Source organism: Lissotriton helveticus, chromosome 1_1 (genome assembly GCF_964261635.1).
Source record: "Lissotriton helveticus chromosome 1_1, aLisHel1.1, whole genome shotgun sequence".
In the NCBI taxonomy this organism is placed as follows: Eukaryota; Metazoa; Chordata; class Amphibia; order Caudata; family Salamandridae; genus Lissotriton; species Lissotriton helveticus.
The window spans coordinates 202,522,402-202,594,490 of record NC_136057.1 but is presented as its reverse complement, the minus strand read 5'-3'; positions in this window follow the sequence as shown (position 1 = coordinate 202,594,490).

The following is a 72,089-nucleotide window of genomic DNA, read 5'->3' as shown; positions in this document are numbered from 1 at the left end:
CTTGGCCGTCAGGTAGGAGAAGGATCTTCCTCCCGTTGTCGCTCTTCGGATGCGGGGGATGGCGGCGAGGGCGTGGCTGGTCGATCGAAGCTGGCGGGTGGGAGTGTAGAAGGTCAGGCGTTCGTTGAGGTATCTTGGGCCTTGGTTGTGGAGAGCTTTGTGTGCGTGGATGAGGAGTCGGAACGTGATTCTCTTGCTGACGGGGAGCCAGTGCAGGTTTCTCAGGTGTGTGGAGATGTGGCTGTGTCGGGGAATGTCCAGGATGAGGCATGCTGAGGCGTTCTGAATGCGCTAGAGTCTTTTCTGGAGCTTAGCTGTGGTTCCGGCGTAGAGGGAGTTGCCGTAGTCCAGTCGGCTGGTGACGAGGGCCTGGGTGACCGTCTTCCTGGTTTCGGTGGGGATCCACCGGAAGATCTTACGTAGCATGCGCAGGATGTTGAAGCATGACGAGGAGACGACGTTGACTTGTCTGGTCATGAAGAGGGAGGAGTCAAGGATGAAGCCCAGGTTGCGTGCGTGGTCTGTTGGTTTGGGTGCGCTGCCCAGGGCAGGGGGCCACCAGGAGTCGTCCCAGGCGGAGGGCGAAGATCCCAGGATGAGGACTTCCATCTTATCTGAGTTCAGTTTCAGGCGGCTGTTCATCATCCACTCGGCTACGTCTTTCATCCCTTCGTGTAGGTTGGTTCTGGCGGTGTGGGGTCGTTGGTGAGGGAGAGGATCAGCTGGGTGTCGTCGGCGTAGGAGATGATGTTGAGGTTGTGTTGGCGTGCGATGGCCGCAAGGGGGCTCATGTAGATGTTGAACAGTGTGGGGCTGAGTGATGATCCTTGTGGTATGCCGCAGATGACTTCGGTGGCCTCTGATCTGAACAGGGGGAGGCGGACTCTCTGTGTTCTTCCGGCGAGGAAGGAGATGATCTATTCCAGTGCCTTCTCCTGGATTCCGATGTTGTTGAGGCGCTGAACTAGGGTGCGGTGGCAGACCGTGTCGAACGCCGCGGAGAGGTCCAGGAAGATGAGGGCCGCTGTTTCTCCGTTGTCGAGCAGGGTTCGGATGTCGTCGCTGGCTGCGATGAGGGCGGTCTCGGTGCTGTGGTTGGCCCGGAAGTCGGACTGCGAATGGTCGAGGGATCCATTCGTCTCGAGGAGGGTGGCCAGCTGTTTGTTGACGGTCTTCTCCATGACTTTGGCAGGAAAAGGAAGAAGCGAGATGGGGCGGTAGTTTTTGAGGTCGGTGGGGTCGGCAGATGGTTTCTTCAGTAGGGCGCTGAGTTCGGCGTGCTTCCAGCTCTCTGGGAAGGTGGCGGTGTCGAAGGAGGCGTTGATGATGTCCCGTAGGTGGGGTGCGATGACGCAGTCTGCCTTGTTGAAGACGTGGTAAGGGCAGGGGTCTGTTGGAGATCCGGAGTGGATGGAGTTCATTGTGCGGATGGTGTCTTCGGTGTTGATCAGGGTCCAGGCGCGGAGGGTGGTGGTGGGGGGCGTTGGTGCGGTCGTAGGGTGCGTCGGCTGTGTGCTGAAGCTGTTGTGTATGTCTGCGATCTTGCTGTGGAAGAACGAGGCGAGCGAGTTGCAGAGGTCTTGCGAGGGAGTGATGTCGTTGTTTCCGGCGCTAGGGTTCGAGAGCTCTTTGACGATGTTGAAGAGTTCCTTGCTGTTGTGGGCGTTGTTGTCCAGTCGGTCCTTGAATGCGGTTTTCTTGGTGGCGTGGATCAGTTGGTGATGTTTTCGAGTGGCGAGCTTGAGGGTGGTCATGTGGTCTGTAGTAGGGTCTCTGCGCCAGGCTTTCTCGAGGGCTCGGCAGTTCTTCTTGGAGCTCTTGAGTTCGTCGGTGAACCAGGATGCTTTCTTGGAGCCGGGTCTGGCGGGGGGGGGTTTCAGCAGAGCGAGGTCGTCTGCGCAGTTGCTGATCCACCTTGTGAGGTTGTTGGCGGCTTGGTTGGGGTTCGCTGAGCTGGCGGGGGGGTTCTGGCTCAGGGATGTGGCGAGCTGGTCGGCTGTGATCTTGTTCCAGCTTCTGCAGGGGGCCTGTTGCGGGTGGTGGTGGAGTGTGGTCCTTCTGAAGCTGAAGTGGACGCAGCTGTGGTCTGTCCAGTGGAGTCCGGTGGAGTGGCTGAAGGAGATGTCCTTGCTGGAGGAGAAGACGGGGTCAAGCGTGTGGCCGGCGTAGTGGGTGGGGTGGTCACCAGTTGCTTGAGTCCGAGGTTGGCGAGGTTGTCCAGCAGGGTGGTGGTGTTGCGGTCGTTGATGTTCTCCAGGTGAAAGTTGAGGTCCCCGAGGAGGATGTAGTCAGCGGAGGGGAGGGCGTGCGGGCTGAGGATGTCGGCGATGTCTTCGCTGAATTGTGTGCGTGGTCCTGAGGGTCTGTAGATGAGGGTACCTCTGAGGGTGGTCTTGGGGTCGGTGTGTATCTGGAAGTGGAGGTGTTCGGCAGCGGTGAAGGTGTCGTCGGAGTTGGTCGTGATGCGGATGGTGTTCTTGTGGACGATGGCGATGCCTCCTCCAGTCTGGTTGACGCGGTCCCTCCGGGTGATCTTGTATCCGTCCGGAAAGGCGATGGCGATGTCGGGCGCTGAGGAGGCGTTCATCCAGGTTTCCGTGAGGAAAGCGACGTCTGGAGCTGTGGTGTCGAGCAGGTTCCAGAGTTCTACGGCATGTCTGTGGACGGAGCAGGGGTTGAGCAGGATGCACTTCAGGTGGTTGCTGCTGGTGTTCGGCTTGGTGGGTGCGGTGCAGGAGAAGTTGCAGGATCGGCAGCAGAAGGGTCGGTGGGTGCGTCGCGGGGTGGCTCGGTAGCATCCGGGGGTTCGTCCGGTGTTGAGTGCGTTGAGTGTGGCGGCGTCGTAGGTCCGGCGGGTCGGCTGGCCTCTTTCGGGACCAGGGGTCCTGGCACTGGGCATGGTCCAGGCGCGGACGGGCGCAGACGAGCTTACCTTTGGCGCGCCTTCGGTGCACAATCGGCGCGACCGCTGCGCGTGAACGCTGCGCGTGCGTGGGGGCAACATAAAAAGGTAGCCGGGAGGGAGGGTCAGCTGGGTGGCGGGAGCGGGTCGCCCAATGGGCTGGCGGGGGGCGGGGTCGCAGGGAGGCAGCGGCGGGAAAGTCTGGTGGGGGCGGGCGGTTCAGCGGCGGCTGGGTCGCCCTAGGCGAGTGCTGGCGAGTGCTGGGGCACAGGAGCAAGGAGGCAGGCAGCAGGAGGAGCGAGGGGGCGACCAGGCCTAAGCAAGGCTCAGTGGTCGCTCCTGAGGATGGGAGAAGATCTCCTTAAAAAGGTAGCCGGGAGGGAGGGTCAGCTGGGTGGCAGGAGCGGGTCACCCAATGGGCTGGCGGGGGGCGGGCCGCAGGGAGGCAGCGGCGGGAAAGTCTGGTGCGGGCGGGCGGCTCAGCGGCGGCTGGGTCGCCCTAGGCGAGTGCTGGCGAGTGCTGGGGTACAGGAGCAAGGAGGCAGGCAGCAGGAGGAGCGAGGGGGCGATCAGGCCTAAGCAAGGCTCAGTGGTCGCTCCTGAGGATGGGAGAAGATCTCCTTAAAAAGGTAGCCGGGAGGGAGGGTCAGCTGGGTGGCAGGAGCGGGTCGCCCAATGGGCTGGCGGGTGGCGGGCCGCAGGGAGGCAGAGGCGGGAAAGTCTGGTGCGGGCGGGCGGCTCAGCGGCGGCTGGGTCGCCCTAGGCGAGTGCTGGCGAGTGCTGGGGTACAGGAGCAAGGAGGCAGGCAGCAGGAGGAGCGAGGGGGTGACCAGGCCTAAGCAAGGCTCAGTGGTCGCAGTACCTATCTTAGCTGTCAGCGGAACAAGATCAGTTGTACTACCGCCCCTTGCTGGTAAAATGGTGAACCGAGTTGTATCCATCGACCTGGTAAAACCACGATCATGTGGCCAATAATAAGTAGTAGGCCCAGTGGACTCCCAAGAAATAGCAGAGTACCAAAATTTGCTACAATACAAGAGGTTCAAACTGAGAGACTAATCACATTAGATAAACCTGCAGTGAATCAAAAAGGACTATGCAACAAAGCCATGGAACTTATGCCTCTTAAAACCCAAATTGCAACAGTTCGTCAAGAAACACCAGTCTACAACGATGTAGCCTCAGACTATGCTAATGAAACAAAAAATGCAAAAGCAAATAAGAATCCGGAAGCAATTCCAACCATTGACAGAACTGCATCTGGCTACTTCATCAATTTCGATAACTTTTCTGAAGATCCAAGCGAACCTGAAGAAGCGCCAGCAACAAAAACTTTTAAAGACAAAGTAACTGAACTCTTTCATCAACTCAAAGAAACCTATCTGATTTCTCCATGGATTGAATTTTGGATTGTGTTAGGTGTACTTTTCCTCCTGCTTTGGCTCATCATGATTCTTTGTTTGGGAAAATTCATTGAGGGAAAATACAGTACAATGGACACAGCAAGTCAGAACATCAACTTGGTCCTAAAGCCACACAAGTCATCTCACATCGAAAAAAGAGAACTATCATCAGTGAATGTCACAGCCAATCCAATACTCGGTGGGGTAGCATGGGACAAAACGGATTACAAAATCTATGGCCCGGTTGAGCTCTTGAGATATCCACACCAGTTCAAGGTTTCATTAAGTGACTTTGTAAAACCGAGTACATTCTCTGATGATTGGGACTTTGAAAGTATTAATGATATGATGTCAGATTTAGTTATGTCAGCAAAATTGACAGAACATGATTACTTACAGGGTTCATCAAATTATGAAGAAATGTATTGTTACAATCACTTTGCACATCACTATTTGCATAAATCTGCTCAGCCTAGAAATGTTTTTAATTATAATCAATGGGAACATTGTGCAACTCCACCAAAAGGTAATTCAAAAACATTTTACGAGAAATTCCCGTACTTCTCAGGGTTTAACACAAGTGAAGCAGAAACGTTTTATTTCAAACTGTTAAATAAGACAGGGGTGAAAACAATGGTGACAAATACTAAATTAATCTATTCGGAAACATTTTATGAAAAAATGATAACGTTTGGTTTTGATTTCTGGAAAAATAACATTGAAACAAAAACCATCTGGGGTACCAAAGATTGGCAGGTCCAAGGTTTAGAAGAGTTATTTAGAGCCTGCATGATCCCAGAACAAATAATATTCTTGAATGACACCATTCAACAGACATCCTGTCTTGGCCTAGCCAAAATTAAAGACTTAAACAAACCGTCTATTCCAAAGCCAACACCTGACAGTAATAGCACTACAGATGTTGAGATAGACGTATCCCATATTTTTAACCAAAACAGAACACATCCTGATTGGAAAAAATGGTTGATCTGGCCCACAGACACAAATAACTGTTAAGATAGATTCCTGAACAAAATACAGGGGTTCAAATTGACCAGGTCAGACCCAAACTACTCCCAGAGACAACATCAAGGGATAGTTACAACATACAGTGTAGGGAAACTATGCCTTGAATGGCTACAAAAATCCACACTGGCAGAAATTAAGCAACACTTGACTTTACTTAAAGACGGTGCTGACTTGCGTGATTTCATAATGGGACCACGCAAACAGCGTCAATAACGTTTCATAGCGGCCGGTATATATACGCTGCATACAACTAAGCTTGGAAAGAAATGCAAATTGAAACAGCAGAGAAAATACGAGAAATTGATTGTATTAATTTGGAAAAATCACTTTCTGTTGTGGACAATGGGTTAATGACTCTGTCCTCCAGAATATATTCACTGGACAGTATTGTATCATCTGCTATTGATATAATAGAGCAGGACTTACTAATGTTACAACACGGTCAGTCCCAATTACGTTCTATTGTACAGCTTGGCTGGACGTTGCAAAATCTGCGTTCAGGCTACGGACCGTGGCGTTTAATCAACACAACGTCATTATTCTCTATCTTTAACCTTACTGATAAATAAATCAGTTTGGCACAAAAAAGGCAGACTATACGATTCTGAGCAATGAAAAACTTGAGAGATTACCATTGACAATGTTAGAAAGACCGGTCATTGATTGGATAATACACAGAATAATTAGAATTCCGAGAACAACTTTCCAATTTAAATACTGCCAAGAGTATATACCAGCGGGCCAGTATGAAAGGTTGGGTAAAGGGTACATTAAGTCATCATGGAAATTGCCTTACACACACACATGTTATAGTGAAAAGAAACAGAATGTATTTCTTAGTGGTAACAATTGTAAACGATCACTAAGCGGTATACTTCTGTGTCAAGGTATTAACTTGCATGGGGCCTGTGAGGGGAGTTCAAATAACCTTTCATGTCACCAGCACGGCACACCTGCAACACAAATAGAGCCATTCTTTCGACGGCTTTCTAACGGGAGCTATATTCTAATAGTGGACCACAGCTGTTGTGGCATGGTGCCAGGGAAAGCCTATCTCGTGAGCGTGAGTTCCATGGTCACTTGCTGTATGCAAGTATTGTATCCAAACAGCACTCCAGATATGGAGGCAACAATTTGGCCTTCTTTGAATATCTCTTCTATTCGAATTGATACTTTAAGCAGAATAAAGTCTGTTCTTTTACAGACAACTGTGCCCTTGACGTCATCAAAAGAAACGTATGATCTGCAAGTTGCAAGGACAACGGCAGAGATACATAGCCTTTTATCAACAAATTGCCCAGTGCATTTCGCAGAAATGCTAAGCCAAATCCTAAATATGTCAGATACCAATGGCATCCCACATGTATTTAAGACAATTTTTTGGGGACTGTTAACACCCTTCAAAACAGTTCTGGGCATTTTTCCTAATTTTGTCCATTCTGTCTTTGGCGGCCTACCACTCCTTTTGGGACTAGTAGCAGGAATTTTATTTTTGATCGTTCTGCTCCGATATGGCAAGCCAAGTCGCAGACAAGACTCCAGCAACAATGGAAGAAACGATCCTAGCTATACGCTATCGGGACCGCATAACTCCTTGGATTAGCCCGGCTAAGAGATCTGAATATGACCTGGTTTGTTACATTCAGACCCATCTGGCAGAATTGCATCTTACCTGTGCTATGCGGAGAAGAATGCGGGTTATACTCTTTTAAAATTGTCTTGCCCAAGTGTACTGTTTGTGTGTCAATTTACTTACTCAGCACTTCTCATCTGTTTCATCTGTGGTCATCAGCGGATGGTGTCTTCGGTGTTGATCAGGGTCCAGGCGCGGAGGGTGGTGGTGGGGGGCGTTGGTGTGGTCGTAGGGTGCGTCGGCTGTGTGCTGAAGCTGTTGTGTATGTCTGCGATCTTGCTGTGGAAGAACGAGGCGAGCGAGTTGCAGAGGTCTTGCGAGGGAGTGATGTCGTTGTTTCCGGCGCTAGGGTTCGAGAGCTCTTTGACGATGTTGAAGAGTTCCTTGCTGTTGTGGGCGTTGTTGTCCAGTCGGTCCTTGAATGCGGTTTTCTTGGTGGCGTGGATCAGTTGGTGATGTTTTCGAGTGGCGAGCTTGAGGGTGGTCATGTGGTCTGTAGTAGGGTCTCTGCGCCAGGCTTTCTCGAGGGCTCGGCAGTTCTTCTTGGAGCTCTTGAGTTCGTCGGTGAACCAGGATGCTTTCTTGGAGCCGGGTCTGGCGGGGGGGGGTTTTCAGCAGAGCGAGGTCGTCTGCGCAGTTGCTGATCCACCTCGTGAGGTTGTTGGCGGCTTGGTTGGGGTTCGCTGAGCTGGCGGGGGGGGTTCTGGCTCAGGGATGTGGCGAGCTGGTCGGCTGTGATCTTGTTCCAGCTTCTGCAGGGGGCCTGTTGCGGGTGGTGGTGGAGCGTGGTCCTTCTGAAGCTGAAGTGGACGCAGCTGTGGTCTGTCCAGTGGAGTCCGGTGGAGTGGCTGAAGGAGATGTCCTTGCTGGAGGAGAAGACGGGGTCAAGCGTGTGGCCGGCGTAGTGGGTGGGGTGGTCACCAGTTGCTTGAGTCCGAGGTTGGCGAGGTTGTCCAGCAGGGTGGTGGTGTTGCGGTCGTTGATGTTCTCCAGGTGAAAGTTGAGGTCCCCGAGGAGGATGTAGTCAGCGGAGGGGAGGGCGTGCGGGCTGAGGAAGTCGGCGATGTCTTCGCTGAATTGTGTGCGTGGTCCTGAGGGTCTGTAGATGAGGGTACCTCTGAGGGTGGTCTTGGGGTCGGTGTGTATCTGGAAGTGGAGGTGTTCGGCGGTGGTGAAGGTGTCGTCGGAGTTGGTCGTGATGCGGATGGTGTTCTTGTGGACGATGGCGATGCCTCCTCCAGTCTGGTTGACGCGGTCCCTCCGGGTGATCTTGTATCCGTCCGGAAAGGCGATGGCGATGTCGGGCGCTGAGGAGGCGTTCATCCAGGTTTCCGTGAGGAAGGCGACGTCTGGAGCTGTGGTGTCGAGCAGGTTCCAGAGTTCTACGGCATGTCTGTGGACGGAGCAGGGGTTGAGCAGGATGCACTTCAGGTGGTTGCTGCTGGTGTTCGGCTTGGTGGGTGCGGTGCAGGAGAAGTTGCAGGATCGGCAGCAGAAGGGTCGGTGGGTGCGTCGCGGGGTGGCTCGGTAGCATCCGGGGGTTCGTCCGGTGTTGAGTGCGTTGAGTGTGGCGGCGTCGTAGGTCCGGCGGGTCGGCTGGCCTCTTTCGGGACCAGGGGTCATGGCACTGGGCATGGTCCAGGCGCGGACGGGCGCAGACGAGCTTACCTTTGGCGCGCCTTCGGTGCACAATCGGCGCGACCGCTGCGCGTGAACGCTGCGCGTGCGTGGGGGCGACATAAAAAGGTAGCCGGGAGGGAGGGTCAGCTGGGTGGCGGGAGCGGGTCGCCCAATGGGCTGGCGGGGGGCGGGGCCGCAGGGAGGCAGCGGCGGGAAAGTCTGGTGGGGGCGGGCGGTTCAGCGGTGGCTGGGTCGCCCTAGGCGAGTGCTGGCGAGTGCTGGGGCACAGGAGCAAGGAGGCAGGCAGCAGGAGGAGCGAGGGGGCGACCAGGCCTAAGCAAGGCTCAGTGGTCGCTCCTGAGGATGGGAGAAGATCTCCTTAAAAAGGTAGCCGGGAGGGAGGGTCAGCTGGGTGGCAGGAGCGGGTCACCCAATGGGCTGGCGGGGGGCGGGCCGCAGGGAGGCAGCGGCGGGAAAGTCTGGTGCGGGCGGGCGGCTCAGCGGCGGCTGGGTCGCCCTAGGCGAGTGCTGGCGAGTGCTGGGGTACAGGAGCAAGGAGGCAGGCAGCAGGAGGAGCGAGGGGGCGACCAGGCCTAAGCAAGGCTCAGTGGTCGCTCCTGAGGATGGGAGAAGATCTCCTTAAAAAGGTAGCCGGGAGGGAGGGTCAGCTGGGTGGCAGGAGCGGGTCGCCCAATGGGCTGGCGGGCCGCAGGGAGGCAGAGGCGGGAAAGTCTGGTGCGGGCGGGCGGCTCAGCGGCGGCTGGGTCGCCCTAGGCGAGTGCTGGCGAGTGCTGGGGTACAGGAGCAAGGAGGCAGGCAGCAGGAGGAGCGAGGGGGTGACCAGGCCTAAGCAAGGCTCAGTGGTCGCAGTACCTGTCTTAGCTGTCAGCGGAACAAGATCAGTTGTACTACCGCCCCTTGCTGGTAAAATGGTGAACCGAGTTGTATCCATCGACCTGGTAAAACCACGATCATGTGGCCAATAATAAGTAGTAGGCCCAGTGGACTCCCAAGAAATAGCAGAGTACCAAAATTTGCTACAATACAAGAGGTTCAAACTGAGACACTAATCACATTAGATAAACCTGCAGTGAATCAAAAAGGACTATGCAACAAAGCCATGGAACTTATGCCTCTTAAAACCCAAATTGCAACAGTTCGTCAAGAAACACCAGTCTACAACGATGTAGCCTCAGACTATGCTAATGAAACAAAAAATGCAAAAGCAAATAAGAATCCGGAAGCAATTCCAACTATTGACAGAACTGCATCTGGCTACTTCATCAATTTCGATAACTTTTCTGAAGATCCAAGCGAACCTGAAGAAGCGCCAGCAACAAAAACTTTTAAAGACAAAGTAACTGAACTCTTTCATCAACTCAAAGAAACCTATCTGATTTCTCCATGGATTGAATTTTGGATTGTGTTAGGTGTACTTTTCCTCCTGCTTTGGCTCATCATGATTCTTTGTTTGGGAAAATTCATTGAGGGAAAATACAGTACAATGGACACAGCAAGTCAGAACATCAACTTGGTCCTAAAGCCACACAAGTCATCTCACATCGAAAAAAGAGAACTATCATCAGTGAATGTCACAGCCAATCCAATACTCGGTGGGGTAGCATGGGACAAAACGGATTACAAAATCTATGGCCCGGTTGAGCTCTTGAGATATCCACACCAGTTCAAGGTTTCATTAAGTGACTTTGTAAAACCGAGTACATTCTCTGATGATTGGGACTTTGAAAGTATTAATGATATGATGTCAGATTTAGTTATGTCTGCAAAATTGACAGAACATGATTACTTACAGGGTTCATCAAATTATGAAGAAATGTATTGTTACAATCACTTTGCACATCACTATTTGCATAAATCTGCTCAGCCTAGAAATGTTTTTAATTATAATCAATGGGAACATTGTGCAACTCCACCAAAAGGTAATTCAAAAACATTTTACGAGAAATTCCCGTACTTCTCAGGGTTTAACACAAGTGAAGCAGAAACGTTTTATTTCAAACTGTTAAATAAGACAGGGGTGAAAACAATGGTGACAAATACTAAATTAATCTATTCGGAAACATTTTATGAAAAAATGATAACGTTTGGTTTTGATTTCTGGAAAAATAACATTGAAACAAAAACCATCTGGGGTACCAAAGATTGGCAGGTCCAAGGTTTAGAAGAGTTATTTAGAGCCTGCATGATCCCAGAACAAATAATATTCTTGAATGACACCATTCAACAGACATCCTGTCTTGGCCTAGCCAAAATTAAAGACTTAAACAAACCGTCTATTCCAAAGCCAACACCTGACAGTAATAGCACTACAGATGTTGAGATAGACGTATCCCATATTTTTAACCAAAGCAGAACACATCCTGATTGGAAAAAATGGTTGATCTGGCCCACAGACACAAATAACTGTTAAGATAGATTCCTGAACAATATACAGGGGTTCAAATTGACCAGGTCAGACCCAAACTACTCCCAGAGACAACATCAAGGGATAGTTACAACATACAGTGTAGGGAAACTATGCCTTGAATGGCTACAAAAATCCACACTGGCAGAAATTAAGCAACACTTGACTTTATTTAAAGACGGTGCTGACTTGCGTGATTTCATAATGGGACCACGCAAACAGCGTCAATAACGTTTCATAGCGGCCGGTATATATACGCTGCATACAACTAAGCTTGGAAAGAAATGCAAATTGAAACAGCAGAGAAAATACGAGAAATTGATTGTATTAATTTGGAAAAATCACTTTCTGTTGTGGACAATTGGTTAATGACTCTGTCCTCCAGAATATATTCACTGGACAGTATTGTATCATCTGCTATTGATATAATAGAGCAGGACTTACTAATGTTACAACACGGTCAGTCCCAATTACGTTCTATTGTACAGCTTGGCTGGACGTTGCAAAATCTGCGTTCAGGCTACGGACCGTGGCGTTTAATCAACACAACGTCATTATTCTCTATCTTTAACCTTACTGATAAATAAATCAGTTTGGCACAAAAAAGGCAGACTATACGATTCTGAGCAATGAAAAACTTGAGAGATTACCATTGACAATGTTAGAAAGACCGGTCATTGATTGGATAATACACAGAATAATTAGAATTCCGAGAACAACTTTCCAATTTAAATACTGCCAAGAGTATATACCAGCGGGCCAGTATGAAAGGTTGGGTAAAGGGTACATTAAGTCATCATGGAAATTGCCTTACACACACACATGTTATAGTGAAAAGAAACAGAATGTATTTCTTAGTGGTAACAATTGTAAACGATCACTAAGCGGTATACTTCTGTGTCAAGGTATGTCAAGGTATTAACTTGCATGGGGCCTGTGAGGGGACTTCAAATAACCTTTCATGTCACCAGCACGGCACACCTGCAACACAAATAGAGCCATTCTTTAGACGGCTTTCTAACGGGAGCTATATTCTAATAGTGGACCACAGCTGTTGTGGCATGGTGCCAGGGAAAGCCTATCTCGTGAGCGTGAGTTCCATGGTCACTTGCTGTATGCAAGTATTGTATCCAAACAGCACTCCAGATACGGAGGCAACAATTTGGCCTTCTTTGAATATCTCTTCTATTCGAATTGATACTTTAAGCAGAATAAAGTCTGTTCTTTTACAGACAACTGTGCCCTTGACGTCATCAAAAGAAACGTATGATCTGCAAGTTGCAAGGACAACGGCAGAGATACATAGCCTTTTATCAACAAATTGCCCGGTGCATTTCGCAGAAATGCTAAGCCAAATCCTAAATATGTCAGATACCAATGGCATCCCACATGTATTTAAGACAATTTTTTGGGGACTGTTAACACCCTTCAAAACAGTTCTGGGCATTTTTCCTAATTTTGTCCATTCTGTCTTTGGTGGCCTACCACTCCTTTTGGGACTAGTAGCAGGAATTTTATTTTTGATCGTTCTGCTCCGATATGGCAAGCCAAGTCGCAGACAAGACTCCAGCAACAATGGAAGAAACGATCCTAGCTATACGCTATCGGGACCACATAACTCCTTGGATTAGCCCGGCTAAGAGATCTGAATATGACCTGGTTTGTTACATTCAGACCCATCTGGCAGAATTGCATCTTACCTGTGCTATGCGGAGAAGAATGCGGGTTGGACGTCTGTCTTACACTGCCATCAGCAGTACCATTGGATACAGATACTTTGCTAAGTCCTGTAACGGCTCATGCATCGTGTTGTCCCCAGCGGCTACCCATTTTGATGACGGCATTCGTTGAAACTTCGCCACTACGATTAGGTGGTAGTGAAGTACGAGATGAGAGCAGCATCACCCAGGTACGACCTTCTGTGAGCATTGCTGATCCTGACATCGATTATAGCAATCATTCTCACAACTGCACTGTTGCGGCATTTTCAAACTTGGTCGAACTTTCACCTGAAGCCGTAGACCATTTTTTTGCGAGTCTATCTGAAATGATGTTCTCCCTTGAACAGAAAGAATAACTTTTAAGCAACAAGGACACAGTGTTCCCTGAACTCTGAATTCGGCCTTCAGCTTTGATGAACAAAAGCTACTGAAAATATTTGGAACTATTTTTTTTCCCCTGAAAGCAAATTTTTGTTTTTTTTTCAAATGTAAAAATATTTACCTTTTTTTCTGGCACATCTACTCTGCTTGAAGTAGAACTATTCTTAGAGAACAGAGCTTCTATTTTAGGAACTCTAGAGACAATATATTACCTCAGCCTCTAGCACATTTACAGTAACTGTATTTATATGTGATGGAATGGCCTCGACCTTCTTTTCTGTATTAAGAGCCATTTCATGTGTAAATTTCACAAATCATTCAGCTGATATATATATGCATCTTTTTTACTGAATGATAACTTGAATAGCGTACAGTACCAATAATCATTTTCGTGTATTTCATATATACCATTTCAGATGCAAGAAATGTATTTTGGGGTGGGTTGGAATACACATGCACTTTTATATGTTTACTATTGCTTAGTTTTAGTAATGATGGACATTAGATCGTGGAGTGGGTATTGTGTTTTTATCTAGGAAACTAATTCGATATTTCTATTTTATGCCCTTGTACGGTTATAATAAATAATACCCCTATAAAGGCATAAGAATCATATCCATATTTAGTCGTAGCCCATGCAGTCACATTAAGCAAAGCACAACGAGTTCTCTAAACAAACCAAACCTCCAGCAACCTGGGAAATCCCCATTGCTTTTGTTTTGATTTCGTCCTAGACCTCCTGTGAAGCACTGTAAGAACGGCCAGTTCTCAGTGACATCTTTTTTTATGTCTTATGTCCAACCTTACGTCAAACCCGGCACCTTTCAGGTATAAATATACCAATGTTGCCTTAAGCAAAGACACGGTGGTGGTTTTGGAGCAGAGCGGCTAACTACTTGCCCGAGAGCCCAGCTGATGCGAAAGCCCACGGACGCCGCCCCTCCCTTTTGACGCACTGAGAGAGACGCTGTCTTTTCTCCTGCCAAGAAATCCAGCTCCGGTGTTTCCAGATACCTTCGCGGGTTACTGGGATATCGAGTCCTGAGAGAGAGATACAAGACCTCCTGCTTTCTATTTACCCAGGTACGGAACTGATTAAACCCTTAAAGAGAATTCTTGAGTCAGATTCTTGGCAAAACAAACTTAACTTAAACTGCTACTTACTTACTCCTTCCAACGTATTAGGCTTAGGTCAGGTACACCAGGGTAGGCGTATTTAGAAGCACCAATTGAGTACGTTAGTCAATGTATATATGTATGTATATATTTTATCTATTTTAAAGTATCATATGGCTAAGAAACAATATCAATGCTTTTACAGTATTATTTTATAATCCTCCTTTTACTGTACGCACTTTACTTTACTATGAGTATTGCAATTGTGGCAATTCATTTCTCTTGCATGAGAAAGAAGACTGCTCAATAAATTACACCTTTTATTGAAAACGCCCGTCTCTCTATTCTCTGCAATCTGGTGAAACAAAGTATGCACACTTGACTGAGTGAAATAGCTGTCTATTGTTTTCACACAACTCTAGAGATACACTCTTATTCTGAGGGAGCAAAGTTGTCATGTGTTATGGTTGTCAGAAGCTAATCCCTTCTTGTCTATCTAGGGAGGTTAAACTCCTCCTCGTTTATTCGAGAAAGTTTCTAGTGACCTCTGAGCTAGCTGGCAAACCTTAAGTCTCATATAGTCAGTAGAGACCTAGAAGACCTCAGTCCTACGTCTACACTGCTGAATATATTATTCCAATGCGCATAGCCTATTGGGAATATAGGAACTACACTACAGGCTAATTTGCTCCATGGTTTTGTATGTATCTTGACAGGAGATAGTGGAGTTTTACGTAAGGCTTTTGACTTATCGCTCTTGGCACACGTTACATGGTCCTTCACCAGTTGCTCTGCCATGGTGTCCATTTTCGGGAACCAAAAATTGGCCCTCACTCTACTTTTGGTTGCACTCCGTCCCAGATGACCTTCATGCGCCAAAGTCTATGATTTTGTTCCTCAGGACCTTAGGAGGTACTACTCTGTTTTGTCGATATACTCTGTTCCCAATGATACTTAGTTTGTTTCTTACTTCCCAAAATACCGTGATTCCTTCTTCAAGATTCTTCTTCTTCCTGGGCCACCCATCTCTCATGATTTTTAAAGGGTTCCATTTCTGTGTCTTCTCTCATACACTTTTCCCATTCCTGTTCAGTGATGGCAGGTTCATCCATCGTCATAATGGAACTGTCTAATGATTCTTCTGTTTCTTCATTCTGTAATCGCATCCTAGATAGGAAGTCAGCAATCTTATTTTCTTTTCCTGGTACATACTCCACTTTGAAATTGTAATGTTCAAGTCCTAGAATCCACCTGCTTATGCGTGGAGTACAATTTTCTAGCCCTTTCACCGTAAAGATCAAGGTAAGGGGCTTGTGGTCCATCCGAATGGTAAAATTCAATCCCCACAAAAAGAATTTGAAGTGCCTCACCGCCCAGAAACAGGCCAGGGTCTCCCTTTCATTTACGGAGTAGTTACGTTCAGAAATCGTAAGACATCTAGAAGCGAAGGCAATAACCTTTTCCTCCTTTCCTTCCTTCTGTACTAGGGTGGCTCCCAGACCCTTGTTTGAAGCATCTGTGGCGAGCATGGTTTTCTTCTTGGGATCAAATACCCGTAAGGCCGGCGAGTTAACCAGTTCTTCCTTGAGAGCATCTGCTTCTCTCTCATGCTCTTCATTCCATGTGAAATCCTTGCTTTTCTTTAGGAGATCACTCATAGGTTCACATTGCGAAGCAAAATTGTCAATGTATGTTAACATATATTTTCATGAGCCCTAAAAAGGACTTTGCGCTTCTTCTCTGGTGAGGCGCTAGCTGCTTTGTCTCCGAGCTCCCTGCTTGTTATTTGCACAGTCTGCTGATATAACTTTTTACTCGATTAGAGTTGCACTTCTGCTAATTTGCTCAATTGCTGACACCTTTTTTAAGCTTACCCGAGTTATACTCTTTTAAAATTGTCTTGCCCAAGTGTACTGTTTGTGTGTCAATTTACTTACTCAGCACTTCTCATCTGTTTCATCTGTGGTCATCAGCCCCGTTCCACCACGGCTTGTGCCGCTTGAGTGGAGGGCTCTTGGACCAATAGCAGGGTCTCCCCTCGGAGTGATGCACTTCCGGGGATGGAGCAGGCGGGCCCTCCCGTGTGACTATTACATTTGGGAATGGCGGCGCCTTGCGCAGCCGACGCGCCCAGCGGGCGCGCCGAAGGCTCGCCAGAGGCGAGCTCGTCTGCGCCCGTCTGCGCCAGGGACGGTCCAGGACTCCTGGTCCCCCTTTGGTACACTCTAAACCGACTCTGTTGTGCTTGAAATCTGTCACTCGTCCGCTACCCGATAGAATGATATCTAAACTCGAGCGGGAGGGGCTGCAATTCCTAAGAATGTAACCCCGGTCCCTTCACCGGCTATTCCTCCATAGCAGGCGAGCGATCAAGGGTGCAGGTTCTCATTACTCAATACCCGCTCATTACAGAAGCATTGCCTTGAGGTCTTCTCACTTCTGTAAGAGGACAACCTGGACCTCCTCTGTGTCACTAAATCCTGGCTTAATGAATCATCTATGCCGGATCTGGTAGCGGCTTTGCCCCCTAATTTTTACTGCTATCTATGCTAACCGACCTGATAACATTAGGGGGGGTGGCGTTGCTTTCCTTTTCAATGACACTCTGAAAACTGAAACACTCTGTTTGGAGTGTATTGAAGGCGCGCATGTACTGGGAGTGAAGTTCTGCTCTCCCACAGACTTCGTGGTATTCCTCTTAGTTTACCGTCCACCTAGTACAACAAATAGGTTTATGGAACCTTTTCTGAAATTGGTTCATGATTTCCGAACCCGCTACGAAGGACTGGTGGTGCTCGGTGATTTTAATTTTCATTGGGAAATAAACCTGAATGACGGCCAGACAAAACATTTAGATGTGGTTTTAACATCTCTGGGACTTAGTCAGATGGTGGAGGAGCCTACACATGAGAGGGGCCATACTTTGGATCTGGTCTGGTTATCTTGCCCATTCACAGCCCCATTAGTGGTCTCCCCATGCTCCTGGTCGGACCACTATCTGATTGAAGACCAATATCCACTCCTTACTAGACGATCAATAGTCAAACCAGAATGGAAAATTCTGCGTAGTTGGAATCAGGTCAAAGCAGCTGACCTGACAGCTATTTTATCACATTCTGAGTACCCTCCGTCCATGAAGGACGATCTGGAGACTGAAAGTGTCTCCCTGCTGTCTACACTTAAGGAGGCCATCGAGGTAGTAGCACCGGCCCATAAAATCAGACTGATAGACAAGGGCAAGGGGACACTATGGTTTAAATTACGCCCTCAGGGAACAAAAACAAGTCCTCCGCCAATGCAAGAGAGCATGGCGTAAGTCTCATATGCCCAGTGCTCTAGCTGCTTATACATTGAAGTTTGCTGCCTATAAAAAAGCCATCCGCTTGAGGAAGGCCGAATTTTATGAGGCAACAATTTCTGAGGCTGCTAATCCGCAGAAAGAAGTGTTTAAAGTCCTAAACGATCTGCGGACGGTTAGGGGACCAAACCCGACCTTTAATCAAAAGGACTGTCAAGATTTTCAAACCTTTTTCATGGATAAGATAAAGGATCTGATGTTAGATATCAGTCATACCCCAAACTTTCCATGCTCAATCGAGCCCCCCCATTCCTCCTAGGCCGACAACGAACCTTCTGACTAGGCTGTCCGCCCTTACCAAGGAGTCTCTGTCTACTATAATGGGCCGGGTGAAATCAGGCTCCCCGGCGGACCCCTGCCCTCCTAAAATCTTTAAGCTGGGATGGCCTGGGACGGAGGATAATGTGCTTACCCTTCTGAACCGTTCCTTGAAGACGGAACTCGTCCCTTCTAATTTTAAGGAAGCACAGGTGGTTCCTCTTTTAAAGAAACCAGGTGCTGATCCAAACAACCTAAAGAACTTTAGGTCAATTTCTCAGCTGCCTTTCTTGGCTAAAATTTTAGAGCAGCATGTTTTACATTCTCTCACCCACTTCCTAGAATGTAATCATCTACTTGAGCCCAATCAGGCTGGTTTCAGAGCTCATCACAGCACGGAATTGGTTATGCTCTCCGTGCTGGATGACCTGAGACTCAGGGCTGATAAAAAAACTCCATGTGCCCTGGTCCTTTTGGACTTATATGCGGCGTTTGACAACGTTAATCATAGCCAACTACTATTGCGGATTAAGGATCAAGGGATACAGGGCTCGGTCCTGGCCTGGTTGACTTCCTTTCTTAAAGATCGCTCACAGCGAGTTCAACTAGCGGATCTAGTGTCTAAATCAGCCAAGCTGATCTGTGGAGTGCCCCAGGGCTCAGCTCTATCACCTCTGCTCTTTAACATCTATCTGCAGCCTTTAATAGCAGCACTGAACCAGATGGACTGCAGGGTTTATAATGATGCCGATGATACGCAAATCCTGATCCAGATTGACCATTCATCTACGGCGTACTTGAGAATGCAAGACATTCTCAAGTTCACGATCAACTGGATGTCGGCTAATTCACTAAAAATAAACCCGGATAAAACCGAAGTCCTAGCAGTCACTACAGCTTCAAATCCGTGGAGTGATCTGTTCTGGCCAGCAGAATTGAGGCCTTTTCCTGAACCTGCAGTGGCAGTAAAAAGTTTGGGCATCAAAATTGATGCCCGGCTATCCATGACACAGCAGGTGTCGGCTGTGATGGGCACATGTGTTAGCCTGCTGCGCCAACTCTGGAAACTATCTTCGCTGTTGTCGTTTTCCACCCTTAGGCTGGCGGTCTCTGCCTTGATTCTGGCACGTCTTGACTACGGCAATTCTTTATATTATGGCCTTCCCAAAACCCTCCTGGCTAGGCTTCAGGTTGTAATGAACGACGCTGCCAGACTATTCTTCAACAAACCTAGGCGAACCCGGGCTACGCCCCTACTACAGGAATTACATTGGCTGCCAATTACCCAGAGAACGAAATTCAAGAGCCTCTGTATAGCACATAAGGCCATCTATGGCTCAGCCCCTAGCTACATCAAGGACCGACTGATCAACTACATGCCAGTTAGGGTCCTTCGGTCTGCTGAGGCATGTAATTTGGTCTGTCCTCGGTTCAACCTTGCATCTATGGTTGGTAGAGCTTTTTCCAGCACTATCCCTCGGGATTGGAACCGCCTGCCAGTTAAACTCCGTAAGGAAACTAATCTCCTCCCTTTTAGGAAGAATCTTAAGACTGTGCTTTTCTTGGAGGCCTGGGGGCCCCTCTGAGCTGGTAGTTCTGTGTCTTTCGCTGGTGTTGTGTGTCCGCTGATAGTGCTTAGATACCCCTGGGTGATAATGCGCTCTACAAGCTTATAATAACATAACATAACATAACTTAAGTTCTTCTTTTTTTCTTGGGTATGGGGGGTCCTTTACAGCACTAATCAGGCTACCTTTGGGTCTGAAACCTTCTTCAGAGATGGAATGTCCCAAATAATCGACAGACAAAGCTCTTATCTTGCATTTGCTCCTCTTCACCGTCAAGCCAGCATCCATCAGTTTTTGAAGAAAAGTCTAACGGAGTAGTCGTGTTCCTCCACATTTCAGCCTACACCAGTATGTCGTCCTGAAAACACATTGTACAATCCACCCCTTCCAGGATTTGTTAAATAATTTTCTTAAAGACCGGCGCAGACGACGCTAATCTGTATGGCATCCTTTTGAACATGAACGTCCCTTGAAGAGTAATAAAGGCGGTGAGTGGCCTGGATTCGGGGTGGAGGTCTACCTGGTGGTAAGCCCTTGAGAAGTCTATTACACTAAGATATTTTGCTTCGCCCATGGTGCTGAGCATCTCGTTTATATTTGGTAGGGGGTGTCTTTCTTCCCAAATATTCTCATTGAGGCTGCGTAAGTCCATACACAACCGAATACCTTTGCCGTTAGCCTTCGCCGCGATCACGACTGGGGCCACCGATAGCTGCACCAGTCTCTCCACGCAGCTGCTGAACATCGGAGTCGTTGAGGCCACTGCAAGGGCAAAGTGAGTGCAGCCTGTATTATGAACTCTCTCTTACTCTCTATTACAAATATGCTTTCACTATATGTTATGGTATGTTATGTTATGTTAAAATAGCTTATATAGCGCTCAGCTGCCCCAGCGAAGGGGCGTCCCGGTGCTTTGTAGCAGATAAATAACTGACTCCGGTGGGATTAAGCAGGGCGTAATTCCAGAAAAGCTTAGTTTATGGGGAAAAGATGGGTTTTAATAGCCTTTCTGAAGTCCAACAGGCTTTCCCGCTCTCGTATATGAGCTGGTAGAGAGTTCCACAATTTTGCTGCTAAATAGCGGAAGGAACGTCCTCCCACTCGGCAGTGCTTGATCCGGGGTACCCTGACCAGATTTTGACCTGCAGAGCATAATACGCGAGTTGGAACATACGGGGTCAAAAGGTTACAGAGTATTTTAGGAGTAGCAAGTTTTAAGATTTTAAAATAAAGGCATAGTGTCTTAAACTGAATTCGCTGAGCCATAAGGAGCCAATGAAGCCTCCGGATGGTATCAGAAATGGAGTAAAATCGGGGAAGGCCTACTAAGGCTCTAGCAGCTGCATTTTGGATGCGCTGCATCCGAGAAATCTCAGCTTGATTGGCTCCCAGGCGCTTGTCTTCCTCCTTCAACTGATCTGGATTTTGCTGATCCATGTCTTCCTCCTTCACCCTTTTTTGATACCCCAGTCCGCCCACCTCGCGCTTTGTGTCATAAGCCCAACAGTCAACTCGCCATCCCAAGGGGCCTGCTAAGCACGGAGTTGTGGCCAGTAGCTATCGCTTGTACACCAGCTTTTGGTCCCTGCAAGTGGCCTAGCTCCCAGTTCACTTCCCCATGCTTTGCCTGGGCTCTTAGCCGCATTTGCAGTGACTAATGGCAGGACCGACCCTGCGACCAGCCTTGGTAGCCGCACCCTGAAACAAGACATCTGGGGACTAACTCCTATCATCTTGCAAATGCTAGGCTCGGGTACAGTTAGAGTGGTGAAGTGACAGGGAGAGCATGGTGTGGGAATATAGCGGCCAGGCCCAGGGTGATCGTTAGGTATGGCCCATGGGGTCAGGTGTGCGTGTTGCGAGGGGTGGCAGGAGGTGCCACTTCTATAGGCTTTGCACTTCAGTGATTCACACCACACATTGGCCAGGGCTTGAAGTGATCTAAGAGGCTTGCATGAATGAGGAAGGCTCGCACAGCAGGAGAATTTGTCCAGCGTGCGAGCGTTCTAATGGTCATGACGAGCTCAGCTCGTCCTGAGCACACGAGCACCGTGGCTCGTGACGAGTTGAGCTCGTCATGAGCATGGTAGGTGTTAATAGCAGGTTCCTCTGACAGCGAACAATGCAGCCTGCAGGGGCCTGCAGCCAGCCTGGCCTGTCACCGGCCCGAGCAGCTTTTGTTTATGATCTTATGTTTCTGGGGACCCTGCAGGGCAGGGCCTCTTAGGATGAGGCTGCCCGCTCTCCGAGGTCCAGGCGCAGGTGTCCGGTGTGGAGGAGAAATGTGGAGCCTGGAGGAGGCTCCAGATTTGCACCACCTGCAGGAGAAACCTTTGTGGAGAAACAAGACGCAAGGGGTGCACGTGCACCACATGCGGGATGAGACACAGACCCCAAATGATCATGCAAGGGCAGTCCATTGTGTGCATGGAGAAGCACATAGGCCAGTCAATGCACAACAGAGGGGTGGGTCATGGAACACCATCTACCACCGTGCACTACCTAGGGTTGCAGAATAGATTATTTTGTGGCCTTGTGCATTATGGAGCTGTGTTGGAAATTTAAGGTGGTGTCAGAACTCATGTGGCTGCAATTGGATTATACATGATGGTTATTTGTCGACATTTGGGCTATGCTTGGACACTAGGGGCAGTGTGTGGGTGATGATTTTGAAGACGTTATGGTGCATATTATAACTGTGCAAGCCTACTGCACCTGGATATTTGATGGACCTGACCCACTATATATCATGGAATCACGGGGTATTACATCTGGCTTTCAGAAGTGCCAGTTGAGGATGTGGGTAGAACGAAAAGAGTAAGAGGGTGGAGCCAGTGGAAGAAGTGGGTGGAGCTGTGAAAGTGGGTGTGGCCTCCTAAAAAAATTCAGCACCTGCGCCTCATTTTTTACAAATTAGGCACTGGTCAAAAGCCTATGCTTCCCCAGGTGTGGTGTAACAGCTGTTTTTGTGCAGGAAGGTGTCCCTGCCTGTACAAAAATAACCTGATTGCAATGCAAGCACCCTTGCACCCAGGCAGCCATTTGAGCACCAGCGCAGTAAAAGAAGACAGGAATGTGTTGTATCTCATAGATACTTGACCCTCCTTCCCTTTTCTTTTATGACGGGCAGCAGGGGTGGTTGAGGCGCTGCCCTACGCCAAAAATAGGTAAATGAGGCCCTATATATTGGTATGCAGGGCACTCTCCGGTTCTCTCCTACCCACGCAATGAAGCAAATATCCTTGCTGCACTGCGTGTGCTATTAGAAAATCTGCCCCTTCTTCTTATTGCTGCATTGGCTTTGATAATAATTAATTGTAGTAATAAGGATTAAGCTAAGTGACTCTTGCCCTCAGTAGACTGGAGAAGTGTTTAGGAGTGAACTGAGGAAATAAAGAAAAAAAAAGCTTAACAGTGACCAGCGGCATGGGGTGAGACGGACAGCCCCACGAGCAACCCCAGCAAACTGAGGGGCAGATTTATGAAGCCCTTGCGCCACGTTTACGCCGCTGTTGCGTCACGCAAGGCGGCGTAAACGTGGCGCATCCCTACGAACGATTTACAACGTGACGCATCTAGGCAGATGCGTCACGTTGTAAAGCCCTGCGCCGCTTGTGGGCGTTCCGGCGCAGGGTGGGCGTTCCGGGGCAGGTGCGCCTCGCAAAAGTGGCTGAGTGAAATCTATGAGATTTCACTCAGTCACTTTCTATGTCAATTCCTTACGCCTGCTTGAAGCAGGCGTAAGGGTGACGCAGCAGGCATTGGATAGGTGGCTCCTGTGCATTGCAGGAGTCATGTCGCACTTGCGACATGACTCCTGCAATGCGCCGCCCGTACGTCGAGAGATGCGTCACGCATCCTCATTTCCTTGCACCATGGTGCGCCGCATCATAAATGCGGCGCACCCTGGGTGGCGTAGCAGTGGCGCACCGTGGCGCATGTTAACTGGCGCATCCCTGGGGAATGCATGGGGCATGGGGCAAGGGTAACATTATAGACTTCCTGTGTGATTTGAAGTCACTAGTGGGACACATTGGAATATCGTGGTACTACAGCACGAATATGAACTTCCAATTTGCCTTTTCTTCCCACATAATTTGCTCAGACCCTAGACTAGTGCTGTGTAATGTGTTCCTCCCCTGCTGCATAGTTCCAGTGGCCCTGGGGATCCTCCATGTTACTAGAAGTGAGGGACGTGCAGCACCAGGGTGCAGGACCAAGTATCGGTATTAGATGTCGCTGTAAAGCCCGATGCAACTCTACAGACCTGAACTAAGGCCAGGGGACCGATTTACTAGTTTCATCCAAAGTAACACCGCAAATGAAGCGCCTTGATGAGCGTTAACTTAACTGAACTGCAGCCCAGAGCTGCCGGAAGAGAAGCAGCTGTAGAGAAAACACAATAGGAATCAGTCTACCCACAATCCTTTGCAGTGTCTTTACATATTCAGAACACATTGGTATGATATCCGTTAAATTACAGTGAAAAAGAAGCTAATGAAAATTGTGTGTGGTAACGGTACTCTAAGCTACATTGGATTTTACTCAGAGCAATGTAGAGACGCTCTAGATGTTGCACGGCACGTCGGCGGACGTGACGTGCAGGCGGCCAGGATTGGCTGCTGGTGTTGGGGGCGTGGCTGAGCGCGAGAGCGCGAAAGGAAGAGAAAGAGCGGGCGCTGGAGCGAGAGGCTCGGTGCTCTTTGGGATTATTAGAGTTATAGCTAATAAATAATTGTTAACTACAGTAAGGGCTCAGAGTCATCATTGGAGTCTGCCTACATCATTACAGTGGCGACGAGGGTGGGATAGAAGACCCCCCAGCAAGGCAGAAAGAACCGCAGACTCAGCCCTAAGCGACAAGCAAGCACCAGAAGCTTCAGAACCACCCCACAAGGGACAGAGGAGCGCGACTACCTGGTGCAGGAGAACAGGTACCCCAAAGAGCGCGGCAGAGCCCGGCACACAGGAGGGTGTGGCGCAGAGGAAGGAAAAAGGGAGGAAAAAAAACCCCAGGAACCCTAGAAGTAAGGCAGGAGGAGAGCGCCAGCCCACCCAGCAAGCAGCAGACCAGTGAGCACGCGCTGGAGGGTTCAGAAGGAGCCGAGGGGGCTGACAAAGACAGTCCCCGAACCCCAGCACGTGGAGAAGAACAAGACGACGCACCAGGGAGTCCCCGTGGCCAAGTAAGATCGCTACCTGCAGTGAAGAGCGAGAAAATGAGCGCGCAAGCAGGCTACGCGATGGCTCCGGTACAGTTCTTACCGCGCCCGGGAGAACCCCTCATGAAATGGGAGGACTGGAGGGAGTACATCGACAATTTCATAGGTGTACTCGAAGATGAGAACGAGGAGGCATTCAAACCCCAGAGGAAGAAACGCATTTTACTATTGAACTTAGGCCCAGAAGGACTCCGGATTTACAAGAGCTTAGTCCCGAAACAGAGAACATCCATAGACGACGATGTATACGCACAGGCGCTCGAAGACCTCAACGAACACTTCAGACCGGCGATGTGCGTGTCGGTGGATAGGTTTAATTTCCAACAGAGGAAGCAGAAACAAGGAGAAACAGTGGAGGAGTATGTGGCGGCACTGAAACGACTGGCAGCCACGTGCAGGTACGCCAACTGGGAAGAGGAATTCATCAAGGACCAGGTGGTGATGCATACCACGTGCTCGAATGTGCAAGACAAGCTGTGGGCTAGTGGAGACACCACACTGAAGGAGGTATTGGTCATCGTGAAGAGAGCGGAATTAGCACGGCGATGCGCTGAAGTGACAAAAAAGGATATGGCGTCCAGCACGATGGTGAACAAAGTGGATGAAGAGGGGACTAGCAGAGAATACCGAAACAGAAAACCAACAGAAAGAGGGCCCAGCAAGTGGCAAAACAGCACGAACACGTCGAGTAAACAAGCGGGAAGCAACAGGAAGTCATGCTACAGGTGTGGAAGCTGGTCGCACGAGGCGCACGATCGGAAGTGCCCTGCGTTTCGCGCCAAGTGTGCGTTCTGTGGAATAATCGGCCACTACGAGAAGGTTTGCAGGAGGAAGGCCTCCAAGAGCATGGTGAGATGCGTGGATCAAAGCGATGACCATCCGGACGGCGATTCGGAGCCAGAAGAAGTCACGGTGATCTACATTGAGGATCAGGTATTAAGCACGGAGGGAAAAGTTCTAGACAGAGAAGGTAGACGCACGATGAAACCGGTGTTGGAGATGGCCATAGGCGGCGTCAAGATCAACGTGGTGGCAGATACAGGGTCTCCCTTCACCATCATCCAGAGAGCAGTGTGGGAGGAGAAATTTGTGCCACGGCTCGGGCCAGAGCTTGAAAAGCTAGACATCCGCCCGGTCACGTACAACGGAGATCGGATCCCCATGGCGGGATTCAGACCCTTGACCTTCGAATTTCGAGGCCGGTCAGCACACTGTAAACTCTACGTGTCGGAGAGGGGCCCGTCAGTCTTGGGTTGGCTGGATCAGGGCGACCTAGGAATCAAGCTGGATCCGGGTGGCAAGGAGCAAATTCTCCTGACGGACCAGGTGGCCGGGCCAAGTCTGGACAAATGGAAAACCGAATATCCAAAGGTATTTGGGGGCACAGTGGGGAAGCTGGAAAAATTCGCCCACAAGATCATCCTGAAGGAGAATGCTGTCCCGGTGGCCCACAAGGCCAGGAATGTTCCGTTGGCAGTGAGAGATGCTGTGAGAGCAGAACTTCAAGACCTGGAAAACAAGGGCATCATAGAACCCATCACGTGCGCCGAGTGGCTGGCGCCCCTGGTAGTGGTCAAGAAACCCAACGGTAGGGTCCGGTTGTGCGTTGACCTGAGGGAACTAAATAAAAACATTGTGGTGGAAAGATTCCCCTTGCCCAGGATAGAGGAGATGCTAGCCAGCACCAGGGGGATTAAGTGGTACTCAACAATAGACTTGACCTCTGCATATCATCAGATTGCTCTGCATCCGGACAGCCGCAAATTAACATCTTTCATCACTCCGTTTGGGTGCTATCAATTTCGCAGGATGCCATTCGGTTTAGCTTCTGCAGCGGCGGTGTTCCAGAGGATGATGCACCAATTATTCAAGGACATCAAGGAAGTCCAATACTTCCAAGATGACATCCTGGTGATGGGCAGAGACATACCAGACCACGACAGGAAGTTGGCAGTAGTCTTGAAGATCCTAGAAGGTAAAGGACTCACGGCTGAATGGTCCAAATGCAAGATAGGGATGGACTCGGTAACCTACCTGGGGCATGAGATAGGGGCGCAAGGCGTGACCCCCAAGGCCGACAATGTCAGGGCGATTTGCGAAGCACCACCCCCCTCCACCAAGGAAGAGGTCAGGTCATTCCTGGGGATGGCAGAGTATTATGGGAAATTTGTACAGCACTTTGCCTCTAAGACTCATCATATGAGACAACTAACGAAGGAGAACACGGAATTCAAGTGGTCGGAGGACACACAAAGGGAATTCGAGATTATCAAAAAGGAAGTGGCAGGGGCCATACCCCTTCAAGGGTTCGACCCTCAAGGCAACACCGTCCTCACAACGGACGCCAGCGACAAGGGACTGGGTGCAGTCCTCATGCAAGACCGAGGGCGAGGTCAGCTGGAGACGATCTGCTTCGCCTCGCGCACACTGAGTGAGACGGAAAGGAAGTACAGTGTGATAGAAAAGGAGATGCTGGCGGTGGTGTGGGCCACCACGCGCTTCCGACAATTCCTGTGGGGCACCAGATTTCAGCTACGGACCGACCACAAACCACTACTGAGAGTGCTGACATCGAGTGGCCACGCAGAGGCGACACCCCGGATATCGAAGATGTCGCTAAAGCTCTTAGAGTTTAGGTATGATGTGGAACACATACCAGGCAGCAAGAACAAGGTAGCAGACTACCTGAGCCGAGCGGCGGCTATGGAACCCAGTGAAGAGGACAAGGCATGCACGGAAGAATGGGTGGCACTGATGGAGGATCATGAAAGTGTTATCAGCCTCCAGGAATGGACACAAGCGTATGCAGAGGACCTGACGTTGGAAGAGGTGAAAACTTACATCACTCATGGATGGCCGGATAAGAGACGGGTTCGGAAGGAACTCAACCCCTATTTTGAAGTGAGGGAGGAACTCTCCCTGGACAATCAAGGAACATTTGTATATAGAGGAGAGAAAGTTGTCCCTCCAACGAACATCATACCCCGACTGCTGGACATGCTGCACGAAGGGCACCTGGGCATAGGGAAACTCAAACTGAGGTCCAAGCAGAACTATTGGTGGCCGGGAATGGACATAAGAGCGGAACGACATGTGAGAGAGTGCGTGAGGTGCCAGGGCGCAGACAAGACACTCAAACCCCTGCGCCCTGCATTGGGTGCATTCGAAACTCCAAAGAACCCCTGGGAAGAGCTGTCTGTCGACATCTTAGGCCCCGTCTTAGACACCCAAGGGGTCCAGAAGTACGTGTGTGTCCTTGTGGACAGGTTCTCGAAATGGCCAGAGATCAAGATCGAGGAATCCATGGACACGGACACCATAGTGAAGTTCCTGGCAGACACTTTTGTAAGGGAAGGCATACCCAAGTCTATCCTCAGCGATAATGGACCCCAGTTCCGATCGGAAAAGTGGGACAACTTCCTAGGAAGGAACGGCATCCAAGCGAAGCACACATCAATATACCACCCCGCGGGAAACGGCCAAGTCGAACGCTTCAATAGGGTGGTGATGGGGTCGATCCAAGCAGCCATCTCAGACCACAAAGACTGGGAGAAGGACATATGGCACATGTTGTGGGCGTACAGGATCACTCCCACAAGTACGGGATACAGCCCCTTCCAGCTGCTGCGCGGCCGAGAACCGTTCACTCAGGACAACCGGGTGTGGAAGGAAAAGACAGTAGTAAGTGAATGGTCCCCTGCTGTGGTGCGGGCTAACATTGAGAAGGCCAAGGCAGTATACACCAGACATTATAATGCCCAGAGGAACGTGCGAGACACAGAACTCAAAGAAGGAGAATGGGTTAGAGTCAAGCTGCCCACTCTACAAAGAAAAGGAGAGAGCAAATACAGCAAGCCCCTGCAGGTGAAGGAAATTAAGGGAAGAGCGGCCAGGCTGAGTGACGGGAACATATGGTCACAAGACCGCATGGCCAGATGTAACAAGATCCTAGTGTGGGACTGTGAAAGGGCAGGCGGAGAATCAGAAGAATGCGAGAGTGAGAAGCGAGAACATCAGGAGAACGGGATCACATTGAATGAAGGAGAGCAAGGTCAAGGAGAAGCAAGGGACAGAGAGCAGGAGATAAGAGTTGAGGAGAATGGCGATAACAGAGTCAGACAAGGTGAAGAAGAGAACAACACCACCCCTGCGAGACGAACACGGAGTGGTAGAGCCGTGGTGAGGCCAACGAGATTCAGAGACTATGATTTGAGCGACGGACTGTAAGTTGAAATGTTTGTGCGAAAAAGGGGAGATATGTAGAGACGCTCTAGATGTTGCACGGCACGTCGGCGGACGTGACGTGCAGGCGGCCAGGATTGGCTGCTGGTGTTGGGGGCGTGGCTGAGCGCGAGAGCGCGAAAGGAAGAGAAAGAGCGGGCGCTGGAGCGAGAGGCTCGGTGCTCTTTGGGATTATTAGAGTTATAGCTAATAAATAATTGTTAACTACAGTAAGGGCTCAGAGTCATCATTGGAGTCTGCCTACATCATTACAAGCAATAATTATAAAATCACACGAGCAAGAAAAGGGTTTCACATTAGCTGCGTTCCTCGTTCACTCTCCTTACGTTGCTGTAAAGCCGCGATTCTCCGCGCGTGCCTGAAATGGTTGGCGCGAAAGGAATGAGTGCATGGCGGTGAATTCTAAGGCCAATTTTTGGAGGGTTTCTGTAAATACAGAAACCGATCATTTGGGTAAAAGAAAGTAAAGCTATAGGTAGTGCCGCGATACCACAGATACGTACATGGACTACTCGCACGATTCTATGGTCGTGTACTATTTAAGAAAGGTACTTTTCAGCACTCGTCTGTCATAAACGTCACAGAGGGGCAGATTTATGTTAACTGGCGCATCCCCAGGCATGCGCCAGTTAACATGCGCCACGGTGCGGTGCGCCACTGCTACGCCACCCAAATGCGGCGCTCCATGGTGCAAGGAAATGAGGATGCGTGACGCATCTCTCGACATACGGAAAATGAGGATGCGTGACGCATCTCTCGACATACGGGCGGCGCATTGCAGGAGTCATGTCGCAAGTGCGACATGACTCCTGCAATGCACAGGAGCCACCTATCCAATGCCTGCTGCGTCACCCTTACGCCTGCTTCAAGCAGGCGTAAGGAATTGACATAGAAAGTGACTGAGTGAAATCTCATAGATTTCACTCAGCCACTTTTGCGAGGCGCTCCTGCCCCGGAACGCCCACCCTGCGCCGGAACGCCCACAAGCGGCGCAGGGCTTTACAACGTGACGCATCTGCCTAGATGCGTCACGCTGTAAATCGTTCGTAGGGATGCGCCACGTTTACGCCGCCTTGCGTGACGCAACAGCGGCGTAAACGTGGCGCAAGGGCTTCATAAATCTGCCCCTAAGTCTTTCTTTGAAAGTGTATTTAATCAACTCGTGGGCTGTTTCAGTCCTAAACACGCTTTTCTCCCGGCGTAAAGCTGGGATATCTGATGTACAGAGAGACAGCAAGAGCCCCAGGTGGAGCAGGGGGGTAACCACTTGGGAGCTCTTTTTTGCCAGCCCGGATGACCATCGCCAGCCGTTGCTGAGAGGGAGGGGGCAGCCGACCCCGTCGAGGGGTCATTTATGGACCGGTGATTTACAGTAAACCCACTCGGGGCCACCATCTGACCAGGGGCCCCTAAGGAAGGTGCAGGGTGCTGCACACGACGAGAGTCCACTGCGGCCTGTCGGGACCTCCGGCCACAGCTTTGCACCAAGGCTGACCAAGGATCACCGGCCACAAGGGATTCGAGGCGTCGCCCCTTGCCCCTGACCCCTGCAAAGTGCCCCCACACCCCCGAGGAGAGCACACACGGACAGCCTTTTTGCAGTATTTTCCATGTACTGGTGTTCGGTGCCCTTTTGTAACATGCACACACCACTCTGCCCTTGCAACACACGGCTGCTACCTCTCACATGTCTTTACCTTTGATACTTGCACAAGTGCCACCTTGCCCACGTAACGCTTGTTCCTGAGCCTGAGTGTCTAGCACCTATTGCAGGACTATACCTCTAATTATACTCTGTTTTCTCTTATAACTGCACACTTGTCACTTTCATTTCCTCTTATGCACTTTTGACTACCTCATGTATTTTGGTTGCTCACAATTTTTACTCAAGTATTTTGTTTGCTCACGATTGTCACTATTACCTTTACTACCTCATGTATTTTTGGTTGCTCACAGTTTTTACTACCTCATGTATTTTGTTTGCTCACAATTGTCACTATTACCTTATGTAAGTAACGTATGTTTTTGCAATCTGTTCTTTTGTAATGTTTCTCATTATGTTTCATTTCTGTTCCTAATGTGAAGCGCTCTGACGCCTTCGGGTAAAGTCCGCGCTATATAAAAATGCATAAATAAATAAATAATAAATAAAATGAACAGCAGACGAGTCCGCTTTTGACCCCCTGCATGGGTGAAGGAGGCTGCCGGGAGACTTCAAGACTCACCCTGCAGTACCTCCTTTTGTCCCCAGAGGGCCGGGCCGGAGCAGTGAATCAACCTTGAGGTGAGTCTGGGTCCCGGTTCTCACTCGGAAGTAGCTGGAGGCACATGCGAGAGAGGAAGGTTTCTCCCCACTTTTATTTATTGATTTATGCGATTTTATATAGCGCGAACTTTACCCGAAGGTGTCAGAGCGCTTTACATAAGAACCAGTTGAAAAACATAGGGGCATATTATCAACACAGGCGATAAAATTATCGCTGCTTTTATCGGCAGAAAACTGCCGCAAAAGAGGCTTTAGCGGCAGTTTACTGCCGATAAAAGCAGCGATAATTTTATCGCCTGTGTTGATAATATGCCCCATAAGGATTTAGGATTACATGCGTTACATAAAGGATACAAACAGAAAAAAATTGCAAATCTACAAGATGTCAAGTCTCTCTAGGAGGACATACAAATGGATATACTCTAAGGGGCAGATTTATGTTAACTGGCGCATCCCCAGGGATGCGCCAGTTAACATGCGCCACAGCTCCGCCACCCATGGTGCGCCGCATTTATGATGCGGCGCACCATGGGGCAAAAACGGCACAGATGCGTGACGCATCTGTGCCGTAAAGGTGACGCATTGCTGGAGTTGCGTCGCAAGCGCGACGCAGCTCCAGCAAGGCTCGGGGGTGCCCCATCTCCACAATGCTGCGTCAAGACCTACGCCTGCTTCAAGCAGGCGCAGGCTTTTGACGCAGCATTGGCCTGAAAGTGACTGAGTGAAATCTTATAGATTTCACTCAGCCACTTTTGCGAGGCGCACCTGCCCCGGAACGCCCACCCTGCGCCGGAACGCCCACAAGCGGCGCAGGGCTTTACAACGTGACGCATCTGCCTAGATGCGTCACGTTGTAAATCGTTCGTAGGGATGCGCCACGTTTACGCCGCCTTGCGTGACGCAACAGCGGCGTAAACGTGGCGCAAGTGCCTCATAAATCTGCCCCTAAGAGTTACATAGGAATGGTAGATAGTACAAAGGTCTACTGCATATACTAGGGCGCGCAACACCCATTGGGCTGAGCGGGCTTCAGCCCCCCCCGTCGTAATCTCCAGCCCGGGCTGCCAAGGTTCAGATGACAGCCCAACATACTTTCCTGATTTACAATGATGTAAAATAAGGAAAGTATGAAAACCGTTTTCCCACTTTCATTTGCATTAAGGCTCCACATTTATTCTCGGATGGTTTAGAATCCGAGATTGTGATTTTAATGACCCCTTCAGAGAGGCCCAGAACCAGCCGGAGGCAGCTATCCTCTGACGGTTTCAGCAACCCTCCCTGCCCCCTACCTTTTGTTCTCTTTCAGAGGGGTGCCACCGAGGTGATTTCCTTGCCTGAAGCAGGAGATTTCACTTAAGCACGTTTGATGTGCTGTGCATCATGGAGTGTGAAGATGTGCACAGCAGGGAGATATGACGCCAGCAGGAATTCCTTTACAAAGGAAAAGCGTCACCTGCACTGGCCATCCCTTTACCCCTGCTGTGCACATCTTCACACTCTCTCAAGTGAGGCCCCGCCTGCCCTGGGCATTTTGGACACAGCTTTTCGAGGAACACCTCAACTGATTTTTTTTCCTTAGGAGCTGTCCTTACTTGTATCCAGCCTGTACTTGGAGCGTTGCTCAAACCGCAGATCTACATGAGGAGGGGAGACGCATTGCAATGGTAAATGTTAGAGGGCTCTGTGAAGAGCACTACACTCGCGTCCTGTGGGTACTGTACGGGCATTCTTTATGCGACCCGCCGCTGTGTGCACAGTACATCCCAGGATTACACGCATTATCAGTTTCCTGACTGGACACAGTGAATAGGGGTGCACGATAGTGCTGCTCATTGCGTCCTATGGCCCCTTCATTGGTTGGAAGGGATTGTTGGGGTGGAGAGGAGCTGTGAATGTGCGTAAGCACGGATATAGCTCCTAGTGGGTTTTGGCACTGGTTTCAGTGCTTGTGCTGGCTATGAAAGCGGCACATTGAGGTAGGGAGAATGGAAGCACCTACAGTTGGTGCCTGGGGTGGGGCTGTCACCAGATGCTGTCAACAGTGGCCCAACTTCTAATAGGAAGGTGCTAGCAGCCGAGGGGAAAGCAACTCTTCAATTTAATGCTTGACTGGTCCGTTCTATGATCAATCCGATTTTATTATTTTTAACAAATCTTGCCACTGAAGGGTGTTACTTGGTTGGAAATAAAATGTTAGGCCCTGGATCCCCACAATGTTTTTATCGATGGATGTAGGTGCTTTGATTTGGTTTCTGCACTCCTGGGTGGGCTGTAGGGTAACATGGTGAAGTGAGAGCAGAGATCCTGCGTTGAGAATTATGGCTGTGAAGTTTTGCAACACCTGGTGTGTCCTCACCTTACACCACAAGTGTGATGGAGGTGGTGGTCAGGGGCGCGTGCTAGGCCTCAGTTCAGCTGTGTGGGCTTGGGGAAGTGATGCCACACATACCTGCCCCCGTGTCTGCTGAGTGGGCCGGACAGTGGTACTATGGATGGGTGTTACTTGCAAGTGATGCTGTTGCGAAGCAGAGGAGCTATGGATGGATGGTACTTGCAAGTGATGCTGTTGCGAAGCAGAGGTACTATGGATGGGTGGTACTTGCAAGTGATGTTGTTGCGAAGCAGAGGTGCTATGGATGGGTGGGACTTGCAAGTGATGCTGTTGCGAAGCAGAGGCGCTATGGATGGGTGGTACTTGCAAGTGATGCTGTTGCGAAGCAGAGGTACTATGGATGGGTGGTACTTGCAAGTGATGCTGTTGAGAAGCAGAGGTACTATGGATGGGTGGTACTTGCAAGTGATGCTGTTGAGAAGCAGAGGTGCTATGGATGGGTGGTACTTGCAAGTGATGCTGTTGCGAAGCAGAGGTACTATGGATGGGTGGTACTTACAAGTGATGTTGTTGCGAAGCAGAGGTGCTATGGATGGGTGGTACTTGCAAGTGATGCTGTTGCGAAGCAGAGGTACTATGGATGGGTGGTACTTCCAAGTAATGCTGTTGCGAAGCAGATCGTAGCCGCATTCTCAGCAAGTGGCCTTGAGGCGGTGGTGGCCATGGCATGTCCTTGCAAGAGATGTGATGCTGATGTGAAGCAGAACACGCCCCCTTATCTGCAGAGTGGCCCCGGCAAGTGGTGCCACAGGTGGGGTGTCCCTGTCCGGGATGATGTTTGAAGCATATGGGGCCCACTTCTACTACATCCAGTCAAGGAGTAGGATCGGCCTTTTTAAAGAAGTCTGCAGTACTGTAAAAACAGATGATGGCCGAATATGTCTACCATGTCCTAGGTTTGGATTGGGAGTATGTGTATTGTAGACAGGTTTGTAAGTTTATTTGTGTATTTTTAGTTTATTTTCTTGTTTTTCTTCGATTCACCCTCTATCTCAATAAAGACCGATAATACCTGCCAATCTTAAATATTCACTGTGCAGTAATTCAATTGTTACATCATCATAATACACATTTTAAGAACATGAAAATAAATAAAACAAATTTTGTTGTGCGCACTGCATCGCATTTGGCGATGCAGTGCGTGCAATGAAATTCATTTTATTTATTTTTATGTTTACTTACCTGTATTTGGCCGTATTCCATAGTTTTCTACCCCTCACCCTGCCCCACCCCACATCACCGCCCGGCAGCACTCCCACCACCGACCGCTACTGGTTCTTTGTAAGAATTTCCTCCATCTGAAGCCAGGCCCAATGTGTTAAGCTGATATATAACACCAGGCTTGTTCCCAGGCCATGAGTCTAGACTGTGATAATTACTTTTTATTAGTTTCATTTCATATTTTGTTTACTAGATAAATTGGCTTGTGTGTGGTCTCATTTTGTTATTTTCTTCATTCTTTGGTATTATTTGGCCATTTGTTAAACATGTACGCTAGGAGCCTCTTGGTGCTATAGATATGAAACTTATAACAGATTCAGCTTGGTGGAAGGAACTATAGTGTGAAAATACAGGTTTTTAGCTTTTTCCTTTATTTCAGGCGGGATAGTGGTCTGTAATGGTACAGAATAATCTAACACCTTACACAAACACACAAGTACAACAACATTTGAAAGTCTTCGTTTATTAAATGCAACTTTATTCTACATAGATTTCCTTCCTTATGCATTTAGATACCTTTCATGTACTTAAGTATCTTTATGTTTATTACTTTGCACTACCCTAGATGTCACCATATATCTCTTGCAATATATTCCCTACCTCCACCCGACTCATCTCAAACCTCACTCTACTACTCTCTCCAATGCACTGACCTATTTTTAACCCCATACCTCTATCAGTATATTCTCTACCTACACTCTTTCATTCATCCTAAACCCCATACTCTTCTATCCTCTACCCCTCCTTCCATCATCTCATACCTCTTTTAGTATTCAGATCGCCCAAATAAGCCTTTCTAAACCTTTCACTCTGACTCTTCCACCTCCATCCCAAACCCCTTCCTACTGCTGTTACCCCCCCCAAAAAAACCATTCCAGACCCTTCCTTCTTTCTTCTATTGCTCCACTATTCATTTTCAATACAAATAACAGACTAAGATCTCCACCACTCAGATTAATTTCATATTTCCCTATATCAGTCCCCACTAATTCTGTTTGGGTTCCAGAGTAGTGTGCTACCCACCAAAAATCGCTTCAACACCTCATATGGGGTAGTAAGTGCGAAGAACAGCAAATGTAACATGATATTATCAAAATGTAAATGCTTAATTATTTCTCATGCACCTTCTGAATTCCAGCATGATTATTATGCCTGTACATTAAAGCACCATGCTTTAATGTCTGTACTGCCAATAAATTAATGTTTATTGATACTGTAGTTTGTAACAACACTGCAAATGTACACATTGCAAAATCTCAAATTCCTTCTTTGTCTTTGGGGGGTGGACAGAATCCCCTTTTTTGTGTGAATTATATCTGTGAACAGTCTAGGTTTTTCAGAGAGTAGCATGTTGTTCTGGGCTCTTTAGACCCAGTTTCATGGGCATTCCATTAGAAAAAAGGGTGTAATTTTAACCGTCTACATAATATCGTTGTGAGACAATATAATGTATTTGAGTGACACTTTATTGCAAGATGAACAAATCCCTTGTCTGTTATATAAATGGTTCACATTACCCTCTGTTCTCCAATTTACTTCTCATAAAACTGATTGTTGTCCAGTTTTGAATGCAGAATTTGCCACTTCTTTTTCTTAGCTTGGCCTGAGCATTATCGGATCCTGATTGTCTGCCATTTTAGCCCCGCCCCATTAACAATGTTAACCACGCCCCTTTTTATGCCATGTCAGCCCCCCCCCGAACTTAAGACCTAGTTGCGCCCCTGGTTCCAGTGGCCCTGGGGATCCTCCATGTTACTAGAAGTGAGGGACGTGCAGCACCAGGGTGCAGGACCAAGTATCGGTATTAGATGTCGCTGTAAAGCCCGATGCAACTCTACAGACCTGAACTAAGGCCAGGGGACCGATTTACTAGTTTCATCCAAAGTAACACCGCAAATGAAGCGCCTTGATGAGCGTTAACTTAACTGAACTGCAGCCCAGAGCTGCCGGAAGAGAAGCAGCTGTAGAGAAAACACAATAGGAATCAGTCTACCCACAATCCTTTGCAGTGTCTTTACATCTTCAGAACACATTGGTATGATATCCGTTAAATTACAGTGAAAAAGAAGCTAATGAAAATTGTGTGTGGTAACGGTACTCTAAGCTACATTGGATTTTACTCAGAGCAATAATTATAAAATCACACGAGCAAGAAAAGGGTTTCACATTAGCTGCGTTCCTCGTTCACTCTCCTTACGTTGCTGTAAAGCCGCGATTCTCCGCGCGTGCCTGAAATGGTTGGCGCGAAAGGAATGAGTGCATGGCGGTGAATTCTAAGGCCAATTTTTGGAGGGTTTCTGTAAATACAGAAACCGATCATTTGGGTAAAAGAAAGTAAAGCTATAGGTAGTGCCGCGATACCACAGATACGTACATGGACTACTCGCACGATTCTATGGTCGTGTACTATTTAAGAAAGGTACTTTTCAGCACTCGTCTGTCATAAACGTCACAGAGGGGCAGATTTATGTTAACTGGCGCATCCCCAGGCATGCGCCAGTTAACATGCGCCACGGTGCGGTGCGCCACTGCTACGCCACCCAAATGCGGCGCTCCATGGTGCAAGGAAATGAGGATGCGTGACGCATCTCTCGACATACGGGCGGCGCATTGCAGGAGTCATGTCGCAAGTGCGACATGACTCCTGCAATGCACAGGAGCCACCTATCCAATGCCTGCTGCGTCACCCTTACGCCTGCTTCAAGCAGGCGTAAGGAATTGACATAGAAAGTGACTGAGTGAAATCTCATAGATTTCACTCAGCCACTTTTGCGAGGCGCTCCTGCCCCGGAACGCCCACCCTGCGCCGGAACGCCCACAAGCGGCGCAGGGCTTTACAACGTGACGCATCTGCCTAGATGCGTCACGCTGTAAATCGTTCGTAGGGATGCGCCACGTTTACGCCGCCTTGCGTGACGCAACAGCGGCGTAAACGTGGCGCAAGGGCTTCATAAATCTGCCCCTAAGTCTTTCTTTGAAAGTGTATTTAATCAACTCGTGGGCTGTTTCAGTCCTAAACACGCTTTTCTCCCGGCGTAAAGCTGGGATATCTGATGTACAGAGAGACAGCAAGAGCCCCAGGTGGAGCAGGGGGGTAACCACTTGGGAGCTCTTTTTTGCCAGCCCGGATGACCATCGCCAGCCGTTGCTGAGAGGGAGGGGGCAGCCGACCCCGTCGAGGGGTCATTTATGGACCGGTGATTTACAGTAAACCCACTTGGGGCCACCATCTGACCAGGGGCCCCTAAGGAAGGTGCAGGGTGCTGCACACGACGAGAGTCCACTGCGGCCTGTCGGGACCTCCGGCCACAGCTTTGCACCAAGGCTGACCAAGGATCACCGGCCACAAGGGATTCGAGGCGTCGCCCCTTGCCCCTGACCCCTGCAAAGTGCCCCCACACCCCCGAGGAGAGCACACACGGACAGCCTTTTTGCAGTATTTTCCATGTACTGGTGTTCGGTGCCCTTTTGTAACATGCACACACCACTCTGCCCTTGCAACACACGGCTGCTACCTCTCACATGTCTTTACCTTTGATACTTGCACAAGTGCCACCTTGCCCACGTAACGCTTGTTCCTGAGCCTGAGTGTCTAGCACCTATTGCAGGACTATCAGCCTGATTCATGTACGGGCCGTTTTGCGTGTCCCTAATAGCGATCAATAGCGACTCGCTATTGAGGAAACGCAAAACGGCATTCATGTACCTATCTGAGAAAAAATAGCGACTCGCATGCGGGCGCTAAAGCCGTTAGCGACCCACCAAAAACGCAGAATAATCGCTATTTCCGGCTACCTGCGAACGGGAATTGCGACTCGCAATCCCGATCGCACGAGATTGCGCTCGCAATCCCGATTGCACGGGATTGCGAGTCGCATTCTCGCGGGATCAGGAAAACGGGAAGACGCATTCCGAGCACCGTGATGACATCACAACCAGGAAGCAGCCAAATCCCACCCCCAAACACCACAGTGACGCCAACTGTCGACTGTCCACGACGGAAAGCTGCCACCAACTCGCCGTTTGCGCATCCCGACCCCGCCGAAATAGCGACCGCTATGGCAGAGGACCAGCAGGCAGGACCCAGCAACAGCGCTGGCCGAAAGCGCAAATTGAAATTTTCGGAACAGGAGCTGGAGAACCTCATAGAGGGTGTGGTGGCCAACCACGACCAGCTGTTTGGTGCAAACTCCCGGAGGGTCCCGGAGCAGGAGAAGAGGAGGATCTGGGTGGGGATTGCGGCAAGTGTGAACTCTGTGGGAGTTGCGGACAGGTCCCTTGAGGAATTAAAGAAGCGGTGGTACGACCTCCGAGGGCGTGCCAAGGAGAGGGTTGCGGAGCGCCTTGGTGAGGCATCAGGCACCGGAGGAGGTGGCCCGACTGTCCCACCCAACACCCCCCTGGAGGACCGGGTAGAGGACACGTTGGAGAGGGAGGCGTGTGTTGGCGTCACCCCTCTGGACTCCTCCCGCCCCACCCAAGACACCCAAGGTAAGTGGCATGCGACTGCGACCCTGTCCCTATGACCGCCCATGACCAAATAGGCTCACTCATTGGCCCTTAGTCATGCCGTGCATCAGGAAATGCCCTGAAGCATTGTGGGAGACGTAGTATGTCCACAATGTAGTACTACCACAATGCGGCCCGAAAGGTTCCAAAGTGCGCAAATACACAGCCACCCAGGGAATGACACCCAGCATGCATGTAACATCTGCACGTCTGTCAGTCACATGCACCTAATGAGTATCCACTTACCCTCACAGGTGCAGGAGATAGCAGCGACAGTGAGAGGCTGCTGATCGACGAGGAGGCCCAGGAGGAGGAATCCCTACCTGCCACCCAGCCACCAGCCCCTGCGCCAGCGCCATCACCAGCAGCCAGGCCACCCACCACACCTGCCGCATCCGCCTCAGGCCCACCGGCTGCCAAGTCTAGGCCACCCACCTTGCCTGCAGCATCCGCCTCAGGCCCACCGGCTGCCAAGTCTAGGCCACCCACCTTGCCTGCAGCATCCGCCTCAGGCCCACCGGCTGCCAAGGCCAGGCCACCCACCACACCTGCCGCATCCGCCTCAGGCCCACCGGCTGCCAAGGCCAGGCCACCCACCACACCTGCCGCATCCGCCTCAGGCCCACCAGCTGCCAAGGCCAGGCCACCCACCACACCTGCCGCACCTGCAACACCAGCTGCTGCAAGACCTGCAGCTCGTCCACCACCATCTGGGCCAGCCACATCGGCTACACAGCGGCCGACCACCAGGAGGGGCAATGGCCACTTCCACGCATGCATGAGTGTGGAGCGGCGCATGCTGCGTTTACACCAGCGCCAGTCGCAGCAGCAGGGAGCCATCCAGCTCCAGCTGCAGAAGATCGGCCGCAATGTTGCGGGAGTGGGCGACAGGGTGGACCGCATGACGGCGGCCATTGACCGCATGACGACGGCAATGGAAGACAACACCGCTGCGCTGGTGAAGCACCGAAGTGTTGCTGGCAGGCGCCACCACCAGTTGCTGAGCCGGCTGACCACCAACAGCCGCTCCAATTATTCCTCGGCAAATGCCACCGCCCTGCTTGCGCGCCGCTCCTTAACCCAGCAGCACCAACTCGTCCAGTGCTGCGAAGATATCACCCGGGTGCTGGAGCACTTGACAACCGCGGTCACCGCACTGCACGCACCTGTGATTCCGGCAATTGTGGGGGGTGATGATGCTAGTGAGGGTACCTCTAGTGTCAGCAGCCACTCTGCCGCGCAGGCCCCCCCACCTAGGCGCAGCGCAAGGGCTGCCCCACCTCCAGCTGCCCAGGAAGAGGAAGAGGCTCCCAGGCGCCAGCAACTTGTGCGCCGGAGACGGCAATGACATTGTGACAGGGACACAGACGCAGGCTGAACTTAAGCCTGCAATGGAGCGTCCCATGCAGTATGCATGAATACTGCTTTTTGTATATAGTTATTACGAACACCCATTCATATTTTTTGTGATTCAAACAAATACATTTATTTTGGTGCACACATACGCCTTGTGTAATCATTACAGTTTGCATGCAATTGTGATATGTGGGGTGGGGGAAGGGGGTGGGCTAGAAATTGTTAGCTGTGATATGGTTGCGACGTCTGTGGCCTTCAGCTGGGTTCTCCCCGCGTGCATGGTGCGCATGTGCTGGTGGCCGGTCGTCCCCCTCAGATTCACTGCCTGAGATGTCAACAGGTATCCGGCGCTTGGTTGCAATGTTATGAAGCATTGCACAGACAGCCACAATGCGGCAGCACGCTGCAGGACTGTAATACATGGCCCCACCTGTCTTGTGCAGTATACGGAACCTGCTCTTGAGCAGGCCAAATGTCCTTTCAATACAGTTCCTTGTCCGGATGTGCGCAACATTGTAGCGGCGTTGCTGAGGTGTGGCAGGGTTGAGGTAAGGGGTCAGGAGGTATTCCCGTAGGGCGTAGCCACTGTCACCTGAATGAGAGGAGCAGATGTTGATTGCCTGTGCAGCGCAGTTACTTCATAGCAATGTGACATTGTCGACAAAGTGTACTTACCAAGTAGGTGTCCTTCCCCAAACTCTCCCCTGATCAGTCGTGTGTGGAGTCCGCTGTGCCTGAAGATAAAGGAGTCATGGGTACTCCCTGGGTACTGGGCCACAATGTCAGTGATGATGGTCTTGGCATTGCAGACCATCTGTATGTTGAGGGAGTGGTAGGACTTCCTGTTGCGGTACATATACTCCGTGCCAGCTGGTGGGCAGATGGCGACGTGGGTACAGTCTATGCAGCCAAGGACATGGGGAAAATGGGCAACATTATAAAATTGTAGTTTTGTGAGGTCCAAATCCTGTTGGCTGGTGGGAAATGTGATGTGCTGGTGGAGCTGGGTGAGCATGGCGTCAACAAAAGTGTGGAGGCAGCGTGACATGGTGGGCTGGGAAATCCCCCCAGCAGCGGCTACTATGCCCTGGAAACTGCCGGATGCCAGGAGGTGCAGGCTGCACAATACCTGCACATGTGTGGGCACAGAATTGTTTCGCCTTGTTGGGTGCTGCATGATGGGGTCGAGTTCTTGTATCAGCCAGGTGATCATTTCCCCATTCAGCCTGTATTTGGCATAAATCTGTTCTCTGGTTTGCCCCAGCAAGGTGACCCGCTGCCGGTAAATCCGTGCCTGCCTCATGCGTCTCCTCCGTGCTGCTCGCTGTAGCCTTCGCCGCCTCACCACCATGTACATCCCAGGCATTGTGGAACGCCTATTGCTGCTGCTGAATGTCCTTATGTGTGATTGGTCAGGCCTGGACCTGTTGGTGATTGGCTAACAGTTTTTCAAAATTTGGTTAATCATGGCTTTTATGGTTACCACCTGCTTTGAGTTGTCCTTAAATTGCGCCGCGCTAATGTGCGATTTAGCGATTTTTCGCTAATGTATTTCTTTCATGAATGCCGATTGAGACAGTATTGCGTTTCGCTATTCAAATCGCAGATTCCGTGGTTGGTCGCTATTTCATTTTCGCTAATGCTCGACTTCCCGGAGTCTGCGACTTTTACAGCGTAATCGCTATTCCGCTCGCTATTATTTTTTAGCGATTTCGCTATTTCGTACATGAATGCCGATTCCATGTTTTGCACCCGCAATTGCGTTTTCGCTGCCATTGCGGGCGCTATTTCGCTTCATGAATCAGGCTGTATACCTCTAATTATACTCTGTTTTCTCTTATAACTGCACACTTGTCACTTTCATTTCCTCTTATGCACTTTTGACTACCTCATGTATTTTGGTTGCTCACAATTTTTACTCAAGTATTTTGTTTGCTCACGATTGTCACTATTACCTTTACTACCTCATGTATTTTTGGTTGCTCACAGTTTTTACTACCTCATGTATTTTGTTTGCTCACAATTGTCACTATTACCTTATGTAAGTAACGTATGTTTTTGCAATCTGTTCTTTTGTAATGTTTCTCATTATGTTTCATTTCTGTTCCTAATGTGAAGCGCTCTGACGCCTTCGGGTAAAGTCCGCGCTATATAAAAATGCATAAATAAATAAATAATAAATAAAATGAACAGCAGACGAGTCCGCTTTTGACCCCCTGCATGGGTGAAGGAGGCTGCCGGGAGACTTCAAGACTCACCCTGCAGTACCTCCTTTTGTCCCCAGAGGGCCGGGCCGGAGCAGTGAATCAACCTTGAGGTGAGTCTGGGTCCCGGTTCTCACTCGGAAGTAGCTGGAGGCACATGCGAGAGAGGAAGGCTTCTCCCCACTTTTATTTATTGATTTATGCGATTTTATATAGCGCGAACTTTACCCGAAGGTGTCAGAGCGCTTTACATAAGAACCAGTTGAAAAACATAGGGGCATATTATCAACACAGGCGATAAAATTATCGCTGCTTTTATCGGCAGAAAACTGCCGCAAAAGTGGCTTTAGCGGCAGTTTTCTGCCGATAAAATCAGCGATAATTGTATCGCCTGTGTTGATAATATGCCCCATAAGGACTTAGGATTACATGCGTTACATAAAGGATACAAACAGAAAAAAATTGCAAATCTACAAGATGTCAAGTCACTCTAGGAGGACATACAAATGGATATACTCTAAGAGTTACATAGGAATGGTAGATAGTACAAAGGTCTACTGTATGTACTAGTGATTAGAGTTATCTCTATATACATAGGGAAGGGATATGACTGGATATACTCTAACTTTAACACCGCGAGGCAGGAAGTTCTCCCTCTAGCAGCCCGCAAACCCATCCCAAACAGCAGTGGGGACTCTCACCATCACCCGAGTGCACCCTCGGTTTGAGGCGCAGAAGGGCCCTTGCCCCCATCTGGCCTGGACCTGTTCTTTCCCAGCTGCTCACTCGGGATTCCTTGGTTAATTAGGCCCACGCCCGCACATTCCTGCCAGAGCGCTCCTCGACGGCACCTCGGCTCGTATCTGCCTCAAAACGAGTGGCACTTCCTTGGCACAACGAGTGATTTTCAGAGCACGAACTTTGAACTTGGCATAAAATTTGTGCGGGCAACTATGGGACTCGGTTATAGAGGGCTTAGAATCACAGCACAAAAATGTTGCCCTAAGCACAGGGAGAAAGTGCACAGCTAAAATGGCGAAACAAACGCTCCAGTTTGGGGAGCTTGCCATTAAAATCGAAATAGAGGAAGAGTACAGAGGTACTATGGGGCAGATTTATGTCGGACTTGCACCACGTTTACGCCGCCGTTGCGTCACGCAACAGCGGCGTAAACGTGGCGCATCCCTGTGACCCATTTACAACGTGACGCATCTAGGCAGATGCCTCACGTTGTAAAGCCCTGCGCCACCTGTGGGCGTACCGGCGCAGGGCGGGCGTTCCGGGGCAGGTGCGCCTCGCAAAAGGGCCTGCGTGAAATCTACAAGATTTCACGCAGGCACTTTTAGGCCAATGCTGCGTCACAACCCTGTGCCTGCTTGAAGCAGGCGTAAGGCTTGATGCAGCATTGGACAGATAGGGCCCCCCAGAGCATTGCTGGAGCTGCGTTGCGCTTGCGACGCAACTCCAGCAATGCGCCGCCTTTACGGCACAGATGCGTCACGCATCTGTGCCGTTTTTGCCTCATGGTGCGCCGCATTGTAAATGCGGCGCACCATGGGTGGCGGAGCTGCGGCGCACAATAACTGGCGTATCCCTGAGATGCGCCAGTTATTGTAAATCTGCCCCTAAGGATCTAGTGTATGTAGTGAAAGAAATACTTGAAAAAGTATTCAAATGTACTGCTAAGGATTTAAAATGTGTACAGCAAAACAAAGATAGAGGTTTTTTGAAATTACGGGGCATATTATCAAGGACGGGTTATACATTATCGCCGCTTTTATCGGCAGAAAACCGCTGATAAAACGGCAATAATGGACTTGATAATATGCTCTATAGAATTTCTTTATTTTTTTTTTTTAAAGAATTTTTTATTGCAGGAAAAAGAAAACATCATTAGATTACGTACAAATTTTAGAAACAAAGATATCCAAAAATAAATTTAACCATCAAATACATACAGAGGATAATAATGTACATTCCTAAAAATAGAACATTTTAGTTGCTGCTGGTACATATAAATCAAATAAAAGTACCCCAAATCATTTGCCTTGCTTTCAATGCCTTAGTACCCCTTAACTTAGCCAACGATAGTTCCATCGTATGTATTTCATTAACGAGATTCCACCACTCCATAATATTGGGTGGTTCCTTCGAGATATAAGTCCGTGCAATAACCAACCTGGCACAAGCAAAAGCAATAGAAATCAAGTCTTTATGTTTATGGTTAGTATCTTGTATATCTAGCAATACTAAATGTGCAGAAAGTGCAGGAAATATAATTTGTCTGCTGTTTAAAACCGCGGTTAATCCTTTCCAAAATGCTGCAAGTTCCGGGCATTGAAATAACATGTGTTCAATACCTGCGGCTTCTAAATTACATTTGGGACATTTAGTTCGCTCGCTAGAACCCTTTCCCGTGGTCCAGCTAGCAATTCTTTGTGGTGTATAATATATTTGAGTCACCGTTCTATATAATTGAAGCCTTAAACTTGATGATTGGACCACCAGATTTATCTGTCTAAGCGAGCCAGCAATCTGGTTAGGGTTGATGTTCACACCTAATCGGTTAGTCCATTTTGCCGCCATATTTTCACAGTCTCCTTGCTTGTGGCTATTTAACCGCATGCGTGCAGGCGGAATTCCGCCCGTACGCGGTGATTTGCGAAAGCGCACTTTACGTGACGAGCTGGGCTCGTCATCAGCGTGCGAGGAGGCTACGCCATGACGAGCCCAGCTCGTCATCAACGTGGAAGGGGTTAAGTAGGCATAGCTTTTACTAATAAGTGAATTAGTATGTTTTGAGTGGAGGAATTTTAGGGTATCTGAATTTTCTATTTTTCCAATTTTCATTTTATTAACAAAAAAATCTTTCATCTGAATGTATTTAAAATACATAGTATCTCTAATTTTGTAAATTAGTTTTAGTGCATTAAAGCTCAAAAAACCATCCGCACCAAATAAGTCACCTAAAGTGCTTATACCATGTTCCAGCCAAAGAGCTGCCGCACCATCGGAAAAGAAGCCTGGTAACCCTGGATTCCCCCAGATCTATAACTCTGCATTAAAGAAGGGAATCTTACCAAAAATCGTTATTTGATCCCAGATTCTTTTAATGTGTCTCGCGGTCTTAAACTTGACTCTCTTAAAGTAGTTGGGGTCATGCACGCGGTACAAAAACTGGTTACTATCTACTCCCAGCATAAATTGGTGGAATAATAAGGAAGAGTCGTTGGTTATTAGGCTACGTATACGTTGAAAGAAAGTTGCAAAAAAGTATATTTTAAAATCCGGGAAATTCAAACCCCCTTTTTCAATTGGGAGTTTCAAATAAGCCATTGATCTACAAGCTTTTTTATAGCTCCAAATATAACTGCTGCAAATGCTCTCTATTTTTTTTAAAATATAGGTTGCTAAGTTGTAGGGGGATAGATCTAAATAAGTAAAGTAATTTTGGTACGATCTTCATCTTTATCAAATTTATTCGTCCTACCAGGCTCAAAGGTATCTTATGCCAGTTTTTTAGAGATGTAGTTATTTCCTTAAGTAAGGGGTCATAGTTCAATGCGACAATTTTCTCTGTATCTGCTGCAAGCTTAACTCCCAAACAGGTAGCATGGGTACAGAGTCCTATTATCGGTTGCGTAGGTTTATAATTGGCAATTACTTGAGTTTTGTCAACGTTTAATTTGTACCCGGATATCTCTCCAAATTTACTCGCTTCTTTAATTATCTCTGGGAGTGCCGAGACTAAATCTGTTGTAAATATCGCTATATCGTTAGCAAAGGCAGTTATTTTCAAAGTCTTGCCACCATGATGTATTGGTATTATATTATCTTGAGCAGACAGTGCGTTTAAAATGGTTCTTAGGCTAGAGCGAAGAGCAGGGGTGATAATGGACACCCCTGCCTTGTCCCCCTTTTAACTGCAAAGTTGGCTGAATTGGCTCCAGCATAACTAACTGTTGCCATTGGTAGTTCATACAAAGATCGAACCCATCTAAGAAATTGTCCCTGTATACCGAATGCGTTCAACACCGCACACAAGTATTCCCACCGCACTCGGTCGAACGCTTTCTCCGCGTCCAGCATAACCATTCCGAGTGGGGTGGGGCAGTCGAGGCTACGTCAAATGCAGTCACAGCAGTATTAATGTGAGTAGTGGTGTCTCTCCCCACCACAAACCCATGCTGTTGGCAGTTCACTAAATCAGGCATAATAGGGGCTAGGCGATAAGCGAGAATTTTGGCAAAAACCTTGGCATCGGTATTTATTAGTGAGATGGGCCTGTATGAGCCTCGGTCATCTGGTGGTTTACCTTTTTTCAGGAAAAATATTATTTTAGCAGTTCTCCAAGATATAGGAGCGCTTCCTGTTTGACCTACAGAATCTATCACCAAATGGAGAAGCGGTATAAGTTCTTTCTCGCATATTTTGTATAGTTCTATAGGCAAACAGTCTTCTCCCGCAGCCTTGCCTGAAGGTAATGCTTGAATGGCAGTCTTTATTTCAGTAATGGTGATCTTAAAACTAAGTTGCTTAATTGTTTCAGTTAGAAATCGATTGGGCAAAAATTTACTTAAATAATTTATAATTTCTTCTTGAGAGGGTAAATGATCTGGAGTATATAAATGACTATAGTATTTAGCAAATTGCTCTAAAATTTGCTCTGATTTATTGTATTCGATTGAATCTGACCCTTTTATTGATTTTATAATTGTTTTAACTTTTTTATCAGCTACCTTATAGGCCAAAATGTTGCCGATTCTATCGCCCCCTTCATATTGGGCTAGTTTGTATTTATGAATTTTAGAACTAAATTTCTCCCTGAGAGTCTTTTTTAATGCCGACCTCAATGACACCAATCCTAATCTCAGTTCTTCTATATTTGTCTTCCCTTCTGTACCAGCATCAATCAATTGTTGTTCAGCTACTAGAATACTGGATAAAGTTCGCTTGTCTGCCCTTCGTCTTTCAGCATTTTTCCTTAAAATGTATTGTTGCACATAGCCTCTGATGCTGCATTTACACGCATTCCACACGAAATTAACCGAGGTTGAGTGAATATTAAGTGTTATAAATTCATTTATATGTTCTTTGATACCCAAGACAAATTCAGCGTCTGTAGATAGATACCTAGGGAATGTAAACTGTTGAGGGGATTGCTCTTTGTTAAGGGTTTTAAATTCAAATAGTATGGGATTGTGATCGGATGTGACTCTCGGGCAGAGTTCTATATTGCAATTATCCACAATTCTATCTGTTGCCCATACCATATCGATTCTGTAACAAACTCTATGGGAGGCCGAGTAGTATGTATATCCTGCTATGGTAGGATGCTTAATGCGCCAGACATCTTTCAAATTATGTAGCCTACCCAATTCCACTATAGCTGCTCTAACTCTACGCATCTTAATTGTGTTGATTTTACTTGTGGAATCCTTCTTATAATTCATAACACAGTTGAAATCTCCCATTATAAGTAGCTCACCCTCCCACTCGAGTAGTTCAATGTTTAGTTTCTCATAAAGTTTGGGTACGTCAACATTAGGGCCATAAACCAAGCAAAATACATAATATTTTTCAGCAATTTGCACCTGAGCGATTACCCACCTTCCCCTATCATCAGCTGCAGTTTTAATGATAGCCATTCTTATATGCTTCTGTTTCAAAATAGCTACTCCCCGGATTGATGCCCCTAGTGGTGAACAAGCAACAAGATCGTAGCCCATTTGAGGTAGAAGTTTACGATCTTGAAACCCAATGTGAGTTTCGGAGATAAGTGCCATATGTGGTCGGTACAAGTTCATTTCTTCTTGCACCAATCTCCTTTTATCCTTACTATTGAGACCAGCAACATTCCACGACAAACATCTAAAAGAAAACATTGATTGAAACTAAGTTCTTCATACTCCTCTGTATTATATATTGTTTAATGTATAAGAACACAAAAGCTTTGTCTCTAAGTCTACTCATCTTTTTTTTCCTGCAATACAATTTTTCCCCTTTTAACCCCTCCCCAAGAACTCTATAGAATTCCTATCAAAGCCCATGTTAGATGTTAGATGTTATCAAGCCCATTATCGCCGTTTTATCGGCAGTTTCCTGCCGATAAAAGCGGGGATAATGTATCGCCCGTCCTTGATAAAATGCCCCTACGTTTTTTACAGAGCTGAAATATGATTTTTTTTTACAGGGTGTGTCACTTTTGTGTTCACATGAGAACCTCAAGGGGGTCAAAATTACTGCTATGGCAGCAGCAAAGGAGGTGCCAGTAATTGTCCATATGTATAATGCCCGTGTGTCTACATGGGAGATTGAATGTTTTTTAAATAGGTTTTGCGCAAAGGTGAGGGGAGGTATATTACAGAGAAATAAGTTTGGAATCTGGAATGGCAAGAAAACGTTTTTTGTGATACTTAAACCAAACTCTGCTGGGGGAGTGACCCACCTCCCACAAAACTTTGCATTGGGCCCAAACAGAGGCTATTTAAACTACCCAAGCCAACTACAATATTGTAGGAACTGTTTAAGTTTTGGCCACCTTAAAGAAGAATGCAAAAATGAGGGTTGCAAGTTCTGTGGGGACATAGGCCACAAACACACCGAATGTAATGCCCCCAAATCATGTAACCTATGTGGATCCAAAGAGCACGTTTATAGAGCGTGCCCAAAGCAAAGATCTCATATGCAGCATCTGCAGCTGCCAAACATCACCAGCCAGGGGATAGTAAACCTTACACCGCAGTACTGGCACCATTAATCTTTAAGACAGTAAGTGATGGAGGCACCAGGGAAACACCCAACACAAAAAAACAAGTAATACAGGTTGTGTAGTATTATCTCCATGTTTATTAATTGTACATTCCATGGCCTTGGAATGTTCTTGTGTTGTAATTCTATGAGTGGCAGTTGCCGCCTGACAGCTGATGGATAAGGTGCTTATCAATAAACCTGATCTAAGGACTACCTAAACTGTGTATTTATTGATAACTTTTCACTGGCGACGAGGACAGGATGAAAGAAGATGAAGGATGCACCTGAACGTCAAGCTAAGTACTTTGCTGTATTTTGAACAGAAAACCCTTTGTGTAATTATATATAAAATAAAATAATAATAAATTAGTGAACATTTTATTTAATTCAGTACATGTGGTGGTTGTAAACATAAGTTTTTATTATGCAGAATGTGACCACTCCTCCATTTTTTTAAGTGATCCAGGAGAGCCAAAGGTAAAATGGAGTAAGTGGAAGAAGATATTTGCGCATTACGCTAAAGTATGTGGTACCAATTTAAGTGCGGAAAGGAAACATTCCTTACTCTTACATTGTCTTGGTGGGGAGGGGCAGGAGGTGCTTGAAAATTTGCCGGAGTTGTCTCAACAAGAACAAAGGGGTTTGGATGAATATGAGGTGTGTTTACTACAATTAGATAAACATTATTTACCGCGCATGAGTACCATTATGGAGAGATATCATTTTGGGAAACGTGAGCAGGGAAAGGATGAATCTGTGGAAGAGTATATTACTGCTCTAAGAAAATTGTCTTCTACTTGCAAGTATGGTGCTGTGAATGAAGAACGTATTAGAGATCAATTTGTTTTGAAGTGTAGGGAGGATAAGATCAGGGAAGAATTGTGGCTCAAAGATGAACCTCCTTTAGAAGAGGTAATTGGGATAGCAAAAAGGGTGGAACATATGTTGAAGTGTGTGAATAAATAAAAAAATGATAAAGTAAAGGTTGAAGAGAAAGTGGAAGAGGTTAAAGTTGATGTTGCTCAAATTAAAGAGGTGAAGCCTGTTGTAAAGGAGATGGGTAAAGAGGAAACTAATGTAGCTGGTTTTACCTGTTATAGATGTGGAAAGTTAGGTCATAAGGCAAATTCTAGGTTTTGTCCAGCCATGAATTTTGTTTGTCATGGTTGTGGTAAAAAGGGACATTTTGTTAAATTTTGTAAAGCTAAGGATAGGAAGGTAGTGAGCAAAGAAGTTAAAGAGGTTATCTGTCAGATAAAAGTCAAAGATGAGCAAGATCATCCTACTGGTGTGATAAAGATAGATGACATAGAGATAGAGGTGAAGTTTGACTCTTGTGCTCGCATTACCATCATTTCAAGGGAAATTTATGAGAAGTATTTTAAAAACAAAAACAAACTGAGGAGAATGGATGTGTGTCCAGGTGGATATGGAGGTGCTCCCATTACTATGATGGGTTATTTTGATGCTTCCATTGAATTTGGTAAAAGAATAACTGTGGGTAAAATTTATGTTTCAAATGTTGGGGATTCTTTGATAGGATGGCCTCATCAGCGTGCTTTGGGTGTGGTCTTGAATCCAAACTCAGATCCTCAAGTCCAGATTCAAGAGGTGGAGTAAAAAGCAAATGCATTTATGGAAGAATTTCCTAAACTTTTTCGTTCTGAATTAGGATGTTTAAAAGGTTATAAGCATTCTATAAAATTAAAAAAAGAAGCTGTACCTGTGATTGCTAAGGTTAGGAGAATTCCTATAGCAATTCAGGGAAAAGTGGAACAAGAACTTAAAAAATTACAAGAACAGGATATTATTACTGCAGTAGAGGCGACTGATTGGTTGGCGCCTGTGGTTGTCGCTAACAAACCCAATGGTGAGATAAGACTCTGTTGTGATTTAAGATCATTAAACAAGGTTGTAGTGGTGGATAAATTTCCCCAGCCTAATATTGATGAACTGTTAGCAACTTTAGGTGATTCTAAAGTGTTTACAACTCTTGATCTAACACAAGCATATCATCAAATAGAATTGACACAGGAATCACAAGAGCTTACAGCTTTTATAACACCTATGGGTGCATTCAAATATAAACGTATGCCGTTTGGCCTTGTGTCGGCTGCGTCAATCTTTCAACGGGTCATGCATTCAATTCTGAAGGGGATTAAATCTGTAAAATGTTATCAAGATGATTTGTTGATATATGGTGTGAATCAACTGGAACATGATAGGACTTTAAGGTTGGTTCTGAAAAGGTTGGAAAATGCTGGCTTAACCTTGAAATATGAAAAATGTAAGTTCTCGGTAAATGAGGTGAATTATTTAGGACATCATATCTCATCTGATGGTATTGCTCCTAAAAGAGATTTGGTTGACACTATTGAGAAGTTGTCATCCCCGAAAAGTAAGGAAGAGGTAGTTTCATTTCTTGGAATGGTTCAATACTACGGAAAGTTTATAAACAACTTGGCTGGGAAAAGTGGTAATTTGAGGAATCTATTAGGTAAGAATAAGGAATTCAAGTGGACTGAGGAATGTGAAAATTAATTTTGTGATATTAAGAAAGATTTGTTTAATGCTCCGGATTTACAAGCATTTGTACCTTTTGAAGAGACTTTTGTTGTAACTGATGCTAGTTCTAACGGTGTAGGTGCTGTTTTGAAACAAAAAAGGAATGGAGAAGAGAAACTCATTGCTTGTGCTTCTAGGAGTCTGAGGGGTGCAGAGTTGAACTACTCTGTCATAGAGAAAGAGGCACTAGCCATTTATTGGGCGTTGAGGAAGTTTAAGAATTTTCTATGGGGTATGAAATTCATGGTCTGCACTGATCATAAGCCATTGAGAGAGATTTTTATGTTGAAAGGTTTGGATTGTATTTCATCTAGGATTCGTAAATGGGTAATTGGTCTTCAGGAGTTTAATTTCGGTGTTGAGTATATTCCTGGAGTTGAAAATATGTTTGCTGATTGTTTGTCACGATTGGTGGATGAAGTTCAGGGAGTTGATCTTGAGGATGAGACATGTGATAATGATGTAAATGTATGTGAGATTACCTCGGGTGCCATACTTGAAGAGGAGTGGTTAGAGGAAATTGGTAAGGATTCAGAAATTGTAGGTGTAATTGCCAAAATCAAAGGTAATGTTAATTGGGATAGTTCGTTTGGTAAAGTATGGCGTTTGGTTGAGAATGAACTTTCTGTGGAGAATGGTATCCTTTTGAGGGGTACTAAGTTAATTCCTCCTAGTTCTTTGAGGAAAAGATTGGTTGAAGAGGCGCATCAGGGTCACTTAGAGATTGTTAAGACTAAGGAGAGAATTAGATGTTCATTTTGGTGGCCACGAATGGATCAGGAAATTGAAAGAGAGGTTAGGGAATGTTTGCAATGTAGGGTGAGTGATAACATTTTGATATCACGCACCACTCCCATGGTTTGTCGTAATCTTCCATCAAGTCCTTGGGAAGATATTGCCATAGATATTGTAGGTCCCCTTACTGGTGAGCATCGTACCCCATTTCTGATAGTCTTGATTGATCTTTATTCTGATGGGTTACACTGGCTTCATCACAAATAACAGGATTCTTCACATTAGATTCATCAGAAACTGTGTAATCCTTTACAAGAGCAACTCGATTTAAATTCCATATCTTACCATTTTCCAATTTAACTGAGTTCTTAAAACATTTTATAACAAAAGGAGCAGAATATTTTGACCAAGCCAAGGCTCCCACAGGAGCTCTGACTTTAACTAAATCACCAACTTTAAATGTACCTTCTTTCACTCTTTTCCTTACATATAACACATTTTATTCCTCACCTGAACTTTCTCCTCTCTAGCCCTCCAATCACCAATCCCATTGTTTATTAAACCTTTACCCCAACACATCCAAGCAGGGCTCAAAGACGTATTCGGAATTCTCCCTTTGAATAATTCAAAAGGAGTTCTTTTAGTTGTCATCTGTGGAGAAAATCTATGTGCCAAGATACATTTTTAAAGTGCTCGGGAAAATGGGATTCCCAGAAGGTTTCATCAAAACTATTGCCTTAATATACACAGGATGTTAAAGCCAGGTCCTTATAAATGGTACACTATCTGAGGGATTCCACATTGAATCAGGTGTCAGACAGGGATGCCCCTTATCGCCGGCGCTCTTTGTATGTGCAATTGAACCTCTCCTATGTGCCATCAGGAAGGACAAGTGCATAACTGGCCCTCTGGTACCGGGCAGCCAAGGCAAACAGGTCAAATGTGTAGCATACATGGACGATGTCACCATTGCTTGCACTGACGCTAGCGCCATAAAAAGAACTTTCCTTATAACCCAACTCTTTTTCCTAGCAGCTGGGCTACAGGTGAATGTGGAGAAAACGCACTGCATGATGGTGGGTCAATGGGACAAACTGTCTCAGCTCCCAGTGAAACCTTCCAAAGACCCGGTAAAATACTGGGGATTCTTTTTTCCCAGGACATGAAGGGAGAAATAAACTGGGAGAAGATCCAGACAACGCTCAAGCAGAAAATGGCGCTCTGGACGACAAGAAAACTTTCCCTGGAAGGGAACGTCCTGGTGCTGAAAGCGAAGGGCCCGATTCACAGAATGAACTTAAGACTCAATCCTAAACTTACTACTATTTTGGATTCACAGAATGTACTTACTACTTTTGGCATTCACAGAATGAACTTACTACTTTTGGTATTCACAGAAGTTAGGATTTTGTCTTAAGTTTATCTTAAGACAAACTTAAGACAGACTTAAGACAAAATCCTAACTTCTGTGAATACCAAAAGTAGTAAGTTCATTCTGTGAATACAAAAATAGTAGTAAGTTTAGGATTGAGTCTTAAGTTCATTCTGTGAATCGGGCCCAATATGTCTACCAATCCTGATGTTTATTGCCATGATTTTCCCTCCATCATACAGGTGGACAAAAGTGACACAAAAACTTTTGGCAAACTTTTTTTTTGGGGTCAAGAATGGAAAAACTAAAAAGAGACACAGTTTTCAAACTACCCACAAAAGGAGGGAAAGACCTGCCAAACCTCCATGACTTCCTGATTTCACATTTTGTTAAAAACGTACTGGGGAATGCAAAGAAAGACTCAAATGTAGCTGCCTACACACTGTTTGCTACAAGCTTCATCTTATCAAGAGTGGGCATATGTAAACTGGACAATACAAAGCCTTTTTTACTAGAACCCCCCCCCTGCATACAAAGGCATCAAACCTTTTTTCAAGAGGCTGGAAGAGAGACAAATTCAAGCGAAGGACATCACACCCCAGATGGCCTTAAGCAAAGAACTGAAAGAAACTGACTCAGTGACAATGGTAAACAACTTATTAGAGAAGCAATCAGGGAAGGTTTGGGAGATGGTGAACCACAAAGACTTGACAAACTCCCAGAAAGACTTGGCATGGATGATGGTATCCAAATGCCTACCAGTGAAGCAATTCCAACATGCAAGGAAACTGGCAAAAACAGCAAGATGCCCAACACCAGGCTGTGCAGCAGATGAATCCATGATGCACTTCATTTGGAAGGCAATGGGACAGCTCATTAAAGAATTAACAGGACAGGCATCCCTGTCCTATGAACTGGTTCTCTATGGTTTGGGCATGAATTGCAATGCAAATAAAGAAAGGACGCTATGGAGAATAATAAACTGCGTGAAAGAGGCGATGTGGGAAAACAGGAACCTTTCCTTATACAAACACCAAGCAATCACGGAAAAAGAATGCCAAAAACTTGTTTTCAATAAAATATTCTCTTACATGTGCATAGACACCCAACGATTTGGACAAGAGTGGGCAAAGGAAACCTGGGAAATCAGGAGTTGGTCTGGATGGGTAAAATGAGAAATCTTGATGGAAAACCACCAAAGATAGCCTGCGTGCACTTCTTTGAGAATGGTTAAATGTACAGCACCCAAATATAAGGGACTGCTTAAAATGTAAACCTGACAAATAATATTAAATAATGTATATTTTTTACAACAAAAAAAAAAGACTGGCACGAAAGGAATGAGTGGATGGCGGTGAACTTCAAGGCCAATTTTTGGAGGGTTTCTGTAAATACAGAAACCGATCATTTGGTTATAGAAAGAAGAGCCACCTTAAGAGGTTGTTACTCATCTTTATTGATACACCATATGGACATTTCATACGGTTCCACGTGCGTGTAAATTAAAGTTATTATTTTCAGCACTGTTCTATCATACTTATCAATTTAGTCATTCTAACTAGTCGACTGTTTGTTTCCGTCCTTAACAAAACACGATTTTCTCTCGATATTAGATGTCTGAAGTACAGAGACAATGGGATGGAAGCGCACTCCCTATTTAAACTATTCAGGAAAATCAAACAAGTTATACTCTGTTCTTATAAAGGTGCTGCAGCGTTGCACTTGCTGCCATACAAGTGCTGGTGAACTAGAAACAAAACGTCCCGCCAAGGTTGGCAGGTCACGCAGCGCACTGTGCTTATATAGTCCTTCCAGACTATTAATCAAATACTCAAGGTCAATACATAAACATAACAGGTACAATGAATCAAACCGATATTTTCACACGCAATGCTTAGTATATTCTTTTATGTGCATCATATATCTCTAAAGCAAATGCTTAGATTTGTTCAAAATGACCACGTACAGCTGGTTCAAAATGAAAATTATACATTCACTGATAATAGCATAACATTATGATGAATTCTCATCTGGTTATATCTTCATAGCAATACATAACATGATCAATTTTTTTTTAATGAAGTGCCTGATGCATTTCGGGACAGCGATGTCCGTTCCTCAGGGGCAATCTGGCTGAACACTGCTAATCGGCAATGACGCGCCGGGCGCCGTGCGGCAAAGCCCCAATTTCTACCGAAGTATGGTGTATCCCCTTTGTTATACCCGGTTCAGATGGCTCAGTATGCTGTGTGCAAGGAACGCCTTACACGGCGATCACTGCTCCTTCCTCCACGGAGGAAGGGACATCGCTGTCCCCAAATGCATCGGGCACTTCATTAAAAAATTTTGATCATGTTATGAATTGCTATGAAGATATAACCAGATGATAATTCATCATAATGTTATGTTATTATCAGTGAATGTATAATTTTCATTTTGAACCAGATGTACGTGGTCATTTTGAACAAATCTAAGCATTTGCTTTAGAGATATATGATGCACATAAAAGAATATACTAAGTATTGCGTGTGAAAATATTGGTTTGATTCATTGTACCTGTTATGAAGTACAGAGAGGCATCAAGATCCCCCAGGTGAAGTAGGAGGGTAACCACAATTGTAAAAACCCGATGAATCGATTTTCAATTTCAGAAAAAAATAAAAGTTCAGAAAAAAATGTGCACTGTACTCCGGTTCTGTTGCAAAGCGTCCCTACAGCCCGCAGGATGATAAAACCTGCAAAAACATAAACTGGGGATTTGTTAAGGATCATCAACTGCAAGAAGTTTCAAACTGCGCCCAAGGTTAAGTGCAGAGTGACTGCAATCCTGTCCTACAAGAGGTCCTTGGAAGCAATGGGACTTGTGCCCGTTTCGGGGCATACTCACTAAGGGGCATCCTTATCATCCAGTTGCGTCGCCTTGGGAAGGGAGTGAGGGAAGGGGAGGGAGTGAGGGAAGAGGAGTGGGGGAGTGAGGGAAAGGAGTGAGGGTAGGGGGGTGAGGGAAGGGGATTGAGGGAAGGGGATTGAGGGAAGGGGAGTGAGGGAAGGGACGGGAGGGAGTGAGGGAAGGTGAGTGAGTGAGGGAAGGGGAGTGAGTGAGGGAAGGGGAGTGAGGGAAGGGGAGTGAGGGAGAGAGGGAAGGGGAGGGAGGGAGAGAGGGGAGGGAGGGAGTGAGGGAGGGAGAGGGGGAATAGGGGGAAGGAGAGTGAGGGGAGGGGAGTGAGGGAGGGAGGGAAGGGGAGTGAGGGAAGGGAGTGAGGGAAGGGGAGGGAGTGAGGGGAGGGAGTGAGGGGAGGGAGGGAGGGAGTGAGGGAAGGGGAGTGAGGGAAGGGAGTGAGGGAGTGAGGGAAGGTAGTGAGGTGAGGGAGGGGGTGAGGGAGGGGATGAGGGAAGGGGAGTTCAGGGAAGGGGAGTGAGGGAGAGTGAAGGACGGAGTGAGGGAAGGGGTGTAAGGGAGGGGGTGAGGGAAGGGGAGTGAGGGAGTGAGGGAAGGGGAGTGAGGGAGGGTGTGAGTGAAGGGGAGTGAGGGAAGGGGAGGGAGAGAGGGGAGGAAGGGAGGGAGTGAGGAAAGGGAGTGAGGTAGTGAGGGAAGGGGAGAGAGGGAATGGGAGGGAGGGAAAGAGGGGAGTGAGGGAAGGGGAGTGAAGGAAGGGGAGTGAGGGAGGAGGGAAGGGAAGTGCGGGAGGGTGAGAGAGAAGGGGAGTGTGGGAAGAGGAGTGAGGGAGGGAAGGGGAGTGAGGGAGGGAGAGAGGGAAGGGGAATGTGGGAAAGGGAGGGAGAGAGGTAAGGGGAGGGAGTGAGGGTGAGGGAAGGGGAGTGAGAGAGGGAGAGGGGAAATAGGGGAAGGGGAGTGAGGGGAAGAGAAGGGGAGTGAGGGAGGGAAGGAGAGGAAGGGAGAGGAAAGAAGAGGGAGGGAGAAGGAAGGGGAGGGAGAGGGAAGGAGAGGAGAGAGGGAGAGGGAGTGAGACAGTCAGAATGAGGGAGAGAGAGGGGGTGAGATAGTCAGAGTGAGTGAGACAGAGGGAGACCGGGAGGGAGAGAGGGAGATAGAGGGATTGAGGGAGGGAGGCAGAAAGAGAGAGATAGAGGTAGGGAGACAGAGAGAGGGAGAGGGAGTTAGAGAGAGAAAGAGAGGTGTGTATGCCGGGTCTGGTAGTTCAGTGGACAAAGGCGTCTGCTGCATGGACCTATGTTCAACCTCATGGTCACAGTTTTTTTTGCTCTAGCCCCGCCCCCTCCCCCACTGACACCCCCCCCAATGGTGCAGCCCTCGGACACAAACCGCCCTGTAAATTTGGCCCCTGAGAGAAAGTTTGTGAGTACCCATGACGTAGGGGATAAGGCCTTTAGACCATTGTCCTGGCTATATAGAAGAGACGGAGAGAGGTCATGGGTGGTGGGAATTAGAGGTGAACTGAGGGGCATATTAGCAAGGAAGTGGCGGAGAGAGGCGTTAGCCTTCTTGGCGTAACGGCTCTCTCCGCCACCTCGGGAACACAAGGCTGCACCACATTATCAAGGATATGGTGCAGCCTCGTATTTCCCCCTGCGATGGCGCTACTAAGTTTTACAACTTAGCGCCAACGCAGGCATCCTTGCACTGGAGTGCAAGAACATCTGCACTAGAGTGCAAGGGTGTCTGCAAGCAGGGAGGTTTGTTTATGTACAGGAAGGTGTCCCTTCCTCCACATAAACAAACCTAAAATGCTAGTTTGTCACTTACGTGTGTGCTGCTTCATGCAGCACACATGTAAGTTACAAAATGGCATTTAAAAAAAAGGTTTGTTTATGTACAGGAAGGGAGACATTCCTGTACATAAACAAACCATGGAATTTTGCTTTTTCCATGTGTGCTGCACAAGGCAGCACACTTGGAAAAAGCAAAAAAGAGGAGAAATAAAGCATTCCTCCTCTTTTCGCCATCTTAAGACCAGGCTTTTCCTGTTCTTAAGTTCGGTGCTGCCACCTATTATCGTTACCCTTGATAATAGGTGGCAGCGTCGAATTCAATGGGTGTTGTGGTGGAACGCCCACTCCAACACCCACTGCATGCCCCCTTTCATGCTAAGTTTAGCGTGAAAAGGGACTATTATCAAGGCAGCGTTAAGCCACTTAACATGGCTGTAAGCCACATCAAGTGGCTTAAGGCTGCCTTGATAATATGGAGCTGACCCTATCGCCACCACAATGTTACAAAAAGTGATGTTGTGGTGGCGATAAGGGCTTGATAATATGCCCCTGGGTGTCCTCCAGACAACGAATGTGGGAATAGCAGAGTAGTTTGCCTCCTACTATGAGATTCTCTATGCCCCGGTTAGCACAAGACCTAGCAGAGATTGTGAGGAATTCCTAGCGGAATTTTTGCTTCCAACAGTCAGTGCGGATGTGCGCGATGCCCTGGAGGCTCATTTGACAGTGGAGGAGCTTGTCAATGCCCTTGGAGCCTTGAAATCCGGGAAAGCGGTGGATCCGAACGGACTTCTGGTTGATATTTTTAAGGGCTTACCTTAAAACATTGCACAAACCATGCTTCAAATGTTTGAAGAAGCGAGAGAGGGATGCTCCTTGCCTAGAGATCAGCGTAGAGCCACACTTGTTGTAATACATAAAACAGGTAGGTTCCCAGAGAGCTGCAGCTCGTATAGCCCAATCTCCGTACTGAATGTTGAAACAAAGGTGCTTGATAGTTGCCAAGACCCTAGTAAACAGATTAATGACGTCCTGGCCACAATAATTCATATAGATGGTGCTGATGTTTTCAGATTCCTCAATGGCCTTTGATAGTATAAAGTGGCCATATTTATTTTCTGTGCTTTCCCGATTGGGCTTCAGACCCAAATTCTGTAGTTTGGTAGGATTGCTCTACTGAGGTCCACTAGCCAGAGTGAGAGTCAATGGAGCATTATCAAGAAGTTTGAAATTGCGTAAGGGTACCAGACAGGGTTGCCCCTTGTCGCCGCTGCTATTTGCTCTGGCGCTAAAGCTGCTGGCGTATTGGGTCAGAGCTGACCCCATGATCTGGATCATATCGGCGCCGGGGGGATGGGAGAAACGTATCTCCCTGTATGCTCATGATATCATCGTATACCTTTCAAGGCCCTACTTTTCCATAGCAAGAGTCCTTGTTAGAAGGTGGAATCCCAGTCTCGCACCACTGTCGCCAAATGCGAGACCCGGCACTCCTCACTCAACATTAGGCCAAGTAAGGACACCATTTGATATAGCCCTGCTCACCCCCTTAGTAGCTTGGCACGAGCAGCCAGGCTTATCTCCAAGGCACAATTGTTCAGTATGCACAACCACACTCACAGCAACCCTCTGGTGACACCACAAATGGACTCCACACGAGTTTGCTAAAAAGAGTATAAACTTTATATAAAAAGATATACGATCAGACCACATGGTTCAAAAGCCACCATATAAAACAGGGTAATATTCGTTCTGGCTGGCTGGTAGGTTTGAATCCCAAACATCGCTTTCCATATGCCATGCTGGTCATAATGCTAGAATCACACACGTTGCAATGGACAAACAACAGTGCACTGCGTAATGATATAAACCTGTGCTTGGCAAAGGAGAAATAATACAATGCGTAACAATACGCCCTGGCTGACACCAATCTGTAGGAACTTGGGTACTAGAATGAAAGGTATTGCTCTAATAATATTGTGCACTGACACGATGCCGTGTATTACAATAGCAGTAGCCAAGTTCTTAAATTGGATGTGGATAATCAGATCACGTACTACAGAGGTCGTTTGAAAAATCTCATATTTGTATCTGATCGTGTGTTCCAGTCATATATCTGTGACGATGTCTGAAAACAAGTCCCCCTAGCTATTTTTACATACTATGGCTCTTAATACCAATACAATTTGCACTCTTTTTAAATCTAAAAATGCTTTTAACCTGGATCATGTTTGCTGTATGAAATTTTAACGTTTTATTTTTATCCTAAGAAATCACTGTATTTCAATGTTGAAAATCATGTTGTTTTTCTGCTATTATGATACAAACTGTTGAATAAAGCTTTTTGGATTGAAGGATTGATTGTGTTCTGCCTGTCCTCCGATGCCTGTTCTGCAGACAAGAACGCGTGTTGGATCTCTGTCTAACACTTCCATTGGTTGCACCACCGGACGGTGATGCTTTACTGGACCCGATAATGGCCCATGTACTGCTGTGTCCTCAGATTATTCCCATGTTGATGTCTACGGATAAGATTCACAGAATGAACTTAAGACTCAATACTGAATTTACTACTATTTTGGTATTCACAGAATGCACTTACTACTTTTGGCATTCACAGAATGAACTTACTACTTTTGGTATTCACAGAAGTTAGGATTTTTTCTTAAGTTTGTCTTAAGACAGACTTAAAACAGACTTAAGCCAGATTTAAGCCAGACTTAAGACAAAATCCTAACTTCTGTGAATACCAAAAGTATTAAGTACATTCTGTGAATGCCAAAAGTAGTAAGTGCATTCTGTGAATACCAAAATAGTAGTAAGTTTAGGATTGAGTCTTAAGTTCATTCTGTGAATACCAAAAGTAGTAAGTTTAGGATTTTGTCTTAAGTTAGTTCTGTGAATCGGGCCCTACATTCTTAGAGCCACCACAGGATGCTTCAGTACCCCAATATAAGCTTGGGTAGCAACCTAACCTTTCATCTATACTCTCCCCTACCATTAGACTACATAACGGTTCTTGTGACTGACCTTTTACCTAGTTACGGTACTGAATACAGGACGGGGGGGTTTTCCCTGAAAATTAGCCTTGTCCGTTATGCATGAGTGTTCTTGGAAAACTCAGCAGTACTACCATCTCCTGCCTCATAACTATGTATAAGGGTCATTCCTTCCGTTATCCTAGTCCGACATGACACAGAAAGGTAGAACCCCTGAGGGTACCACTTTGGGTATATAAACACCATATCATGCTGAGGCAGGCAGAGAAGAAAAGGACTTCCATGCTGACAGACTGACGCAAGACACTGAGGTTCCTGCATGCAGACATTTCAGCTCGCAGTGGTCTGACATCCCTCGCGGGGTGTCCATCTCGAGACCAAGACGGGGTCCCACAGTCTCTCACTTCAGGTAATGGGGTTGACTTTATCCTGGAGGGATTCTTAGCTACACACCTACATACATGCTAGGTTCACTTAGGTACATCTAGTTGCGGTCGCATCGTAGGAGTTACGGATTTTTACTGTCAAGTATTTTAATACCTGCCTGTATTCATTGTTTTAGGCAGCACTATGGTAGACATCTACCATCCTTTTATTCTGTTGGTGATTATCATCATGGGTAAATTCTTTATTTAGATATAAAAACATATCTTTAAAAGATTCTTCCAGCACATTAATACAATCTTACAGCTTAAAAGAGATTAAAAATGAAGAAAATAAAAACAGAATAAAATGCGGCTTTCTTATCAGTGCTTACTGCAACGTATCAATTTAGAAATAGCACTCCCGGACAATGCAGATGGGGTTAGGTACACATTATGCTGCACAATAGTCCAATTTTTCTAGAAGCCTGTAGGCATACAGAAAGAATTTGGCCAATTTTATGTTATAATCATGTAAATCTGTTTCTGTCTTATGGTTGTTTCAGCACACCTATTTTATACTAGAATGACGCGGGTTCAATACCTGCGAATTGGAAAACGTCCCCACCATTTATTCTGTGTATCTCTCTGAGACAAAGTGAGCACGAGTGACTGAGCGAAAAGTACTGTACTGTTTCCACGATCCCTGATGGGACAGAGTTGTCATGTTCGATAGTTGCCAAGAACTATTCTCTCCTTGGTAAGAGGGGTTTCTAGTGGCACTGTGAGCTGGCTGGTATACAGGCAGGGGTATCTGGAATCAGTCTGGACAACAATCCGACAATCCGACAGTGTATGTTGTCCAAACGAGCAGATCCTATATAGGCTTATAAGAACTACATGACAGAATTTGAATTGCCCCATTCCCTCCGTTTGAAATTTCCAGAATCACACAGTTAATAAATGGGTTTATCACAATACCAAAAGGTATTAAAGAGTGTTCATGAGAAAGGTACAATCACTTGGGAGTGGTAGATTATATTCTTTTTAGAGAGTTTAGGACTCATTTACTAGTTTTTGGCGCAGAGCAGGAAGTAACTTTGCTGCACTGCCCTGCATCAAAAAGAAAGGGCACAAATGTCCCTTATCTCTGATCTATGATATGCGACTCATTCCTATCCTTTCAGCCAGCGTCGGCACACAATGTAGTTTTGGGCAGGAAGCAGCACCTTCATGCGCAAAAATAATCTATGGAGGCTTTTTCCTCTTTCTATGTGTGCGGCAGAATGTAGCACACATAGAAAGAGGAAAAAAAGGAGGAATAAAGCTGTTTCCCCTCATTACGCTTTCCCTGGTGGAGTTGCACAGTTTTGATGCATTCCAAGGTTTACAGATCCTTGCAGTGGTGGCTGCCTCTGAGTAGTACAGGTGCGTCGGAGGCCGGGTGGGGTAGAAAAATAAATTTAACGTTACTTACCTTGCTGCTGGCCGCTGACTCTCCTCTGTCCTCTTCTGTTCCTGTTGGAAACAGGAAGCACACACAGTCTCCCCTAAGCCACTCACGACACAGCAGCTTTGTGATTGGTTTGAGCGCTGTGGTTCGGTACTCAGACGGGGACTCTGAGCCTCTGCATATTCTATAGCCAGGCTGTAATCCAGCCGGTGGAGAACAAGCAGAGTGCGCATGACTGTTTGGCCGGCCAAGACAGCTGGCTAGACCCTCATGTGCACTACAGTGCCGCAACAACTCCTCCCCTGCTGGCTGTGACAACAGCCCAGGCCTGCCCAGCCCCGTAAACCTGCCCGAAAATGGAGAATAAAATTATAATAACATAGTGTTATTATCATTTTATTTTTCCTTTTTCCACTGCTCTAAGAGCAGTGAGGTGACGCTCCTCCGCCTTAGAGGAGGAGCCATCGCTGGATCCTTGTGAATCTGTGAATCTGTCAAAACCAATGGGTGTTGCATCAGAAAACCCACCGCAATGACCATGGCACACCTCCTTGACATAAAGTAAGGCAGCGCAGCAGTTTGCTCTATATCTTTGAGGCAATGCAACACCACATAGGGTGGCTTTGCGTCACCTCATAGATATGAGTGAGAGGCCTGAGACACCACAGCATTATAATGTGACGCTCCAGCAGCACAGGCCTTTTGTAAATGAACCCCTGTGTTTTAATGTTCAGTAGAATGTATTAGCCATTAGGCACTTTAATACGCAAACTAATCACATAATACAATGAGTGCAATTCAATAGATTTGAACACAATATGAACTTTCTCCACTAAATAATTTCTGAAACATTTTTTATGATGAAATATGGTTCATATCTAGTCAGATTTGTAACATCATGTTGCTTTTTAGTTTAACTATCAAGGGGCATATTTACAAGCCTGTGGCACAGGGCAGCGCATCAAGTGACCTTGCTGCGATAGCCTGCGCCATAGGGAAAGGGCAGAAATGCGCCAAATCTGCAAGGTATGGATCATTTCTGTCCTCTGCCCCTGCACTGGCGCACAATGGTCTGCCTAGTTCTGATGCAGAAACCCTCACACCATGGCGGAAGGATGCCTGCATGGCAGACACAATTGTTTTTGTGCAGGAAGTGACACCTTCCTATACAGAAAGAATCCATGGAGGCTTTTTCCTCTTTCTATGTGTGCTGCAGAATGCAGCATACAAAGAAAGAGGAAAAAATGAGGAGAAATAAAAGTATTTCTTCTTGTTGCGCCCAGGTATACAGATTCTTGTAAATCTGGGAAATAGTCAAATGGCATGAGTGTTATGTGGGAATACCCACAGTAACACCCATGGCACGCCTCCCAACCGCTGTGGTTTGCACTGTGTTGCCTTAGGCCATATCTATGAGGCCATGAAAAGACACGCAGGGTGGCTTTTTGATGCCTCATATATGTAGCTCTGCACTCAGCGCTGCTGGAACACCAAAAAAGTGACGCAGCGGCTCACAGGACTTGTAAATAAGCTGCAACGTTTTTAAACATATAAAACAATCCTGCCCACTTCCCACAATCCTACCCATCTGCGACATCTGCCCCATGTAATTTTCTCTTCGCTCGATGTCCTTTCAAAGTTTGAAGTGCAGCATAAACCCATATTGTGGCTCAGTCTGATTACGTGTTGTATGTCGCATCCTGCTGTAGAACATATCCCCTCGGTGTCGCTGAGGATACAGAGTACACTAGCCCTTTAGGGCACTGCAGCTCCCTGCACTCCCTTCCACAATAACCAGCTAAGGCCCCCATGTTATTCTTTGAAAGAGTAGTTCAGTTGTGTCATCACTGTGAGTGAGAGTTGAATGTTGTGGTCATGAAATATTTCCTGAAAAACACAAAAATGTCAAAGGGTCTGAACAAAGGGCTATGTGTGGTACATTAGACTAGAGGAGGACTGTGTCAACCCATTAAAGACTGAGTGTAAACATAAATGAAAACATGAATGAGTGTCCTGCGAGTCCTAACAGGATACCCATCAGTCACCACTCGGAACCGCCCTTCATCATTTGGGATTCCTGTACTTCATATCTTAGGTCCACTATCGGAGAGAGTAGAAGGTCAGATGGTATAACCTTAGATTCACCTGATAGTGACCGATATGTTTAGAGAGTCAAAAAGTACAAATAAATGAATGTGGGGTGACTGATTTGCAGTGCTGGTGAAAAAGGTGTTAGGTGAAGTTAAAATTGGGTGAGGGAGCAACAATGATATATTTATTCTGTTTTCTTGCTCACTTCTCCAACATTAAAACAGAGCAGCAAAGGTAGATTAAACAAATATCTACCTAAAAGTGGTCAACATGTTTCAGCATTGTAAAGGGACCAATGAGTCCAATGCTTTCATCAGGACCTGGATAACTAAAGATGCTACTGCAAAGGTGTAGTGAAAAAAATATAAAAAAGTGACTATATCATGAACATACTGCAAATTGAAAAGAGATCACCTGGGTTCCTAGGTGTCGACTTTGCTTGCAGGTGTATTATATGTCACTAATGGGAAGAAAAAGACACAGACACAAAAATAGTCAAACAACCACAAACATAGATATATTAACGTGTAGTCAATCCACATTTAACTGTAACCTTATTGTTTAATTGAGAAACACATTTACAATGCTGAAACATGTTGACCACTTTTAGGTAGATATTTGTTTAATCTACCTTTGCTGCTCTGTTTTAATGTTGGAGAAGTGAGCAAGAAAACAGAATAAATATATCATTGTTGCTCCCTCACCCAATTTTAACTTCACCTAACACCTTTTTCACCAGCACTGCAAATCAGTCACTCCACATTCATTTATTTGTACTTTTTGGCTCTCTAAGCATATCGGTCACTATCAGGTGAATCTAAGGTTATACCATCTGACCTTCTACTCTCTCCGATAGTGGACCTAAGATATGAAGTACAGGAATCCCAAATGATGAAGGGCGGTTCCGAGTGGTGACTGATGGGTATCCTGTTAGGACTCGCAGGACACTCATTCATGTTTTCATTTATGTTTACACTCAGTTTTTAATGGGTTGACACAGTCCTCCTCTAGTCTAATGTACCACACATAGCCCTTTGTTCAGACCCTTTGACATTTTTGTGTTTTTCATGTCTTTATGGGAATTATGTCTCTGATTGGTCTTTAAACTCCCTCAGGCCCTCTTCAACCCTCTTGTTTGTTACATGAAATATTTCCACCAACACAAGAAGCAACTATGCTGTTTTACTGGCAAAAACTTGCAAGCTATCAAATGCAAACCTTGACAACAAGACAGGATTGTTTGCCCACTACTGACACGCTGAAACACTCAGATCAGTGAGTTATTGTGCATTTCAAGAAGCACATAGTGCACCACAGATTACAGAACTGTTACAGGTTCTTTTCTGCCAATAATTTTTGACACTTCAAAAACCACTCTGAAACTTCAACACACCAGGAATAGTCTTACATACAGCAGCGGGTACACAATTACAGAGTGCATTTGCATACACATTAGTATCAGTCTAACAAGTTTAAGGTGATGCTTCTACAGTCTGACCAAAATTTACCAACATTTTGCATCAGGGTTGCGCCACTTTTGTAGCGCAGCCCGACGCAAAATCCATTTTGGCATTTACTGAGGCACACAAAGTAGATTTGTGTGGCTATTAGTGATTTAGTAAATAGAAAGTAACGCAATGCATGTGTTCCTTTGTGCCGGCTGGGCGTTGCAAGGGTAGAGCTTGGCCATTCCTAAGCATCCACCCATTCATTTTGATACAAATCCAGATTTACAAACCTGTGTTAGCACCAGAGTGATGCCCCTGCCTAACAGAGGCTTAAGAAGGAAAAATATTTTCATTTCCCCTCATTAGTTCATATTTCTATGCATGCTGCATTGTGCAGCCACATAGAAAGAGGAATATGCCTCTAAGGATTGTTTTTGTCTTGGAAGGTATATCTTCCTGCAAAAAAAACAATCCTGCCTGTAACGCAGGCACCGTTGCACCATTTTTTATTTTTTATTTATTAATTAAATTTATTAAGTGCGACAGCTACCCATGAGGGTTTCCCGGCGCTAAGAGACACATTGACAACATAAGGCAGAAGATTTTAGAGATCGAAGAGCCAGGTCTTCACCGCTCTGCGAAATCGCATGTGACAATTTTCCATCCGTATGGCCAACGGAAGTGAATTCCACAGTCTGGATCTTAAGTTCGCAAAGGAACTACCGCCCATTCTGGAAAGTTTGAACTTTGGTACATTAAAAAGATGATGGGATGAGGACCGAAGAGAGCGAGCTGGAAGGTAGGGGCTGACTAGGGCCTGAAGGTAGAGGGGTGCTGAACCGATTTTGATCTTGTGCATAAAGCTCAAAGCTTTAAACTTTATCCGGTTTTCAACGTGAAGCCAATGCAGCTCTCTCAGGCGTTCTGTAATGTGATCACGTTTACGACAGCCACAGAGAAGCCGAGCTGCGGCATTTTGGACCAGCTGAAGGCGCCGTGTGACAGCGTTTGTGGACCCCAGATAGAGCACATTGCCGTAGTCTAATCTGGAGGTCACCAGGGCATTCACAACAGATCTCTGGGTGTTTTTGGGGAGCATCCAGAAAATTTTACGCAGCCATCGTAGAATGGTAAAACAGGTGGCTGTAACTCTGTTGACCTGATCTTTCATGGATAGTCCCCTATCAATAATTACTCCCAGGTTTCGCACTTGTTCAGATGGAGTTGGAAGAGGACCCATGGTAGTGGGCCAGTGTCTCAGGTTCCAGAGATCGGGTTTGTTGCCAAGAATCAAGACCTCAGTCTTTCCGCCGTTTAATTTGAGTAAGTTGTTGTTCATCCATTCAGATATTTTGCTGAGTCCTGTTTGCAAAGGGGAAAAGGGGAAGGAGCTGTGAGGTCAATTTGAGAAAGTGAAAAAACTATTTGTGAATCGTCGGCATAAGAATAAAGGTTTAATCCAGAACATTGTGCAACATAAGCCAAAGGTGTGACATATAAATTAAAAAGAAGAGGGCTAAGGATAGACCCCTGGTGTACCCCATGGGGGGAGGAGTAGCTCTTAGAGGAAGATGACTTCGAAAAAATTTGAAAAGAGCGGTCAGACAAGAAGGATGCGAGCCAGTCCAATGCTTTGTTGCCAATACCAATGGCAGCGAGGGATTTGAGAAGGATACTGTGTAACACAGTATCAAATGCTGCACTGAGATTGAGTAGGACCAGCGCAACTGTTTCTCCTCGATACAAGAGCAGCCGGAGATTGTCTGTCACGCCCTGCAGGGTCGTCTCTGTAGAGAAACCGGGGCGAAATCCAGATTGGGATGGATGTAACAGGTTGTTGTCAGTTACAAATTTTGAAAGATGGGCATGGATATGTCGTTCCAGGACTTTAGAGAAGGACAGTAGTAAAGAAATGGGACGATAATTGGCGGTTATTTTGGGATCCGCCAGTGGCTTCTTCAATAGCGGGGTGACCATGGCATGCTTCCAACAGCTGGGAACGGTTGCAGTGTCAAGTGAATGGTTAAGCATTTTGCAGATGATGGATAGATGCGAAGAGTTCAGAGAGCGTAGAATCGGGACAGGCAAAGGGTCCAGCGGGGATCCTGACTTGACTCTGCTCAAAGTTTCTAAAAGAGTTTTCGGGCAGAGATCAGGCCAAGACAGCAGCTGAGGCGAAGATGACCTGGACGAGTCCACGGCCTCTTCCCTAGTCTGAGGAGAAATAGAGGAAACATGTAGTTTGCTTTGAGCAAGAATGTCCTGATGTATATTCGTGATTTTAGAAACAAAGTACTGGGCAAGCTCATCGCATTTTGTGCTGGATAATTGGGGAGGAGTTGCCGTGGTCTGTGAACCGGCGAGCTCCTTCACCACGTTGAACAGAGTTTTTGATTTGTTTATTGCTTCGTTGATGGATTTGTTGACGTGGATGGCTCTGGTTGTAGCACATGCCTTATGATAGCATTTCAGCTCAGTTTTATAGGCGGTACCAGATGTAAGAGAGTAATCTTTCCTCCATAAGTGTACTAATTTCTTACATTTTGATTTGTGCGAACGGAGCGTCTCGTTGTACCAAGGAGCAGGGACTTTGTGAATAGTCCCTTTCTTGTGGGTAGTGGGAAGACAGGTATTTAAAGCTTCAAAAAGCCAGTCGTTTGCAGCACAGGCCATCACATCCATATCATTGGACGCAAGTATACTTTCTGGCTTAAGATCAGATAGGATTTTATTGAAGGCAGCAGGGTCAAACTTTTTCCAATCCCTTTTCTGGGAGTAGGTATCAGGTTTGTAAGTGAATGAGTTCACATTGTTTGTGACGGTGAATTTAATTAAGAAGTGATCAGACCAAATGGTTGGCATCGCCGTGGAACACTTTACATGGATACTATTGGAGAAAATTGGGTCCAAGAGGTGACCGCCTTTATGAGTGGAGCCCTTGTTAGATAAGCTAAGATTCATGGAAGCAAGGTCCGCAATAAGGTTGCAGGCCAGGCTGTCATTCTGATCGTCCAGATGAACGTTCAGGTCACCAATGATGAAGAAGTTACTAGATGTTGGTAAGGAAGAGGCTATGAGTTCAGAGAGTTGTGACTGCCATGCGTTACCGAGACCTGGAGGGCGATACACTAGTAGGCCCGACAAGGTGAATTTGGGTTGGAGAGCCAGCTTAAAAAATGCTGCTTCACAGCCTGTGGAAAAGTAAATTTTGCCATGTTCTGTGTCCCTACTCATCCATCATATGTTATGTGTGCATGACCAATATGCATATGTTATTCCCCATGTCCGATTAATGACGCAATTCCAGTTGTGTCCACCTCTAGTATGCTAGTTTCCAGTCCTCGTGAATACTACGAATATCAGGCCTATGTAAAGCTATGTTGCCACGTTTCTCAGTATGCACGTTATTCCATTATAAAGCCCCCGTTTCCAGGCCTCAAAAGGGCCCGGACATCAGATTCAGCTCCTGTCTCCTGAAAGCCTCGCTGAGGAGCGATACAGCCCCCACCTGTATCCTCGACCCTTCACTTACTCCCTGCCTCGCAGTGCCCGGTGCAGCTTGGTTCTGCCTCTGAGTCTGCCAAAAGTATGTTATAGTTCCAGCTATCAGTTCAGTCCTCCTTCTCTGCATTCCTAAGCTACTGAACTGCATCAATAGTTTCCGTCATTGTCTAGCCTATTCGGCTCCACGTTAGAGAAATACTGTATTAATGGTCATTTAATATTCTTCATCACGCACTACATATAGAATAATGCATGGTCCAGTCTTAGAGTCAAGTTAGCTTTTCCCCTCATGACTTCTAGTTTATATCCACATGTTCCCTAAACACCAGATACCAGATAGGGTTTAGGTACATGTCGCTCCGACCCTCCAGACTTTAGTCTCTGCTCCTAGCACAGAGTTCGTAGCCCCCAGCTTCTCCTAGTAATACGTCATTGCCAGTTTTCGCGCACCATTAGGTTAGAGGTCCCGGCTCCTTAGGTAGCCCCCTCCTATGTTTCCGCCCATTCATGACATATTCTGTTACGTTTGCACCACATGTCTATGTACACGCCCAGTTACACCTACCTTTACTGTTATCTCTCGCGACTGCTACGCGTCACGCCTTCTGCTCCACCCACTGTTACGCCTACTGCAATGTAATGCTATGTGTTTGCGCTATGTATATAAGTCAATGTATTGTTATTAAAAGTTAGCGCGCTCATCCCAGATCAAGCCCCGGCAGCTGCTGGGCCCCAGTTGTCCTGCTGGGCCCTGTCACCTCTGTTCCTATGCAGGTTGTCCTGATCCTGTCCTTATGCTGTAATAAACCTGCAGAAACTCCTACTACCTCGAATCTTGACTCTTATTTTATTGAGCTATCTGTTATTCATTCATTCATTCAAAAATAGATCCGGTATTATTTATTTATATACCACATAATGGCGCCCGAACAGGGACTTGCCCTTTCCCCACGCGTCAGTGAAGCCACGCCGACCCCCTGACCCTCTGCAGTCGTGACGGAACCATACCGTGCACTGGCAGATATTTCTGCTCCAAGTATCCCTCAGGCCCACGGAGGAGACGGAGGAGGCGGTCCAGCATCCGAACGAGACGGTGGAGGAACGCGGCGAGTCCCGACCAGAGCCCAAGCCGAGAGTCCAAGGTCCGAGGTATCCGGAGGCCCACCCGTAACTGAAGTCCGAAGTCCGAAGTTCGTCGTCGTAGCAGTCCAGTCCCGTCCGAGGCCTTCCGTTCCGTGCTGCCCGGTGAGTACCATTGCTGGGGTAGTATCTAGACAGGGTCAGTCTAA